The following is a 60,948-nucleotide window of genomic DNA, read 5'->3' on the forward strand; positions in this document are numbered from 1 at the left end:
ACCAAACAATTGATATTAAGTTGATCAGTCTCAATATTAGAAGTCTAGTGCTTCAAAGTCCCAAATGAATGCTCATGAAAGTTTATGCCAATTATATCAAGCAGATATACTAATAGCACATAACACACATACAGAAAATGCACAGAAGCATAGTCAGTCCGTCCCTCAGGCTCTACAGGAACGAACTGCTCTGATACCATCATGTAACACCCTACCATACAGAGTCTTATGCTTAAGTCATAAGCCAGAGACGGCAAGGTATTACGACCTCTAGAAATAAAATTTAGTACGTATAGTAGTATGAATGATTGATTATAACTAGGAGCCTTTGTAGAAAAAGGGGTAAACAAAAATCGCAACTCAAAAGCGCAACACTCCGATCGATAACGTAACGAACAAGGATTGCCAACGCGAGACTATATATATACAAAGGAGTGTCAAAAACAGGAATATCAAGACTCAAAATCCGGCTGCGAAGATAACCGGTCCGAGCATAGTAATATATACATATGATAAAATAAGGAAAACCCCAAAGTAAACCCAAAGGAACACAATACAGAAACCTATTCTCCAAAATCTCCCATAAGAGGAGTAATCTCAGTTTGTATTATTTAATGGAGATAAAAGTATCTAAGCAAAACATATAAACCCAGAACATAGTCCCGAGAACAAAGGATCTTTGCTAATCCAGAAGTCTCCAGCAGGCCTCAGCGAGAAACCTTATGTCCTGCATCTGAAAACCACAAAATCCGCATGGGTGAGAACCAGAGGTCCCCAGCATGGTAACAGCTTCCACATATATAATACATAATAATAGAGGAAAGCCGAAGGCAATCCTAGAACTTCCTCCAGATAGTATCAAAGCTTATAAACAAGCTAAACCATATGTGGCGACTGACTAAAGATTCATCAGTCTAACTAATACTTCCCTTTCCAATTCCTTCACACCTCCCAACCACCAGCAGGAGTATAATATAGCAAACACAGTTATATCAAACAAGGAATATACAAATAGGAACAAATAAGGCATTTAGACAATTTGCAAGTAATATGCAGTCAAATAGGCAATCTCAAACAATTCATATAGTATGCATATGATGAATGCCTGTCCCTAGTGGCTGATGATATCATCTGTCGGTTATAGAGCCAACCTGACAAGTCCTGGTAGCTAACCATTGGACTGTCCCTTTGTCGCGCATCCCCAACTCGAGTTATACTCATCATAAACTTGATCATAATCATGATCCATATCCATCACCCTCACTGGTGAATATTTACGGGGGTGAGCTCATCCAAGGCTTTCACAATACCCGGCCACCCTTACGACATAGGGTCAAAAAAGCTTCGAGTCTCGACCTGGAGCACGTGGTGGCTAGCCACTGCTTCCTTCCAGGGAAACTCTCATCTCCAACAGTGGAAGTGCAACATTCACAATTCATTCAACAGCATATATGCATTTATACTTAGCCATAATCATGGCTCCACCATAGCACGACAATAATCTAGCCATCCGGCTGACGATTAAATCCATAACCAGCCATTTCATTAACAATTACGGCTCTTTGGCCCATGGCATAACAAGCACTTCTACCACCATCCTCCGCATCTCACATAATCATCTTTGATCCTCATTGATTATTCATTTTCTCCTTGCTTCACTCGCAAGTTACCACATCCCCTAGCTCCCTTTCTAATAGCTAGGCATATCAGAATGATTTAAGACATAAGTGGTGAGATCGGAGGCTTAGAAGTATGAGATTTGGCTTTTAAAACTCAAAAATCAACTTTGGGATGAAAACAGGGCCACGCGTGGATGGCCACAAAAACTCATCGATGCGTATGCGTCATGCACGCTAACGCGTGGATTGAAAATTAGCCAATCGACGCGCACGCGTCAACCACGCGTACGCGTGCATGCTCTCGTGCCCCAGGCACAAAACTGGCACAGTTTTGGCACAACTCTCTGGGAAATGGCTGGGCATTGGGTGCAGCACAATCGGCGCGCCCGCGCACATCATGCGCACGCGTGGATGGCGCTTTCTGGAAGGACGGCGCATACGCGCCAAGTGCGCCTACGCGCGGGGGATCATTCTGCTAAAAATTTTCTAAGTTAAAAACTGCAGAATTCACAAATTCAACCCCCAATTTTCCGATGGACATAACTTTCTCATTTTAAATTGTTTTTCACCCGTTCTTCGAACGGCATGGACATCCCAGATCCGATTTCATTTCTAAATAGATTTGGCACAAAACAGAGATTCGTAGTCCAAGTTATGTCCCGTCAAAGTATGCCCAAAAATCATGTTTTTCATACAAAACCACAAAGTGCCATTTGCAAAACAAGCCATTTTCAACTCTTTTCAAAATCAATCAAAACATGCCAATTTCATCCTTTTTCTTTGAAATCAATCAAAATATATTAAATTCAACATCAAGCCTCCTCAACTCACACATTGACACTTTACCACAATTTACAAAATCACTATCCCATCATTTTAACCCACTTCACCCAAGTGGTTCAAACTCAAACACATTGACATATCATATACTCTTCCTCATGCCAATTTTCAACAACACCAATTCCAATTAACCATCATTGTACATAATCAATATCATACTCACCATCAACATGGTTTCACCCACAATTCAACCATAATCAATCATCATGCATATATCACAACATGCATATTTCTCATACATCATACCATCAAGGCATTAATAATCATCATCACATATATGACCACATCATATATATCAACCATTTAACAACATCAACAATTCAATGCCTATCTTAGGGCATCTAGCCTAAGTATTTCCTACCACATTACATATTAGATACGGGAAACCGAGACTATACCTTAGCCGATTTCCCAAGCTCAACCGGAGCACTTCCAAACCACTTTTTTCTCAAGCTCTCAAGGCTTCAACACCTCCAAGAACAGATTTTTCACCACCAAACCCTTTTCAAGCTTTTCAACATCACCAATCAAGCTCCAATATTCACACATACACAACCTAAGCCACAATCATCACACCCATACACAACATCTCAAAACCCAAACATCATAGAACCACAAATTACACTAGGGTTGAGAATCTTACCACACCCAAGATCTAAGGAGACAAGATTAACCTTCTCCTTCAAGAGAGTTGGGTCCTATAACATCAAAGAGCCCAAAATCTGAACATTTTTCCTCATGAAACTCGAAAATAAGGCTGGAAATTCGAAGAACAAAACGTGACTTACCTCAAGATTAATTGTATGGGTTTTGTAGAGCTCTCCGTGGAGAACGCGTGGCCACAAACGGTGCGGCAATCGGAGCTCTAAATCAAAAGTTATGGTGGTTTGAAGATCAAGGGAGAGATAGAAGTTTGAGAGAGTGTTCTTCCTCCCCTCTCTTCAATTTTCAGCGTGTATTAGTGTCTCAAATGAGGAGAGAGAGTGCTGAAAACTAGGGTTTTGGTTTAGTTATATTGGGCCAAGGGCCCACTTTGGGTCCGGTTGGCTCGGTTTGGCCCGTTCGGTCCAATCTTGGTCCGAATTCAATAAAATTGGTACCAAAATTCTCGTCTCAATCTCCTCTATCACATTTAGCCATAAAAATCACATTTAGGGCTTTTCTAGAATAAATTCTCATTTATGAGTTAATTAGCCGTTAATTAACCGGGTTTTACATTACAAGGTGATTTAATTTTTTTAAACTTCTATTATCTCATATTTGAAAACAACCTACTCTGTTACATAGATTTCGGAAAAAGAAGTTCTAAGAACATTTTCTTTGTGCAGGTCTTGGTTTCTATCTCAGAAACTACTTCCATTATTTTATACATTAGAGATGTTGAGAGGCTTGTTCTATAATTACTAAGGTTATACAACTTGATACATAATGCTTCATTGTTTTTGAAAGGAGATGTATGAACATGATGTAGTTTGTAATTTGTAGTTTATATTTTGGAGATTTATAATTTCTCGCTTTTTTTGTCCTATGTATCTATCTAGTTCATTAGGGTTTTTCAATGTGTCTTGTTAGTTTGTACTTTAAAGTTTATATGTTCAAGATTTATAAAACAATCTTAGTTAAATGAAAGATATTTGAACTATCTATGTTATTATATATTATATAAATGTTGACTTGCTGAGTAAATTAGTTAATATATTAATTAATTAAAAAAATAATATAATTTGACAAATTATACGTGTAATTTGTATTAAAAAAATTATTATAAAATAAATAATGTTTTGTAACTAAAGAAAAAATGTTACAAAATCAATCTACATTTTGTAACAAAATTTTATGATTAGAAAAAATATATTGTCACCAAAAATATTTTGAAGATCAAAATTTGTTATCACTTTTGTAACGACTTTTGGTTTTTTGTATCAGAAAAATTTGTTACAAAATATTACTTTGAATTGTAACAGTTCTATTTTTTGTTACAAAAACTTTTTGTAACGGGACATACTGCAACAGCCCCTTTTTTTGTTACAAAATCCTTTTGTTTCAAAAGTTCGATTTTTCGTAACAATTTTTGTTGTTGCAAATATTACTTTTTATTGTAGTGTGTAGCTTAAATCACTAGTAAAAGTAAAATAGTAGATTGCAATATAGTACCAATTAATTTTCCACAATATTTTTTTTCAAATCAATTCTACTTCTACTTCAGTCAATTCTTCAGCATCCCTTATCAGTGAAATCATGAAGCACGAGTGAAAAAAAATTCTATTCAGTTGCAAGTTTATTTTCTTTACAGAATGATCAGTAATTCACTAAAAAAGAATGAACAATCACCCGTATCCAAATATAGCATCTTTCAAGGACCGAATTCCAAACCCAAAGAATGAAAATGTTATAATATGCTGACTCCATTTACGTAAAATCTACAAAATTTCAAAAAGATCAGCACCTCAGAAAACTAAAATAAATAAAATGAGTGTGTAATTTAATCAAACAATAGCTGGATCTGAAATACAGTTGTTGATAATATCTCATTATATGCAACATATTGACTAGACTAATAGAAGGATAGAACCTACTAATAATGCTAAGAAGAAACACATAATAAGAATTATGAAGTTCCACAACCAGCAAACAATGCTTACCAAATTTGGAGTAGCCTAACTAACTAGGGCAGAGAGAATTGTGAAGTTTAACAACATATTGACTAATAGTAGGAACTCAAGTGTTTGGCTATAAAAATTATATAAACTAGTTAAACTTATTTTTCTAAGTTTTGGTTTAAATAAAATCAGTATCATGTTATATTTACATTTTTGTTTAGTGTTATATTTACAAATAAAAGTCAAATTGAATCTTATAAGAAACAAAATGATATATAAGATCAAAATTTACTTTGTAAACTGAACTTGATCCTCCTTCTCTTAGCTTATTGGAATAATTGAGGTAATTTGTTGCTTGTTCAAGAACTTAATATGACATATTTAGTAATAGTCACCTGTCAAAACAGAACATTAAATTAAGAGTAAAGGACAAATATGTCCCAAACCTTTTTTTTCGCGGACATTTTCGTCCTTAAGGATTAAAAAATACATTCATGTCCCTGACCCTTCCAAAACGCAAACAAATTGACCCTCCGTTGAAGTGACTCCGTTAGACTCAACGAAAAATACTGACGTGACTCCCATGGCGCTGACCTGGCCGTTACGGGAGCACATGTGGCATGTAATTTTTTAAAACAGGACATATTAGTCCTCCCACCCCAAAACGACGTCGTTTCACCCAAACCCCCAATCTTTCACATTTATGAGCCCTAATCCTTCCACAGATTAGCCACCTCCAACCCCAACCACCTCCTGCCCCTGACTCCCTCTTCCACCACCACCTATGCTACCCCTCCTCTCCTTTCCCCATCCCCTTCTCTCTCCACTCCCTCGCTTACCCTAACACACTCTACTTCCCTCCCCATGTGCACCCTCCACAACCACCGTGTCCCACTGTTCTGTTCTAGTCTCATGATACAACTACATTGGTAAAAAATCCAACAACCAAAACTTGCGCATGAACCTGTCTAGAAAGCTCAAAGTCCTTCATCTTCACACAAACAATCAACACACTTGCAAAACTAAACCCATTATACCCAATACACAATCTCTTCAACTCCCCATAAAACCTCAAAGCCTCACCAAACACCCCATTACACGCATACCCAACAATCATCGTATTCCACGACACGAAATCCCTCTCAGGCATTCTATCAAACACACCCCGAGCCTGCTTCATCATGCCCAATTTCATATTTCCAGAAATCATATTGTTCCAAGGGTACAAATTCTAGCCTCCATTTTGTCGAACACCTTGCGGGCACTAACAAAATCGTCGCAACTAAAGTACATACAGATCAAATGGTTGGCCAAATACGTAGTGGGGTGTTTGAAACCGGTGAGTTTGAGATGCAAATGGACCAATTTGCCCTCACGGTAGGATTTAGAGGCAGAGCAATGGTGCAAGAGGATGGCGAGAACACGAGAAGGTAAGCGAATGCCCTTAGGGTGGAAGTGATCGAGAGATAAAATAGCTTCGTAGAGGGAAGGAGCGTTGAGGAGAGACTTTGAAATACAGAGCTTGAGGGATTTGAAGCGCTTGAGCTTGTTGAGGGGTGAAAAGGAGAGAGGCGATGGCATTGCAGAGGAAGAAGAACATGTGAGTTGCTGTTACGGTTCGTCGTCATCTATGTGTACGTGCAGTGGTGGAGAAGTTCCGGCCACCATGGACGGGGGATCTAGGAAAATGAAGGTGGTGATGGCGGATAATAATGAAAATGGTGGTGGGTGAACCACATACAGAACCCAAAAGCAAAGTGGGTCAAAAGTCGGCATCGTATTAGTAGAGTGTGTTAGGGTAAGCGATGGAGTGGAGAGGGAGGGGGATGGGGCAAGGAGAGTAGGGGCAGCATAGGTGGTGGTGGAAGAGGTCATCAGGGGCAGGAGGTGGTTGGGGTTGGAGGTAGCTGATCTGTGGAAGGATTAGGGCTCATAAATGTGAAAGATTGGGGGTTTGGGTGAAACGACGTCGTTTTGGGGTGGGAGGACTAATATGTCCTGTTTTGAAAAGTTACACGTTTTGGTGTGAGAGGACTAATATGTCCTGTTTTGAAAAGCTACATGCCACGTGTGCTCCCGTAACGGCCAGGTCAGCGCTACGGGAACCACGTTAGCGTTTTCCGTTGAGTCACTTTAACGGAGGGGTCAATTTGTCCGCGTTTTGGAAGAGTCAAGGATATGAATGTATTTTCCAATCCTTGAGGACGAAAATGTCCGCAAAAAAAAGGTTAGGTACCTATTTGTCCTTTACTCTTAAATTAAATATGTATATTTTGAATGAGAGACATGAACATTGCCATGTTTGTTTCAAACAACTACTATGTTATATACTAGAATATTTCTACCAACTTTGATCAGCAAAAATGGTACATCTTGAAGGCATACAAAAGATAACTACTTCGCATTCTGAAATTTGAATCGACAAAATACTAAACACCTAATTTATAGATTTATCTCACCAAATCTACATCAATAAAGGAGAATAGCCTTTAATGGAAATAATTGAACCTAATGATCACCTAAACTATGAACTCTAACATCCTTTTTACTTCAAGAAAAAAATCAAAATTTTTAATAGAGAATAATAATTTTCTATTTATGTCTCTTCACCTTTATAATATATTAAATCAACTTAACTAAATCTATATCAAATCCTTTGTCTTGACCAGAAAAATTTACAAAAGAGAAGAATACATTAGAATATAAGAAGCAGGATTTGAGTATAACTTTGCCAAAACTATATCGTCAAATTATCACAAAAATTAATATATTTGAAAAAAATTGAAGAATTGAAGAAAGCAAATAACAAGAAAAAATTAGGAACAAATCCTCATTGTAATGACTCGACACGATATGAAAATCAGTTCCACGAGATCTAATAGCTTTGAATGTAGCTTCAATCGAAGCTTACAAAGACTCGCTAGCTCGCCTTCTTGATCTCCTCAGCTAGCACCACCGAATCCGCGTCCAAACTGCACTTTGAGTGCTTCAAGCCGCCGGAGAAAAAGCAGAACCAACGGCACAACCCGCGATGGAAGACAACGCAGAAGCGGGAGATTTAAAGCATTACCTCAACAATCTGAATGAAATCATCACTCTGAGAGCTCAATGAATTCAGAAGTTCTACGATCACCTCGTCCTCCATTCATAACTCCACATCGGCAACGCTTTGACGAAGGAGACGACGGCAGCAAGGAGATGAATGACGGCGGTAATGACATTGAGATTTTAGGATTTTACAGAGGTCCTTCTCTCTCTCCCTCTCCCTCTCTTTCTCACTCGAGTCCCCTCTTCTAAATGTTAATTTTTTTTTTTCAATTTTTATTATAGGCTAAAATTTATTTGGGCTAGAAATTTTTTTAGTATTAATTAAATTGTAGGAACTATTGTTAATAATTTAGAGAGGTTTTATAAATTGTGACCATTAAAATATATTATGGAAGTTTATAATAAGTTTCACTAAAAAATTTCTACAAACAAATAAAAATTTTGTAATGGACTAAAATTATTTAAAAAGGGATAAATTTAATGTATTTCTCTCATTTATTTTTTTATTTTTTATTATTTTTATTTTTAAATTATTATAATAATTACAAAACTATTATAATTATAATTTTAGTGAATATTCTTAAAACAATTATAATAAAAAAATAATATTTTTAAAAGAAAAAATTTAGTTTTATCTAAAATACTAAAATATAACTAAATAAAACATTTCGGATAAAAATATAACATTTAAAATATAACAAACAAAATTAAAATTTAATTCAAATATTAAGAACGAAAGGATTACTTTACTGTAAATAAAACTGTTACAAAATTTCAGTTTGTATCCCGAGGTTGTTCTGTTTTTGGAACTTTTGCTTCATGGTCAACTTGGCTGTCCTTCTGCAACGTTATCACTTTCTCTTCCTGAGTTGATAGTCTTCATCCAAATTAATTACAAGATTACATCATCTTCTCCAACGTTACTCCACCCATTCTGATTCAAATTCTCTCTCTCATATCCTTCAAATAAAATTCATACTACACTCCTCTCAATCATTGAAACTATCACTTATCAATACTTTCTTTTGTTTTATTTGCTCCTTACTCCGTTATATCCAGACTTCAATCCATGGATGAGATAAGTATAATACAAAAATTCACACTTCTGAGAAATATTAGTGAATAACGGGTCAAATTCGTACTTAAAAAATTATTCGTTTTTAAAATTAATTTTTAAAATCTTTTTAATCAAATTTATTCTTTAAAAATTTAAAATTAATCGTGTTAGTCTATTATTTTTTCTGTTGACGGCATCAAAATTTATTAAGGTGACATGTTAAGTGATACTATTACACATATATGAGTTGTAATTGATTATTAGCATGATAAGTTTATGAAATTAGATTAAATCAAAATCTAATTGAGAAAAGAATTTGAAGTATAAGAATCCTTCAATCTAGAGTTGATATATTAATTATTAATTAGGACTACTAGGTGTGTATTATGGTATCATTTTAACGTGTCACATTAATAAATTTTGATACCGTTAGCAACGGGAGTGACGAAAAACTAAAATGACCAACTTAATATTTTTAAAGAACAAATTTAATTAAAAAAAAAATTAAGAATTAATTTGGAGGATGAATGATTTTCGACAATTTATTCAATATTAGTGTTATGTACCTTAAATATAAAGTTACACAATAATTTTATATAAGTTTAAAAATCTTAAAGATCGAATATTGGTGGTATATGTAATATATTTATATATTTTTATAAATAAAGAGTTATCATATATAATATCACTTCACTTTATTGATTTTAAAGAAGGCTGGAATAATTTGTCCAGATAAATTAAACTCACCTATCTATATATATTATTCTTCTTTCTATAAAACATAAAAGGAAAATAAAGATGATTATATCATTGTAGAATTTTCTGTAGCCTGGGTCCAATCATCCGGAGCTCAAATTTCTTGATATCCCCAGCAATATCCCTCATGGTAGTGTCCAAAACATAGGGGGTTTTCTCATATATGAATTGTGTTGAATTTGCATAGATCTTGCATGATTCTATGTTCTCTGCTATGGTTCCATGGTAATGGTAGTACATGATTATCCCTTTGGTTTCGTGTTTCGTTTGCCCTTCCAAATCCAGCGACCAGTGAACCCCAGATGCATGCAAGTTACGAGGTTGCGCTGCATATTTTCTGTCCCATCTAATTCCTTTCTTTGAGTTCTTGTACACCAGCTTCTCAAAACCCCATTTTCTAAAATAAATAAATTAGTTGTTTTATATTTTTTCATATGAAAATAATGGCTAAGATGTGATCAAATACGTATTATATTAAACATTTGGTCACTTTTGAATAATAACACCGTTATAATTAGGAACATACATTACAAAATACAACCGTTGATTGCGGCACTAGGTCCAGACGTTAAACAATAGTCTGACGAAGGGGTAACAATAATTAGTTAGTAAGAAGTTTATATATACTAAAATTGTAAGAATACGGTGACTATATAACTTTAATAATATTTAAAATTAAGATTATATATTTTTTATATTTTGATAATATTTTTTATTTTTATTTTTTAAATTAACAAATATTATTAAATAATAAAAATATTATTTTAATTTTAATAATATCATATCTTTTATAATAATAAATTAAAAATGTTTTTGTGTACAAAAATTAATAATTAAAATTGATTATTATATTTATATATTTATATATAGATACATATATAATTCAACTTAGCATTTGATTTTCATGTATATATATTTAATATAGTTAGATAATAGATATTAGGAAAGTTTTTTAGTGACCAAGATAATGATGTCTAAAGGTGACCAAAAATTGATCCACAAATTTAAAGTTGACATGTGAAATGGTTGAATATAATAAGAATCATTTTAGGAATATGCTTTTCTGAATTAGGTTAAAAATGAAAAAAGCTAAGTTATAAAAAAAGAAAAATATATATACACAGAAGAAACAAAAATAAAAAAACTGTGAAGTTAATAAAAATAAATTTTTTATTTAAATAAATTAAATAAATATTTTATTTATTAAAATAAATAATTATAAAAATTATTACAAAAATACGTCCCCCAATCTTATCTTGTTTACATGGTAAACGATATAATTATGAATATATAAACGAGATATATAAATTTTGAAAAAATACACCTATATTTCGTTTATAGTATAAACAAGATACATTTATAATTATCTCAAAAATATATGTATTTGTAAATATAAAAATATTATTTTTAAAAATAATAAAAAATATTAATAATTTAAATTAGACAAAACTCTTAAAATAAAACGTTTCAATTAAGAGGAAAAATAGACGGTTTTAAATAATAAAGAAGATGAACAGTTTTAAAATAACAAAGAAGATAGGTGGGTTGTTTCAATTAAGAGGGAAAATAGACAGTTTTAAATAATAAAGAAGATGAACAGTTTCAAAATAAGAAAGAAGATAGGTGGGTTGATTTCTAAGAAAATAATATGTTGATTTTAAATGAGCAGTTTAAAATTACGTGATACGTCCGATCGCTCATTAATTGAATAGTTAAAACCGTCTATTTTGTTATTTTGAAACCCTACTATCTTTTCTATTATTTGAAACCGTCTATTTTGTTTGTTATTTAAAATGTTCTATTTTAAGAGTTTGGTCTAATTTAAATTATTAATATTTTTTATTATTTTTAAAAATTATATTTTTATGTTTACAAATACATATATCTTATTTATACAGTAAACGAAATCATTATTAATATATCTTATTTATACGGTAAACCGAGATACATGTATTTTTTTAAATTTCATATATATCGTTTATAGTGTAAATAACATATATTCATAATTATATCATTTACAGTGTAAATAAATGAAATAAGATAGAAAGACGTATTTTTATAATTATTTATTTTAATAAATAAAATATTTATTTAATTTATTTAAATAAAAAATTCTATTTTTATTAACTTAACAGCTTTTTTTTATCTTTTTTTCCTTTCATGTATCTATATTTCTTTCTTCTATAATTTAGCTTTTTCTATTTTAAACGTAATTCACAAAAACGTATTCCTAAAATAATTTTTATTATATTCAACCATTTTACATGTCAACTTTTAATTTATAATTCAATCTTTGATTACTTTTCAACACCATTGTCTTTGTCTTATCACCAAAAAACTTCACTAAATATTATAATACCACCTTATATTTTATATATGTTAGGTTGATTTTTGTTGTTTTTGGAATTCATTAAAAAACACCATGAATTAGAGAAAGAACACCACCATACCTGTAAGTTTTGCCATAATCATAAGAGAGGCAAATATTTGAACTCATCGGCATCTGGAAAAAGGTGAACTGAGAGTATTCAGATTGCGAATCCATAACAGACTTAAGAGTATTGTTTGGTGGAATGTATATATATTCGTCAACATCAAAGAAGAACATCCACTTTGCCATGAATTTATATCTATGTAAACAATCATTCACCACAGTGAACTGATTATGGTAGTAACCATCAAACCTCTCTTGGTCCCTTATGTCATGCAAAGTTATGTACCCAAGCTCCATCCATGGCTTCAGTACCTCAAGAACCTGCTTGTGAACGCCGCCAGCATCATAGATCACAAAATGCGACTTTGGACCAAAGAATTTCACATGGTAAGCAATCCATTCGCGGATACGCCGAGGGTTGAGGTTTCCGTAGATGGGAGAACCACAGTAATAGTAATCATATTTTGGTGGGGAAGTAAAAATGGAAAAGTTGACGGCATTGGGAGATTCATTGAGAACATCTATTGTATCGGCAACATTGAAATTAGTGTCACCACCACCATTAGTTGAGGCACGGAGCACTAGCTTCCCACCGGTGTTATTGCCATTGACAGGCTCTGAGAAAGTACAGTTGACGACCACAGCAGTGTAGACCCTGCCGAAACCGAAGTCTGGAAGGATCTTGTATCCAACTGTGGAGATTGGTTTTTGAGAGGAGAAAGAAGAAGAAAACCAAATGCATTCATAGGTGGGATTGGAATAGACATGGAGGGGCTTGGAGGCAAGACCGATAATGGCAAAGGTGTTGAGGCCTCCCCTGTATGCTCCCATGGTGATGAAGTTGTATGCTGCCCAACCGTATGGGTTAAAGAGGCGTTTTATGATGCTGGTTTGGAAGGGTTCATGGGAGAGTGAGATAGTTAAGCGACGAGAAGGAAAGAACTGAAGGAATTATGTTGAACAGACACACAGTAGAAACAGCGTTATGAGAAGAAGAAGAAGAAGGAGTTTCAATTCCTTGGCCATCTCTTTGTTTCGGTACTGCATGGTGTATGTGATTGTTGATTCAACCGTGTATGCATGTCACTATGTCAGATAATTAATATTTATATACAATTAAAACCTCTTTGTTTAAACACATTTTGTTTTCTTTTTGCCATTTTTTATTTTTAAATTTAGTTAATGATTATCTTAAGAATACCATAAACATATTAAAAAATAAATATATACATTGCAAATATGTTAAATAATAATTTAATACCATTAGTTAGTAGTCTAACACCGTTAGTTTAAAGAGATGCTGCTCCTATAAAGATGCGACGTTTACGTGTTTGCATTATTATTGAACGTATTAATGAATTGATTATTTTTTAATTTCTTAATAAATTAGAATAAAACAGATTTTTTTTATAACCATAATAATAAACTCAATTTTTTTAAGGATCTAATTGTATTTTTAAATTTGTAAAAATTTAAAATATTTACAAAATAAAAAATCAGAGATATATTTATTTTTTTATCAAAAAATTTAAAAATATTCGGTTTAGATTGTATAATTTGATCGGATTAAACCGGATCTAATAATTATAACGCAGAGAATTAACTTTATTATTGTTGCTATAATAAACCGATTTTGTACTAGTTATTAAAAAATAAATTATTAATCAATTTAATAAAGATGTTCAATAATAACATGACACATATAGGTGCTTGTTTGTGCGCTATTATTTTGATAAAATAAGATTTTTTTTAATGAAAAAGATCTTTTTTAATTTTTAGCGTGTTTGGCAAATTTTTAGTAATAAAAGTAAAAGCACTAGAAAAATCAGAAAAACATCTTTTTTGAGAAGCTGTAATTTACATCTTTTTTTAAAAGATCTTTTTTTCCTAAAAAAAAGATGTTCTTCATATAATAAATAAACAAAAAAGTACTTTTATATTGTTATACCCAAACATAATTGATAAATAAAAAGATCTTTTGTATGAGATACTCAAACATAAAATTACTTTTACTTTTTCATAAGATCTTTTAAAAAAGATAACTTAAAGAAAAGATATTTTCTTAAAAGTTCACCCAAACAAGCCCTACATGTCTTAAAAAAAAGACATTTTTAATGTCTTTATTAAAGTGATCTCCTTAATTAACAAAGAGTAAAGTATACTTTTTATTCGTTTGACAAAAGTTTTAAAAATACTCCTAAATTTTAGTTTGTTTTAATTTTGTCCTAAAATTTTTTTATTTGCATTAAATATATCCCTGACGGCTAATTTTTCAAAATATTTAACTAATTCAACAACAATTTCATAAAAACAATCCTTAACACAAGCAAATCAAGCATAATTTTCATGCATTATTGTTAGATTTGTCTTAAATTTTTTGAAAATTTAGCCGTCGAGTGTATATTTGATGCAAATCAAAACTTTTAGAACAAAATTAAAACAAAATAAAATTTAGGGATATTTTTGAAATTTTTGCCAAATTTCAAGGACAAAAAATATACTTTACCCTTTAACAAAAATGATATTTGTACATTAAAATTAGCTATTAAAATCAGCTACCAATGTATATATGTATAAATATATGTGTGATTTAATTTATTTTTAATATGTATTTAATTTTTAACATATATTTTATATTAATAACTAATTTTAGCGACTGATTTTAGTATATATATAGCATTACTCATAATTTAACACTATATTTTAGCTAATATTTGAATTAATTGCTGAATAAAATAATAAATTATATTGAATATGTAGTATTGTTGTTTACTTAAAGTAACATAGGATTTAGAAATAAATAAATAATTGGCTAAAATATAGTAAAAAAGTAATAATATCAAAGATATCCTTGACTAAGTTTATTTTTAGTACTTACAGTGCATTTGACTTGTATGCATGTGTATAAATGCGTCAATAATGAAGTTTTAATATCATTGACTACATTTACTTTAGTACCTAAAAATGCATCATGAAGTTTTAACACTTTACTACATTGTTTAGTAACACATTTAAAAGAAAAATTATTGACTGTTGTGAAATAAATAAATAAATAAAGAAGACGTAAATATAAAATAGAAAAATAAATATGCTCTTATCTCACTATAATATAAGTAATTTATATATTTATAGATATTATAATTATTGTAGTTTAAAATTACATAGAAATAAAAGAGAAGGAGAGAGTAATATTTGTAACATAAGAAAAGAGAATTATTTTTATTACTTGTACCTATATGGTTTTAGATCATGTCCTATTTATACATGTATGAAGGGTTTATTTTTCAACGTTCATTTAATGAGATTCTCTTGATAACATGATCAATTATATCTCTTGGTAACATGCTCTTATCACAACACTCTTCATTGGATGTCTATTTAGGATTATTGCCTCGTTAAAACCTTACTAAAGAAAAATCCAGTGAAAAATACCTTAGTGAAAGAAAAAGAGTACAATATCCTTTGTGATGGAGACTGCGTCATTAAGAACCTTGTCAAGAAAAATCCAATGGGAAAAAAAACCTGACTAAGGAAAAAAGAGTACAGTCTCCCCCTCTTGCCGACATCATTTAATGTCTCGAAATTGGCGCATCCTAATCTCATGTACCAATCTTTCAAAGGAGGATTTTGGTAGTGACTTTGTGAATAAATCTGCCAGATTGTCACTTGAACGGATCTATTGGACATCAATTATCCCTAGATTTTGAAGATCATGAGTGAAGAAGAATTTGGGAGAAATATGCTTTGTTTTATCACCTTTGATGTATCCGCCTTTAAGTTGAACAATGCATGCTATATTATCTTCAAACAGGACAGTTGGAGCTATCTTATGATCAATCAGTCCACATGATGACAGAATATATTGAATCAGAATCCTCAGCCAAAAACACTCGCGACTAGCTTCATTAATCGCCAGTATTTCAGCATGATTAGAGAAGGTTGCTGCTATCGTCTGTTTCGTGGACCTCCATGATATAGCTGTACCACCATATGTGAACAGGTATCCTGTTTAAGATCTCCCTTTATGTGGATCAGACAAGTATCCAGCATCTGCATAACCAACTAGTTGTGACTTGGATCCATAGGGATAAAACAATCCCATATCAACCGTTCCATGAAGATATCAAAAAATTTATTTGATTCCACTCCAATGTCTTCTGGTTGGAAAGGAACTATATCTTGTTAGTAAATTCACCGCGAATGATATGTCAGGTCGCGTATTATTAGCAAGATACATTAGTGCTCCAATGGCACTAAGATATGGTACTTCAGGACCAAGGATATCTTCATTCTCTTCTTTAGGACGGAATTGATCATTTTTCACATCTAAAGATCTTACAATCATTGGGGTACTTAATGGATGTGACTTATCCATATAAAATCTTTTCAAGATCTTTTCTGTGTATGTTGTTTGATGAATAAAGATCCCATTTTTTGTATGCTTGATCTGCAGGCCGAGACAAAATTTAGTCTTTCCAAGATCTTTCATCTCAAACTCTTCCTTTAGAGTTTTTATAATTGTTGAAATTTTTTCAGGAGTTCCAATGATATTTAAATCATCAACGTACACAGCAATAATAATGAATCCAGATGCAGTTTTCTTTATGAAAACACAGGGGCAGATATCATCATTCTTGAATCCGTTTTTGGCCAGATACTCAGTAAGACGATTATACCACATTCGTCCAGATTGATTTAGACCATATAAAGATCTTTGCAATTTAACTGAGTATAACCCTTGCGAATATTCACTGGATGGTTTAGATATCTTTAGTCCTTCAGGGACTTTCATATAGGTATCCCGATCTAATGAGCCATACAAATAGACTGTTACCACATCCATTAAATGCATATGCAGTTTATGATATGTAGATAAACTGACCAAATAACGCAATGTTATCGCATCTACTATAGGGAAATATGTTTCTTCATAATCTATACCGGGCCTTTGTGAAAAACCTTGTTCCACAAGTCGAGCTTTATAGCGTACAACTTCATTTTTCTCATTTTGTTTCCTCACAAATACCCATCTGTATCCAACAGGTTTTACATCTTTAGGTGTACGGACTACAGGTCCAAAGACTTCACGTTTTGCAAGTGAGTCTAATTCAGCCTTCATGGCGATAGCTTCTTTCCATTTTGTCCAATCATTCCTTTGTCGACATTCTTCGACTGATCTTGGCTCAAGATCCTTACTTTCATGCATGATATTTAATGCCACATTATATGCAAATATTTCATTGACAATTGTCTTATTTCGGTCCCATTTCTCTCCTGTAAAGACATAATTTATCGGGATCTCATCATTTTCACAATTTTCAGGTACCTGAACGTCTTCTGGCGTTAAAATTATATCAGAATTTTGGACAACTGTAGGTGTCTTTACTGTGTCTTTTTCAACAGGAATAGTATTTACCTCTTTTCTCTTTCGAGGATTTTTATCTTTGGAACCGACAGGCCTGCCACGCTTCTGCCGTGTATTTGCTTCAGTGGCTATTTGTCCTACTGGGATATCGATTCGAATTGGGGCATTTTCTGCCCTGCCACGCTTCTGGTGTGAATTTGCTTCAGTGGCTACTTGTCCTACTGGGACATCAATTCGAATTGGGGCATTTTTTGCTGGTATATAAGATTTGGTTATCCTCTTTATATCGGAAAATGTATCAGGTAATTCATTTGCTATTCTTTGCAAATGTATAATCTTTAGAACTTCTAGTTCACATTGCCATGATCAGGGATCTAAATGCATCAATGATGATGCATTCCAATTAAGTTCCTTTTCAGGAAGCTTATTCTCTCCCCTTAATGTTGAAAATTTTGATTCATCAAAATGACAATCTGCAAATCGGACTTTAAATACATCTCTCGTTTGTATCTCAAGACACCTTACTATAGAGGGAGAATCATATCCAACATATATCCCCAATTTTCTTTGGAGTCCTATTTTGGTGCGATTAGGTGGTGTAATAGGAACATATATCGCACACCCGAATATTCTTAAATGGAAAACATTTGGCTGCTAGCCAAAAGCTAGTTGTATAGAAGAGAACTGATGGTAACTCGTTGGCCTCAAACGAATAAGTGTTGCGGCATGTAAAACAGCATGCCCCCAAACTGAGGTTGGAAGATTTGTTCTTATAAGCAAAGGTCTAGCAATCAATTGGAGGCGTTTAATAAGTGATTCTGCTAACCCATTTTGTGTGTGAACATAAGCTACTAGATGTTCAACACTTATTCCATTAGCCATACAATAAGCATCAAAATCTTGGGAAGTAAATTCACCAGCATTATCAAGACGAATTGCTTTGATTGGATTTTCTGGAAATTGTGCTTTTAGTCGAATAATTTGAGGCAATAATCTCACAAACGCCAGGTTGCGAGAGGACAATAAGCACACATGTGACCATCTCGAAGATGCGTCTATCAGGACCATAAAATATCTAAAAGATCCACATGGTGGATGAATATGTCCACATATATCACCTTGAATTCTAGGAATTCAGGGGACTCAAATCCAACATTTACTGGTGATGGTCTTAAAATTAACTTTCCCTGAGAACATGCAGCACAACAAAATTTACTAGTTTTAAGAATCTTCTGGTTCTTTAGTGAATGTCCATGTGAGTTTTCAATAATTCTCCTCATCATGATTGTTCCCGGATGACCCAATCGGTCGTGCCAAGTTATGAAATCATTTGGACTAGTAAACTTTTGGTTTACAATGGCATGTGATTCAATTGCACTAATCTTGGTATAATATAACCCAGATGAAAGTGAGGGTAATTTTTCTAATATAACTTTCTTATTTGAATCATGAGTTGTGATACATAAGTACTCATGATTTCTCTCATTCATAGTCTCAATATGATATCTATTTCGGCGAATATCTTTAAAGCTCAATAAGTTTCTTCGAGACTTGGTAGACAATAGTGCATTATTTATTATGAATTTTGTTCCTCCAGGAAACAAAATTATAGCTCTTCCAGAGCCTTCTATCATATTGCCCGAGCCAATAATAGTATTAACACATTCTTCTTTTGGCACAAGATAGGTAAAATATATATTACTTTTAAGAATAGTGTGCGAACTTGCCTATCCGCAAGGCAAATATCTTCAGAATATGTCCTTGCCATTTTTCTTCAAAAACAAATAATAATAATAATAATAAAATGAGTAAAAGTACATGCACAGTAAAATTATTCACCTGAATACTTAACAAACACACATGTTAAACTATTTCATCATTGATCAAATGGCCAATATTTTCTTCAAGATCCTCAAAGAAATTAGATACATCATAATGAGTGATAGAATTTTCATAATTTGAAACAAAAATTTGTTTCCTTTCCTTTGTCATCTTTTTTCAAGGATGCTTGATAAAGATCAACTAAGTGCCTTGGGGTACGACAGGTACGTGACCAATGGCCATTTCTACCACAACGGAAGCATTTATCCTCAACTGATTTACTTTGTCCATTATTTCTTTCTTTATCCCACTTCTGGTGAGATCCTCTCTTTTGAACATAATTTCTTTTCCTTCCATAATTTTTCTTGTTACTAAAACCTTGCCATTTACCTCTTCTGGGGTAGTTTGCCGTATTTACTTCAGAAAATGGGACGGCGCTAGCTTGGCGCGCTTCATGATTCTTTTAATAGTAACTCATTGTTGCGCTCAGAAACAAGAAGGTAAGAAATTAGCTCGAAAAAATTTTTAAATCCTTTTTCTTGATTGCTACTGCAGGAGCACATTCGAGGCATGGAAGGTCGAGAAAGCTTTTCCTAACATATCGGGCTTGAAAAAGTATCACATGATTGTACCTTTCTTCAAGGTCTTTCCACAAATCTGCAGGATCTTTTAATGTGGGATATTCATTTTTCAATCATACGTCAAGATGACGATGAAGGAAAATCATGACATTGACTTTATCCTTCTGGGATGCATTATTTTTAGCCTTAATGGTATCTCCAAGATTCATTGAATCAAGATGGATTTTAACATTTAGTATCCATGATAAATAATTATTTTCAGATATATCAAGAGTATTATATCCAAGACGAAAGAGTTTCAACATAGTAAAAATTTGTTACTTGAAGTCTTGCTAAAACTTCGTTAGAGCTTTGTGCTGATAACGTGTTGTGAAATAAATAAATAAATAAGGAAGACGTAAATATAAAATAGAGAAATAAATATGCTCTTATCTCACTATAATATAAGTAATCTATATATTTATAGATATTATAATTATTGTAGTTTAAAACCACACAGAAATAAAAGAGAAGGAGAGTATAATATTTGTAACATAAGAAATGAGAGAGAATTGTTTTTATTACTTGTACGTATATGGCTTCAGATCATGTCCTATTTATACATGTATGAAGGATTTATTTTTCAACCTTCATTTAATGAGATTCTCTTAGTAACATGATCAGTTATCATGGAAAAAGGTTAAACCATTCAGTGGACATCCACTTTTGTTCTTATCACAACATTGACTAACATGAAAACTCATTTTTTAAGAATTTTGTGAAGAATTATATGATTTTATTAAAAAGTAAGTATTACATAAATACTTAAAAAGATTTCATGATGAACTTCTTCAAACTTTCTTTAAAAAAATTGGAATAAAAATATTATGTAACTAAGTTAATTTTATAACTACATTTAATATAACATCTCTAAATTCAACCAAATTTCTTACTCACAGAAATCTGTTTACTTGAACAAATAAATTTTTACGGTATAAACAATTTTTTAAAGATAAACATATAATTATTTTAAGAGAAATACAAGTAAAAAACAAAAAAAATGTACTTAAATACAAAAATTTTTTTACATTAAACACAAAAATTTTATGACATAAACACAAAATTTTTAGAGTTTTTATACGTAAAAAAAATAAAAAAAATCAATTTTACATGATTTTATTAAACGAAAATCAAATATACAAAACTCTTCTTTGATTATTTATATATATAAAAATCAACTTCGAGTACGCAATTTTAAGCCAGAGAGTAAACGTATTAGAAAGAGGTGACGATTAATGAGTTAAATTTCAAATTCAAAATGCACATACATCAGTCTAGGTTAACTTTGTTACATTCATATATAAATGATCTTAGAGGAAATGTTTAAAAGCTAAAATACAATAGTCTGTGACGATTAAGGGCAATTTACGAAAATAAATTAAAATTTTTGGCTTTTAAAATTACAGAAATATAATTTTTATAATTTAGATACGAAAATACAACTTTCTATAAATCTATATAAGCCGTAGAAGAAATCTCACGGATTTGAAATACACGTAAACCGTTGGAGGGGTTCTAACATTTACGTTGATGAAGCATTTGGGAAGAAACCGTGGTAGAGGTTCCACGATTTTTGTGAGAATGCAAAACATTGATAAATATGCAAAACACGCACCGAATTCCACTATATGTACCAATCTAGAGTAAGTAGTGTGATAGTAGAGTGTCATTTTTATTTTAGTAATTTGTCATTTTATTTGTTTTACGCTCAAAAAATTGAAAAGATTCTAAAATAATAATCCAAAATAGAGAGTACATTTGAACTTAGTTAAAAGAAAAAGTTGAGTACACTAAATAGTTGTTGACATGGGCAGGCCTTCAAAATGCTTGTCCCTAGTGATGTTGTAGGCTTGCAAATTCTCTTGAAGCTTTTTTTTCTTTTATTTTGAATTTATCCTTCTTGAGTCACCCAAAAAATTTATTAGTAAATATATGAAATTATATATCATCACTACACCATATCCGGCAAATAGCAGCGGTTATGCATAGGGTTAGCAGCTTTAACCACTGCCAAACGGATAGCAGCGGTTGATATATCCACTTAAAGATAGCATGCGGCTAAACCATTTGTAGCAGTTAATAACAACCGCTGGAACAACTGCTGCTAAATGGTATTTTGCAACGGTTCTTTTCGCTACAAAATCGTAAGAATATAACTGCTTGAAGATGGCGGTTGTTAACAGGGCATAAGCTGAAGGCTCAATTGCGGAGGGCTATTTATCCGAGGAGATTTTGACATTCTGCTCCATATATTTGGATAATACTGAGACTAGAATCAACCGACCAGCGCGAGTTGACGATCGACCTGTTGATATTACAAACAATACAGGATATACTATGTTTCCTGAAATTGGAAAAGCTTCAGGGGCTGTATCACATTTTGTACTGACCCCAATGGAAAGAGATCAGGCACATCGTCATGTGCTAGTCAATTGCGAGGCCGTCGCTCCATTTATTGAGTAAGTATGCACATATAATCATAAGCACGATTATAACCAATTTCAAACACTAAGTCATTGGACTAATTTCTTGTTATGTTGTAAAGTAAATTTAGGTCAGAAACCAAGCAAAAATTACGGGATCAAACAAGGTCGCACTCTAAGATAGACCGTGTTGTGCATGCAGAATTTCCTCGCCGGTTCAAGCGTGAGGTTCGTAGAAATTTAACCTGACCAACTTATTTGTGCCCTAGAATTATAAATTGTAAATTCCAATTTTTTATACGAACAAACTCTAATTTATGGTGCTCGGTTCCAATGGACAGTACTGTACATTCGAAAGAAATGAAGTTGCTGGCATGTGGTTTCATGCTTCAGGCAAGACGTTTTGGGGTATACAACATCAATGGGTATAAGTTTAGAACTATCACAAAGGAAGATGGGCTGAAAACACAAAATAGTGGAGTTTATGTCTCATCCAATACAAGAAGTTATGCCAGCATGCGTGACAACATAGTGGCTGTTGGTAGTGTTCCATATTATGGAAACATTGTGGACATAATTGAACTGAACTACAGCTGTCATTTCACAGTGGTTTTGTTCAAATGTATTTGGGCTAATACAACTACGAGCAGAGGAATCAAAGAAGACCATCTGGGCCTTACCAACGTTAATTTTGCTCGGCCAATTTACACCGGTGATCGAGAAGATGATGAACCGTACATATTGGCATCAGAAGCTCAGCTCGTGTACTATGTACGTGATGAAGTAGATCAAGAATGGAGTGTAGTGGTTCATGTAAAACCACAAGACTTGTATGACATGGGAGGAGAGAATGAGGATGTTGAAGCTGCTTTTTTTCCTTAGCCCGGGTTGAACATGTCAGCAGCAGGTGACATCAGTGATTTACAGTTGACAAGGGATGATGATATAGAAGACCCAGTAACAAATGTTTCTGATAACATAGATTATGTGGCATAGTGAAAATATGGCAAAACATGTGTAGCATTTTTAGAGTATCTGTGTGTGTTTGATAAGTTTAACATTGGTTATGATGTACGCAGTTTGCTGGTTACATTACTATCTATATTTTTGTATTTGAATTAAGTTTTCATTTCAAGTTGATTTTCATGAATACCACTAGTTCCTCATTTCTTCCAACAATTTTTGCTTTTATAAGTTAGTTGTCAAGACTTTGTTGTTCTCATCATCATTGTTATTGTTCTTAACCGCCAATAAAGAAAATTATGACATCGAGTAAATTATCGTGAATTACAATATTGTTATCATTGACAAATATAGTTAATATAAAATGGTGTTGTAACAGGAGAAATGAAAAACGGAATATTTTTCATCATGCTGTGCAGGCATAACATTCGCTAACAAAATGGCTATAGCCTCTCCATTCTCTTTATTGAAACATGCAATTACAGTTGCCAGAGACATATTGTCCCGTAAGTTGAATGTTAGGTCTTGATTGGAGGCTTTATCAGGTCGATCTTATTCTAATGAATACTTGGAAACGGCGAACAAAGCTACTGTGCAGGTATGTTCTTTAGCCGTACCCTTAAACACTTGAGTTAAACATTATTTGAATAATAAGTATTTTAAGTTGCTATATGCTTACGGCATTTAACCAGTGATAGTTGTTCCGTTCATACTAAAATTTGTAGGAACTTCATGAATGAGGATCAAGGTACGATAAGAAATTTGACTATGTTTTTGTGACATTTGTAGTTGGTAGGACATCTGAAGACATACTTGCTGAATTAAAGGTTGGAAATAAATTTCTAGCACAGAAAGTGAATTATAGAGACACAATATGCTTTACAAAATAGATCATCAACTATACATTTTATTATGGTGCAGATGCGCTTTAATAACTCGCATGGTGTTGAGTTGGAGATTACTTCAAAAGAGGAATTGAAGTATATAGAACGTGCTATTTGTTAATTTTGAAAGTCCTCTTTCCATAATTTCGAAATTTTTTTTCCGTAATAACTAGAATGACTTGGAAGTTATCATTATCTTTTAAGTAGATTTATATGTTGTTGGTTGCATGTTCATATATTCAGTGTCAACTGAATATTCAGGCAAAATAGTTGCTGACACTCTAGATGGAGAAGACACTGATTCAGAAGACGATTTAGATGCTATCTACTCCGGTGGATATGACATCTCCAGGGATGTTGAGCTTAATAGAGTTCTAGAAGAAGACAATGAAACTTTAAACACCCAACATAGAGAAGATGCCGTACATGCTGCAAAAATGGGTTTCGATCTGAACAAGTTGCCATGGTTTGGAGATGACTTATCAGATCCGTTATCACGTCACTGCAGCACTTTTTTGATAGAGTATTTCTGGCCAGGTCAATACGATGTTGATGAGAAATTTTGACTCAAAACTTGTTTGTCTACTTTACTAATTCTGATTTTTATGCTCTATTGAACTTTGTTTTGAGTATATGAATTCGAACGTTCACTTGATTTTTATGTTACCAGTTATGGTTAAATACAAACTCAAAATGGCTGATACTACAAGAGAAAACCTGATTCGTAAATTCGTTTTTAGTTATTCATGTATAAATTTTTTTTAATTAATGAATTATTTTTTATGTAACATAAAATTGAAAATTTATTTAATGCATTAATTAAGTTGCAGTATTTGAACCTTGTTTTCTCATTAAAAAAATAGCGAGGATTAGAACAATTATAAGAAGGCAATAATGTTTATACAAAAAAATTCAAGTTAAAAATAATATTGCAGCGGTTGGAAAAAAACCGATGCAAAATGAATATCAATACATTCAACAATTGGACATTTAGCAGCGGTTACAGAAAAACCGCTGCAAAATGAGATTATTTAGTAGCGTCCCCTCAAACCGCAACAAGAATCGCTACAAACGGGTACATTTTGCAGCGGTTACCGAAAAAACATTGCAAAATATGATCATTTGGTAGCATCCCCTAAAACTGCCATAAGAACCGCTGGCAGATTGTATTTAGCAGCGGTTTAATAAAACTGCTACTAAATAATCGTTGCTATCTGCCGATTTTCTTGTAGTGACATCCAAATAATAAGGTTTAAAATTTTAAAAATTTAAATTATATTTATTTAAATTTTAAATATTTTGGAGTAAAATATCTTATTATTAATAACAAGATTTTCAACAATAAGGAAGTAACTGTTAATGTCATACAGAATAGAACATTTTTGAACTACAAAGAGTGAGCTGGTATTGATCCTACTGGTTGTTGATGGCAATGCCAGAGATGACATAAGATTGTTAACTTTGTGTTTAGATTTACTTTTGTATCTATCTATTTTATATGCTCCACTCTCATGTGTCGAGTTTCATTTGTTTTAAAAAAAATATATTATTATTAATAAAAATTTGAGAGTATTATTCAAATATATATATATATATAGTATCAAAAATTTAAAATATTATTTTAATATATGTACTAAAAATTTGAATGAGTTACTTAAATTAAAAAATTAAAATTTAAATAGAATATAATTTTATTTAATTCAAATTATATTAGGTCAAATCAAGATAGTGAAAAATAAATTTAAATTAGTACTATACAAATCAATCATTTGCATAAAATTGAATTAGGTTGAAAAGTATAAATCAAATTAATATTATCCAAATTGTTTAAAATTATATCATTTTTACAATTTGAATAAATTCAAAATGTACTATAAAATATAGTCTTATTTCATTGATAATACAAATGATAGATGTAAATATATCCCACTCACTCTAGGTTGATATATATAGTGAAACTTGTGTATAAATTGTTGGACCTCTTTTACGGTTTATGCAGGTTTTGCATCCTCACAGAAACCGTAGAACCCCTACTATGATTTTTTTCCAAATGCTTTATCAACGTAAACCCGTAAAACCCTCCAGCGATTTACATGTATTTTAAATATGTGAGACCCATTCTACAGTTTATATAGATTTGTAAAAAGTTACATTTTCGTATTCAAACTACAAAAGTTACATTTTCATAATTTTAAAAGCCAAATATTTTATTTTCTTAAATTACTCGACAATTAACGATCAAAATGTAAAAAACTATTAAACATTAATCGAATGATTGTCTCAGAGTAGCACTATTTACAGATCAACATAACTAACACTACCCTAGTATAATATGAAAAAATCCTACGCATAAGAAAATCCTTAACATGGAACATTTATCAAATATATAGTATGAAAGAATTCTTAGTTCATCAATAGGTCGTTAAAAAAATCAATTTCATTGTTGATAAATCCAATGATGTAGGAATAGTATAATTGGAAATTACCAAAAACATTAGAAATAAAGTTTATATAAATTAAAAATTTGAGATATTTTAAAATATTTTTCAAATATTAGATTAAAAACATATTTTATTGTTTTCTCTATTATTTTTTTGCTTTTCATATAAACTCAACAATAAAGATGTCGATTTTATTATAGCAATAAATGTCATACATTTATCATCATGTTGTGTATGTAATATGATACAAATGAAACTGAAATAAAGTTGAAATGTAACTAAATACTAAATACAGAAACTTGTTAGAATAACAGTTAGTTAGTCCATCCAACAAGTTGGTTAATTCACACAAGCATTAGTTAGGAAGTTAGTTATTTAGAGTTAAACTCCAAAATAGTGTCTGAGATTCATGGATTGCATCGATTTAATCCCTAACTTGGCAATTGCACTGTTTATGTTCCCGACTTTGTTAAAAATGCACCACAGTCATTCTTTTCCACATCTCTGGCTAGTTTACCTGTCGCCGGGAGTGACATGGCGCTGAGACTTGATTTCTTTTGTATTGCACTTCTTTTGGGCATTTTAATGTTTTCTTCTCAATCATATTTATTAGTTTCAGTAATTATGTGTTATGCATACTGCTATTATGAAGTTAGATGAGTTTTAATTATTTTTCTTTATGGTAACTACTCTATCAAAACAGGATACATTACTTAAAATAAAAAACAACTCTAACATACTTTCATTCATCCATTATTAACATATTAGATGCAACATTATTAGAACTTTAAAGTCATAACTAGCACAATAACTACAGTGAAAAAGACCAGTATGCCTAAGAATTGGATTATACATTTTTGGGTCCTCACTTCAACTTCCAATATTTTAATCCTCTAGACTAAATTGACCCTCACTTGTTCATTGTCATTTGCAGTAGCATTCAGTCTTCTTTTATGTTCCTCTTCTTTTTCTACATCATCAGCACAGAGAAAAAATTCACACTATGTTTTGTCCCTAGTCTGTGTATGAAGTATGGTTAGGAGTAAAGAACATAAAACTACTTAGCAATTTTTCTTAACAAAAACTCACAATGTAATTAGGACAACCAAAGAAGGCTTATACAGGTTGGTATTTGTTCTGACCACCGAAGCACGGGGTGGCAGCCACACCCACAACGCTCTGGCACCCGCGGCGGTCTGCTCCGACTTAGAGTTCTCGTTGTTGACCATGTAGAGCTTTCTTGACCCTGACTCGCACATCCAATCATGATTTTCGTTTCAATGTCAAAGAGTAACAACAAAGAAGCAAGAGAAGAACGTTCTTGAGCAAAGAGAAAAAGATGAAGAGCAATAACGATGGCATGATGGACATTAGGGTTAAAAATAGCTAGCCGTTATATATATGCGTCACCGTGGCATCTTAGCACCATATTACTGCCCACGGCAGGTAAACTGACTGGAGATGTAGAAAGGGACGACCGTGGTGCATTTTTAACAAAGTCGGAGACATAAATAGTGCAATTGGTCAGTCAGGGACTAAATTAGTGCAATCTATGAATCTCAAGGACCACTTTGGGGTTTAACTCTAGTTATTTATCTTCCTTCTCATTGTACAGATATATACACTAATTAGCTATTATATACAACATATGATGGATTATTCAATCAATAGAGAATATTTATTATCTATACCTCAATACAAGAAAAAAGATCTATGGCTACGTTTTTTTTTGCCACACTTTAAAAGCATGGTCAATGGCCACGCTTTTGTGAGGATGGCGATTGAATAGAGATTCTGTCACGTTTTTTCGCCACGTTTCAAAAGTATGGCAAAAAGGGTCAACAGCCACGCTTTTGGAAGGGTGGCAATTGATTAGAGATACAGCCATGTTTTTTTTTGCCACGCTTCAAAAGCATGGCCATAGAGAGAAACATGGACGTTTTAAAAGCGTGACAATAGGGTTTCATTACGGTAGCGTTTATAAAGTGTGGCCATATCCTGCACTCTTTTGGCACGCTTTAAAAGCGTGGCCAAAAGGTTCTTAAAAATTAAAACCCTAATAACCCCAAACAAAGCTTCGGGACTCTTTCTCTCTCTCAACTCTTACCGTCACTCTCATCTATGGCAACCCTGAAAGATCTCAGATCCCCGCCATCACCAGCAACGTCCTTGCTGCGCCATTAGCTTCCCCTCTGCCTCGTCTCCTCCTCATTACTGGCATCATCCTCATTTACCTCGTCACTAGCGTCGTCCTCCTCGCCGATCTTCTCTGCATCATCTCCATTACGCGCTAGTGTCTCTTCTCTGCTCTCCTTCTTTGTCGTGTCGCCTTCCTTGTCATCGCCTTCCTTGTTGTTTTGCCGCTCTCCTGCCATCTTCCTGCTCTGGCCACCATGCCCTAACGCTCACCATTGCCTTCCTTGTCATCGCGCTGCTGACATCCCCTCCACTGCACCTCCGTCTCGCATCTGTCACGCCATTTTACCATTTTGCCTTCCTTGTCGTTCATGTTTGCCTCGCTGTTTTTACTTTGCTCCTTCGTTCCTACTGGTGCGTTCATCTCTGTCATTTCGTACTCCTTCTTCCATGCTGGTTTATGGCTGCTCAGTCTTCTCTGCTCATTGGTCACTAATTCTGCTGGTATGTTATGAAGGTAAAGATTTTTCCTCAACTAATTATTGTTACTTTGTTGTTGAATCAAATATCAGATTGGTAGGTAGATCAACTAAAATGACCCAAAATGAATAAGTTCTTTTCAATTGGAAGGCGAAATTCTAATTTAAGTCCTGACAAACAAATTCTCAAGTCATTCTTACTGTTATATTTTGGCAGAATTTGTGTATGTAAAATTGAAAATGTTATCAAATAAAAACTAAATCAATGTGGTTTAAAATTAGGAATGCTATCAAATGGGTCATAACAGTTAAAAAATATGCAGCTGCCAGAAAAAATGCAGAGCTATATTACTGTGAATTTAAGTATTAAATTCCTTGTTTAGTTTCTAGGTAGAATATGTGTAAAAATGTCTAGGATATAAGTTCCCTATATATGCTTACTGCTTAGTGTTAGTCTTGAATCTTTAATTTCTTTAACTTCAAATGCAATGAATACATAAATAAAAAAAAAAGATGTGACATGTAAGATGTGGTCCTCCTGTACATTAAAGTGTCAAGTTATCAATGTAATATTTCTTCTTCTTGTCTGTAAAATCAATTACATATTATATATGCATAATTGTCTATTGTCAATTTAACAATCATTCTGTTGCTACTCCTGTAAATATTGAACAAAGATTAATTTAGATTTGCTTTTTATTTATTCAAAATAAACTTTATTTGCTCTACTTCTATTGCCATTCGTCAAATGATTGTATAGAGTTAGAGTGGTTTGTGTTTTTGAACAATTTAGTGTAGTTAGTATACTTATTGCTTGTGAATTGCAGTGGCATTGTAGCTTGTAGGCATTAATTAAAATTTAAGGGAAGGGAGTCCATAAAGGTTGAAGTTAAAAGGAAAACAGAACTGGATCCTAATGTATTTCCCCCATCAGCAATCAGCAGCTCCCAACACTTGCTTCCATTTCCCCTTTTTTATTCCTTTGTATAAAAGAAATATAAGTTTATTTATGTTTTTCAATTGGTGTTAACACCATTATTTAAATTTTATTAAAGTTTAAGAAAAGTGAAAAAAAATTATGAGTTAGGACTTAGGAGTATAGAAGTATAAATGGCACAGCATGATGAGTTAATTTTAGTAGTAGTAGAAAGAATAAATGCATTAGGCCAATTAGTAGTAGTAAAGGCCAATTTGTGCTTTTTCCCTCTACTTGCTCTGGTTGCTGATTCAGACCTCACTTTAATGTTCATGGTACGACATTAGCTTGTGATTCTAATTTTTATTATTATTTTTTTTTTGAAGTGAGAAATTCAAAGGGAATGAAATTATTGCAGGTTTGAAAATTTTTCTAATAGAAAAATGTTTTTTTTTTAAATAAAATATCAACTCAACCAAGTTAAAACTTTAGCATTGGAATGAATTATGAGAAAAAGGGGGTTTTGAATCCAAGCTATATGGATAATAAAAAATTAAAGATTTATGTTGTTTTTCCACCAACTCGGAGCATTTTTCTCATTTGTTTCTAAAAGTTTTGAGCTTTTAAAATCGAGTTATTGTTTAATTCTAGTTTCCCTTAGATGTTGAGTGTTATCCAATATTCATTTGCATTTCTGCAATGTTTTCTTATTTTGGGTATCTTTGAAAATCCTTTACTCACAACTTAGGAACTTTCTATAAATTTTTATCCGTTTACTTGTTCAAGTATCCAAGTTAAAAACTTATAGATGAAGCTACTTTGCCTTGATGAATTTTTCACTGTGCTTAAGTCTAAACCATTTTCATTTCATTACCTTCTTCTATTGATGATGTGATATGTTGTTAAGAGTAATGAGGTGCATGGGTGTTCCTACCTTTGAGTTTATTACCATGAAATTGAAAGTATGGTATTGGTGTAATCTTTTGAAACCCTTTTCTCTTGTTGGTGTAATCATTTTTCTTCTCTCTCAATCTCAATTTCAAGCTCAACTCAACATATCAAGTTCCTCTCTATTCTCATAATCGATTAACCCATACTTCCTTTATTCAGATGAAAGTCCTGGAACACCTCTTATTCTTCTTCAACTTACATCCCAGAATAATTATCATGGTCACATGACATGTGAACAGCACTCTAATCTAAGAATAAGGTTAAATTTTTTGATGGATCTATTGTGAATGTACAAGATCCCTTGTTCGAGGCTTGGACAAGTGCAACAATTTTTTGCCCTCATGGATCAATTTCTCTCCCAGTTTTAAAATTGCCAAAAGTGTAATGTGGATTAGTTCGACACTAAATCTATGGATTTGAAGAATCACTACTCTCAAAGATATGTTTTCAGAGTTAGAGAGCTAAAAGAAGAATTCTATGCAATCAGGCAAAGTGATTCCTCTGTAACCACCTACTTCACTAGATTGAAGGTCATTTGGGAGGAATTAGAGAACTTACGAGAAATTTCTAGCTTTGTATCTTGTGTTAATGGCTGTCATTGTGAATTAAAAGTTGTTAGAGATCATGCATCAGAATATTATGTTGTGCATTTCTTCAAAAGCTTAAATGAGCAATGTAATATCCGGTCTAACCAAAATTAATTAAATAATAAGTTAAATAGGAGCGAATATGGTTGGAAGATTTGACAATTAGAATTTGATAATTTAAATATGATATTTGGATTCAGTGAATTTTTCCGAGTCAGAAAACATAGTTTTCTGCGTAAAAGCGCGCAATGGAATTTTGACCGGCAGTACCGGCTGAGATCTGTCTAGTGCTACAGTTGAGAAAATTGATTATGAGTAAATAAGATTAAGAAATGAAGAATTATAATTAGGGGAGGTAGAAATATTTAAAGTGCAATTTAGAGCGCTAATCTTAAAGGGTTTTGGCCCAAAATTAGGCCACACAGACAAAAATAAGTGAACCGGGCCTAAGTGGGCCTAAGACCCAACATATATAAATATTAGTTATGAGCATTTCAGCTTATTTTACCCTAAAAATAAGAAGAGGGGCGCTGAATTGAGAAGAGAGAAGAGAAGAGAGAAAACCTAACTCTCTTTGATCTTTAAACCACCATAACTTGAGCTACGGAGCTCCGATTGACGAGCCGTTTGCGGCCACACATCACTCTTTTCATCCTCTACAATTCTGTCTAAGTTTTGTGGTGAGTATTCCATTCTTCTCTGCCCAGTTTTTGAAATTCTCTACTGTTACACGTTTTTGGGTAGTTAGTGTTGAAATCTTGTTATTTTGGGTGTTTATGGATACTCTAACATAGATTCTAAGTGGGTTCTATCCCTACTTCATATGAGCTGAGGTAAGAAATACTCAAACCCTTGTGATTTATCATTTTTATGAGCCCTAGGTTGATATATGTATGTGAAATTGGTTATGTTAGTGTATTTGGTGATTTTGATGCACAATTGGGAGGTTGGTATTGCTTGTGGAGCTTTGGTGAGGCTTGGAGCTAGGGTTGGTGGAGACTTCCATAGAAGAGACTCAATTGGTTTGGCTACAAGAGGTACAGCTTAAGTTTCATTTAAGTACCATGTGGTTTGATGAGAATTCCTAGACTAGATGCCCCTAGGATTAAGTTTGGATTACTAAATGGTTGGTGCTAATATGCATAGTTTGCATGTAATGTAAATTAATGATTGGGTTGAGAATTGTATGGCCTTGTATGCTTGGTGTATTGAGGATTGGATGTATTGGGTAATGAGTATTGATTTGTGGTTTATGCATTTAAATTGTGAAATTGGGCCGGAGGCCGTGAATTTTGGGCCGGAGGCCGAAAAGAGGTAAGGAAGGTAAGTTGATGTGTGCATTGTATGATGACACAAGTGATTGGATGAATTTTCAAATAATGAATATATGAATGATTGGATTGGTTATTGAATAATAAGGTTTGAGGAGTTGAAGTGTGAAATTTGGTAATTTTGGGTGAAATTATGTAGATGAGGTATGTTTGGTTTTGGTTGAGATATATTATGTGGTCATATATGTGATTATGATTATTGATGCCTTGATGGTATGATGATGCATGAGAGATATGCATGTTGTGATATATGCTCGAGGAATGATTAAGGTTGATTTGTGGGTGAAACCATGTGATAGTGAGTATGATATTGATTATGTATAATGATGGTTGATTGGAAATAGTATTGTTGGAAATCGGGATGAGGAAAGATGCATGACTTGTTAATGTGTTTATAATTTAGCCATTTGTTTGAAATGGGTAAAAAATGGTTATATGGCGGTTTTGTGAATTGTGGTAAGGTGTTAATGTATGAGTTGAGGAGGCTTGATGTTGATTTTGGTATATTTTGATTGATTTCAAAAAGGGTTGAAATTGGCATGCTTTGGTTGATTTTGAAAAGGATTGAAAATGACTTGTTTTGAAAATGGCACTTTGTGATTTTGTATGAAAATATGGTTTTTGGGCATACTTTGACGGAACATAACGTGGACTCCGGATCCCCGTTTTGTGTCAAACTCATTTAGAAATAAAATTGGATTCGGGGTGTCCATGTCGTTCGAAGAACGGGCGAAAAATGATTTAAAACGAGGAAGTTATGTCCGTTGAAAGATTGGGGGTTTAATCTGTGAATTCTGCAGCTTTTAACTTAGAAAATTTTTAGCATAATGCCCCCACGCGTAAGCGTGTTTGACGCGTATGCGTCGCTTTTCAAGAAGGCACCATCCACGCGTGCGCGTGGTGTGCACGTGCACGTTGATGCACTGCACCCAATGCCGAGCCATTTTTTCCGAGAGTTGTGCCGGAGTAGTGCCAATTTTGTGCGCAGGGCACAAACGCACCCACGCATACACGTGGCTGACGTGTGCGCGTCCCTTTGCTATTTTTCCACCCACGCGTATGTGTGGGCGACGCATACGCATCAATGAACATTGTGGCCATCCACGCGTGCGCATGGAGGACGCGTACGCGTGGCCCTGTTTTCATGTCAAAGTTGATTTTTGAGTTTTAAAAACCAATCTCATACTTCTAAACCTCCGATCTCACCCCTTATGTATTAAATCATTATTATATGCCTAGCAATGAGAAATGAGCTAGGGGATGTGGTAACTTGCGAATGAAGCAAGGGCAAAAGTTATGATTAATGATGATCAAAGATGACTATATGAGATATAGAGGATGACGGTGGAAGTACCGTGTATGCCATGAGCCGAAGGGCTATATTTATTGATAAATGGCTGGTTCTTAATTGAACCATGAGCCGGATGGCTGAGTTATTGCCTGGTATGGCGGAGCCATGTTGATAAATTGGCTAGTTCTGGATTGAACTGTGAGCCGGATGGTTGAGTTATTGCCGGGTTACGGCAAAGCCATTATTGATTATGGCTGAGTATAAATGCATATATGATTAATGAACGAATATGATAAATGAATAATGATGGAAAATGTTGAATGTGAGTATGCTTGTGTTTTCTCTCTGGTTGTAAGGGTAACAGGGCACCGATACCCTCTAATGGCGACAGGGCGCAGATACCCTCTAATGTCAACAGGGCGTATATACCATCTAATGGTGACAGGGCACATAATCCCTCTAATGATATTAATGCGCAACAGAGAGACTGTGCTCGGGTTAGCTACCGGACACGTCGGGTTGGCTTGATAACTGACAGATGATATCATCAGCCATAGGGCAGGCATTCATCATTTTCATATGTTTGAATTGTTTGGGTTTGCCTATTTGTTTTAGATTTCTACATCATATATGCTATGTTACCTGATTATGTGCTACTTGTTCTACTTGTACCTTATTTGTGTATTACTTGCTTGTATTGCTTGTGTTTGTACAACTGAGAGGCCCCTCATGCTGGTGTCGGTGGATGTTGAGGGCTATTCTTGATGAGATGAATTGATGATGCGATTGCATGATGATGATGATCATTGAATGAGATAATTTGAGCTCCCTAGGTATATGCAGTGATGTGGTTTCACTAGTTCCAGGTGAGGATATGATGTACTAATATAGAATTGCTGAGGTAGAACAACTGGTGATTGTTTTGCTTATGACTCTGAGTCTGATTCGTGGAAGAGTCAGCGAGTTGGGAAATATATGAAACATGAATTAGATTTAGCACTCCCTTATTACAGTTGCCTATTCATGGATTAGCGAGAACATAGGATGGATAATTGGTGAAGAAGTTTAGGATGCTTAGTGAGTTTTTATTGCAGTGCATTGTATTTATTTGGCACTTTTACCGTACTGTGAACCCATGGGCCCGGAGTTCTCATTCCGTATATATCTCTTGTTTTTCAGATACAGGTTCAGGTGCTCAGAAGTGAGTTGTGGGTCGTCTGAGAGACGACGAAAATCTTTATTTTCTCTACTTTGTGTTTTGCTTAGAATCTCTCCACCTTTGTTTCGAAAAGATTATATTATGTATTGAACTCTTTTGAACTTGCCTATAGAGGCTCTCATGTTTCCTTTGGGAGAGATTAGGATATACTGTTGTCAACTACTTTCATACTGTACCCTAGCCGGCCTAAACTTCGCGGGTCGCGACTAGTGACTATTTACTTATGTTATATATATCTATCTGTTATCTATCTCTTAATATTCTTTATGCCTTGTCCGTATATCGCTTTCGACTTCACGGTTTATCTTTTTGTTGATGAAACGTGAGTGATACGTCTTCGCGATTTTATTTCTACTCTTTTCAGGCTTCTCGATTAATACTCCTTTCGAAATTACTTATATTTATATATTAAAAATCCACCTAAGAGTCGTACCACCGTAGTATCATTGACTTATGACTCGAGCATAAGAATTTGAATATTAGGGTGCTACAAGCAATACTTTACTGTTAAGTCACAGACAATACTTCTAAATCCATTGCTTGACATCAACATTGTTCTAGCAATGTTAACACAACAGTAAAGACAATTAAATTTTAATTTTTTAGAAAACAAGATAGTCACCAATTCATTAGAGGTGCAATATTTAGGAAGCAGCAATCCTTCCTAACAAGGGAGAGAAAGGGGACTAAATAATTCTAGAAGAGGATAGGACGATAGCAATCAAAAGAGTTTTGATAGAGATTACACTTCAAAGTTATGCACCTATTGCCATTAGATTGGTCATTTAGTTAAAAATTACTACAAGAAGAATGGTTACCCATCACATTTCAAGCAAAAATCAGCTAACATCAATATTGATGGAACAATTAAAGATTCCAGTGCTGAAATCACTAATTTTGGACATGATGAAAAGAATAATGAAATATTTGCTGTTTTGACTTAAGATAAGAATGAAACTCTAATAGTTTTGTTCCAACAACCAACCATAACAACTCTAAATAATGTAAATCATTTAACTTTTACAGCTATCCTAACTCAACCAAAATATAGACACATTTTGACTGCATTGTCGTGTTTTAATAAAACTTTTACATATGATACATTTCAATATTTTTATAATATTCCCACATCACATTAAATCCCCTTCATGATAACTCTGCATCAACTCATGAGATTGATCATACGATTGCTACATCTAGTCATGAGAACAATTCACTTAAATTAGTTCAGAATGCATATTCACTAGCATTAACACATCATGACATTGAACCTTCTGCATAATCATTAGACTCAGTACCTTATTCACCCATTAATGCACCATAATTTACTGCACCTGTCTTGAGAAGGTTCGAGAGAGAAAGAAGGCAACCTTCTTATCTAAGAGATTTTCATTGCTTCAACATTTTATCGTATAAGAGTCTAATCAATGCCACCTAATTACTTTCAACTTTTAAATATTTTCTATCTTAGCATTTGTTATATGCATCTTTCTCTTCCAAACATCCATGCTTTCACTTTAGCTCTCATAAATAACCCATACCTTAAGTATTATTATGAGGTTGTTATGCATGATTGCTGAAGAAAGGCTATTGAAGTAGAATTTGTAACATCTTTTTTTGGAATAAAAACTCATTGTATAAACTTATAATGAGATATAATATTTTATCATAATTATACAAATACAATTATTAAATCAAATACAATACGTCTGACTTTGGTCCACAAATAATATAACATACTTCGCAAAAGTAATTATAGAAAGGTTTAATTACCTTGTTGGTTCCTATAGTTTCGCAAAACTTTCAATTAGGTCCCTATACCTTTTTTTTCCTTTTAATTGGATACCTACACTAATTTTTTTTCAATTAGGTCCCTCTTGCCAGTAATTGGCTTAATTTTATAGGGACCCAACTTAAAAAAAAATTGGCGCTGAGACCCAAATAAAAGAAAAAAAGTGTAGGGACCCAGTTAAAAAAATTTTTGGTGCAAGGACTCAATTAAAAGCAAAAAAGTACGGAGACCTAATTAAAAATTTTGCGAAACTATAGGGATCAACAGAATAATTAAATCTTAGAAATCTACAAGATATTTATACACGATCTTGTAAAATACACACACTTGAAGTACGCTTTCCATGAGTTCTTACTGAGTTTGATTTGAAACCACATACATGTATATAGATATAAGTAAGAATTTAAAATTCTCAGTAAATATGACAATTTTTCATTTATGTTGGTTTCGGTCATTCATAATGGAAAATATCGTTGCTATCACAGTTATAAAAATGATTCTTTTAATAGAATACAAATATGTCTTATATGATATCTTTATTTTCTTTTCACTTTTCTTCATCTAGTCATCTCATACATACAAAACCTTTTTAAAAAATTCTCATCTCTTGGGTGTCTCATAAAATTGTGACAACAAAACAGAATTACAACGTACTAACTAAAACATTTTGCCTGCTTAACGGTTAATAGTCCATCTTACATATTTATTTTGTTTTTATCATAAGTAATTAAAAAATAATATTGTCATCTCAAATTAAATAATAATAATAAGTAACACAACAATGATAAAAGACTAATAATAACAATAAGGGTTAAGTACTTTTTTCGTCCCTAAGGTCTGAGGTGAAAATCAAAATCGTCTCTGACCTTTTTTCTTATTAAAATCATTCTCAACATTACAAAACATTATAAAATCGTCATTTTCTACTTCAATTTTATTATCTTAACCAAATTAACCTTAATATTTAATAAAAATAGTATTAAAAAATAAAAACAAAACAACCATCCCCCCTCTCCCCCAAACCCCACCCCGTTTTCGTATCTCTTTAGTTTCTTCCCTTCCATCCCCTTCTTCCTACCCCTCTCTTCGGAACCCCCCTCCCAACCACAACTCCAACTCTTTTTCTCTCTCTTTCCACTACCGTACCATCTCCGTCCCCGCCTCCTTCTCCACCTTCTTCTCTCCGATGAGGTCCACAACCTCGCCGCCCAGTCCCACGTCGCCGTCTCCTTCGAGATCCCTGACTACACCGTGACGTCGTCGCCACCGGGACCCTCCGCCTTCTAGAGGTTGTGCGCTCCCACATTAACCCCATCGGGCGCTCGCACAAGATCACGTGCAGAAGTGAGAATTTTGTGACGCGCAAGATCACGCTGGTCGTGGGCCGGATCAAGAACGGCATCAAGCTCCATCAACCACAACTGCCATAGCGCCAGCAGCAGTAGGTTCCGGCACCGACACTTCCTTCTTCCTCTTTTCGTTCTTTTTTTTTTAGGTTTTGAAGAACATCAACATCATTTCTGTCTTTTTATTTTTTTATTTCTGTGCTGATTTTGGATTTGAAGTTGCAGTTGATGATTGTTGAATTATTGTTAAATGTGAAATCTCTGTTGATTTATTTTGTGGTTGTTGTTACTGAAATTGCTGAATTTGTTGTAGTTGAATTTGATTGTTATTGTTGTTGAATTTAGTTTGTGGGTGGAAGATTTTTTGTTGTTACTGTTGTTAATGATAAGGGTGTGAAGGATTTTTAGTTTAAGGAAGAAAGAAGAATTGGAATTTTGAGGAAGGAGAATGGGATGGGGAGGGAACAGGGAAGAGATATCGGGGTGGGAATGGGGTGTGTTTTTGTTTTTGTTATTATTTTTTAGTATTATTTTATTATTTGTTAAGGGTAATTTGATAAAAAAAAATAAAATTGAAATAGAAGAGAATGATTTTATAACATTTATAACGTTGAGGATGATTTTAATAAGAAAAAAAAGTCGATGACGATTTTGATTTTTACCTTAGATTTTAGGGACGAAAAAAATTTTCAACCCTAATAATAATAATAATAATAATATAACAACGATAGTAATAATAACTAATGGATAATCATAATACTAAAAATTAATTAATAACAATAATATAATAATAATTTATCAATACTAATATTAATAAAGTAAATATATGATAAATAATATAAACATAAATAAATAAAGAAACAGAATGATGGTAATCCACGCATTAACCGAGAAGAGATAATATTAATAATAGTAATAATATTAACATTTACAAAGTAATCAGAACAGCAGTAATCCGCATTATTGGACCGAAAAAAATAGAAATAGATAATTAAATATAATAATAACAACAATAATAACATTAGTCAAACTCCATATAAAAAGCAGGGATAACACAAAATAGTTAGAAGTAAGAAAATAAAGTATCAATGGTATATAAATAATTATAATAATATATAACCAAAAGAATTATTTAAAAAAAATATGTATCTTAAAATTTTAAAATCAATAATTTTTTTTTTCTTTTTCTCCTGTCACTTCTCTCTTATTTTTTTTTATCTTTTTTTATTCTCAATCTCTCTGCACTTCCAACTTCCTCTATATGCACACACATCCGCACACACGCACATAAAAGAATGAAGAAAAAGATAAAGGTTTATCAATAGCCTATAAAATGAGGTTAAATCTATGACTACCTTTTAAACTTTTTCAATTTGACTTCAGACTAGATTTGAAATTTATTGGTTTTATTTTGTCTCTTCACGATTAATTAGGTACTGAGCAAACTCTTTACTTTTAGTTACTGTGACTTCTGTGGAATAGATAAAGCAGGAGACAATTTTATTTAATCTTTTGTCGAATAAAACCAGAATCAGAATAAAGAAGAGAAAATGACACAGTCATGTATTCTAGTTCAATCACCTTGTACAATGTGACTTATATCCAGTCTCCACCATAATTGTGGTGAAATTTTCACTAATCTTTTATAAATATTACAATTACTAATTTTTCTAGGATTATACCCAATCCTATCGGGGACAAATCAAACTTCTATCGAAATTTAATTTGGCTAGGTTCACCCCTAACTTTCAACCATAAACTGCTTACACAATTTAGCAAAGGAATCCCCTCAAGATCATAAATACAAAATAGAAATACATATAAAAGAGTTTGACATAATTTTTTGACTTTTTAAGATAATTCTCTTTGCCTTTTTTCTTAATGACTTTTACTGATACCTCACTTAATGCTTTTTTCTATTGAAAAGAAATAAAGAAAAATGAACGCTGAAGAATAGAAAATTTAATGTGAAACCATGAAAGAGAAGAAGGTTTAACTTGTAAGTTATGAGAACCCAAACTGTGTGCTCACTTTTTAATTCAATTTTTGACTATTTATCCTTTTTAAAAAGGAGTAAAGCTTCCAAAGTTTGAACTGAATTTGAACACCTTTGACGTGTTCTTCTTTCCCAAATAACATAGTAGTAACGTAGAAAAGAGATGGGACAACAACAGTGATTAAAGTTGACATGCATCCTTACCTAACTGCTTCTCTTTCTTTCTTTTTCATTTGACTTAGCCATTCATTAATTCGTTGGCTCCAAATTTTGTTCTTGACCTTTGATTTATAGCAGAGATTCGCAACCTCTATTTTTTTTCAACTTATCCAGATGGTGCATGCAGGAGGAAGGCATCTTCAACAAGCTGCAATGGAAGCACAAAGATAAAAATGTTATTCTGATTTCCTTTTGATTCAACCTTGATTTGATTTTTGCTTTTGTGCCACAGTCTCTGACTTTTTTTCTTTCCTCTTTGTTGCTTGATTTTGTAATCATCTTTTTTCTTTTGATTTGAACCCTAATCTGAGCTTCCTTTTCTTACTTACTTTTGGAACTAATCACGTGAGTTGAGAAGAGAAAAGAAAGAAGGAGAGTTCGGTTGCTTGGTAATGGACCAAAGAAAAGTGTTGCATCATTTCATCTTGATTAGTGATTAGCAACAATTGTTATGGGCCACAAGAGAATGTATTATTTGTTGTTGGGCCTTGTTTATTACAATATCATTTTATTTTGGTCTGCACACTAGCCAAACAAATTATAAACACAATTTGGCTTTTGGCCCAAAATTATAATATTTAATCATCATCAAATTATTATTTTTATTTTCTCAAACTCAACAAAAGACAGACAGTATTTTGCGTTGCTGAACCATTGTCTTATTTTTTTAACTATTACATTAAACTTATTGCGTGTATTATTTTTTTATCATATAATGACTAAAAAAATCCTAACTTTATATTATAATTAGTAAAAATAGATATCTATATTATTATTATTATTTTACTTTTCATGAAAAAGAGATAAAAAATTGAATATATTATGTCAAATATTTATATATAAAAGAATAAATATTACAGAATCTACTGCACTTGAGCAGAATAAGACTTGGACCATTACCTCTCTTCTTCCTGTAAAAAATGCAATAGACAGTAAATAAATTTTTTTAAAAAAAATTTACGTGGATAAAACCATTGAAAGGCACAAGGCATGACTTATTGCTCAAGGTTTTACTCAAATTTCTGAAGTAGATTACATTGATACTTTTAGACCTGTTGTGTAAATGTGCACTATCAGAGTTTTTTTAGCTATTGCAGTAGTTAAACAATGGCATCTTCATCAGTTTGACATCAACACGACTTTTCTTCATGTAAACTTTTATGAAGGAGTGTACATGAAAATTCTCAAGGGGTTGAAGTGCTGAAATCCTAACTTGATTTGTAAACTATAGAGAGATTTTTTATTGCTTAAAACAAGCCAATTGTCAGTGGCACATCAAACTGTCATATGCATTAACCAAAGGTAGGATTTGTTCAATATGAAAATGATCACTCACTATTTATGAAATTGACCATCAAAGGATTCACTGCAATTCTATTTTATGTGGATGATTTGGTCCTGACAAAGGATGATTTAGATGAGATTCAAGTTGTCAAAGTTTTCTTGGACAGCAAATTTAGCTTCAAAGATCGTGGTATTTTAAATTTCTTTATTAGTATGGAAGTAGCATAAAATAAGAAGAGCATTGCTCTTTACCAATGAAAATATGTGTTGGATTTGATCACAAATTGTGGTTTGTTTGGTGATAAACAAGCTTCCACTCCCATGAACTATACTGCTACTCTCTCTAAAGATTCAGGTTCTCCTCTTCTTGATGCATCTATTTACAGAAGATTGATAGGTACCTTACAAATACTAAACTAGATTTGAGCTATTCAGTAGAGTGCCTGAGTCATTTCATAGATTTTCCAACTGATTCTCACTTGAAAGCTGCCTATCAAACCCTTCGTTACCTCAAGCGATCCCCAACAACTAGTCTTTTCTTTTCAACTAGTAATACGTTCACTTTTTTAGGTTATAGATTTAGATTAGGGAACTTGCAAAGATACTAGAAAATCAATTAGTGGATATTGCTTCTTCCTCATCTAAGCTCTCCTCTCTTAAAAGAGTAAGAAACAAAGACCGTCAATATTACTTCTTTTGAGATTGAATACTGTGAATTGGCCTATGTCACCTTTTGAACTTGTTTAGTTGCTAAAACTGTTGAAGGAGTTTAATGTTCAACCACCTATACCTATTGTAATATTTTATGATAGCAAATCTACCATTTACATTGCCTCCAGTCTTGTATTCCATAAAAGAAACATATTGAAGTTGACTGTCATGTTGCTCAAAACAAATACAAAGAAGAAATTTCTAACTTGTGTCACATTGCCTCCGGCGAGCAAACTACTAACATCTTCACCAAATCCGGCCCCTTGCTCTAGCGCCATTCTCTCACTTACTATCCAAGCTAGGATGTCTTGATTTACACAAATCAAGCAATGCCAGTTTGCAAGAGTATATAACATGATATAGATTGTTTGCAAGTTGAGCTGAAATAAAGTTGAAATGTAACCAAATTCTAAATGTAGAAAGTTGTTAGAGTAGCTGTTAGTTAGTTAGTTAGTTTACTTAGCAAGTTGGTTAATTCTCACATTAGCATCAGTTAAGAAGTTAGTTATTTATATTCTCTCTCATTGTACAGATATTTATAGAGGTATTCAAAATTGATCCAAACCAAATAAAATTAACCAACCAAACCAAAAAAATCGAAAACCGAACAAATCAAAAATTGAAAAAAATAGAAAAAATGACATTTTGCAGATATTTTTGTGGTTCAGTTCTTTTTTTATTTTGATATGAAAATTCTAACCGAACTGAATCGATTTACTTAAAAACCTTAAATAAACCAAACCCCCTCTACTAGATGACCCAGCCACCAGCCACTCCAAGAACCGTAACTCTTTCCACTCTCCAGTCTCCACTGCACAGTGCCAAAAACTCCTCCTCCTACCCTCCACAGCACCGTCATCCTCTCAGCTGTTGACGTCGTTGATGAGTGCTAGAGATCAGTTTAGAATTTTAGAAGTTTAAAAGTTTGAATGCGTCGTAGATATAGTTCTAAACCGCCAACTAATACTATCAAAGTTTAGTGAAAATGTCACAAATTCAAAACAATATCAAGGATTTTGATCCTAAGTTGTTCTCTCTTGGAATCACAATCGAGTGCATTATCATTGACTATGGAAAAATCGGGATATTAATGGCAATCGACGGAAATTTAAATAACTAGAAATAAAAAAAGCTAGCAATGAGTAAATGTCAAGATAATTTAAAGTAAGAGCAATTAAGACAATTAACGAGTGAAAGAAAGTAAATTCAAATGCTAAAAAATCTTGGCAAGTGTTTAGGGTCTAGGATCACTATGCTCGTCACTAATCACAGTATGATAATTATAAAGAGCAAATCCAATTCGTCAACCTCTACAAGTTAAAGAAAGTCAATTAGGCTTAATTAATTCTAATCCACAAGTCCTAACTAATTTACTAATTAAATTAGTAAAAGATTAGCATTAGTGAAAATAAAATTAATTAATATCTCTAAATTAATAAATTATCAATCAATTTGGACATCAATAAGTCAAGGTCACCCAATTTTCCAACCCAAACCAAGAATGTAAAATATACTCTATAACTAAGTCAAGCATTTTATCAAACACTTAAGAGTGCATAAACATAAAACTTCATAAATTATGAGAATTAGAAAAATCTACAACTTCCCAATGCAATAAATCAATGATAACAACTCAATTAAGTATAAATGAAACATAAAATATCAATTTCATTAAAAGAAAATGAGAATTTAACATATTCATAAACTAAAACAACAATGTAGAAAAATTAACAAAAGATTTTAAGTAGAGTATCAACACAAGAAATTATAAACAAAAAAAACTCCAATTAACAAAACTAAAATCTAGAACTAAAAAGAAATTTCATAAGAAACTCTTGAATTCTAGAGAGAAGTTGGAGCTTTTCTCTCTAGAATTCAAGGTCTAAAACCTAAAAAAGGAAAAATAGTATATAATGTTAATGTTGCCTCCTTTCCTCTTCATATTGGCTTCATAATAGCATCAGAAATAGCTATTGGAGTTTCTTAGAAAGCCCAAAATCGAAGATGCACGTGTTTCATTAAACCAGGCACGTGGGGTCATCTCGCGCATGCGAGGAGCAGTCGCTCGCGCGAAAAGCTTGCCCATGCGAGGAAGGTCCTTCCACACGAATAGCTCTCTCACGTGAGAAATGTCTGCCCACGCGAGCTACCAAAAAGCTCCACTCCCAAATCACTTCTCGAATTCGCTTCTTCACTCCATTATTTTCGATCCTTAGAGGCTATGATGTACCTAAATTCTAAAATACTTAAATACATTTGATCATCGCTTCAAATAGGATAAAATGAGATTAAGAAATTAATGATTAGGAGAACAAAAAATTATCTATTTCACACACAACTTCATCGAAAGCAAGATTTAAAAAACTCAACTAATTGAGCCAAAATTATGCAAAGTAGTTGATAAACTCTATACTTTCAAAAACAATTTAAAATGATAAAATAGAATTTATCAGTTGGACAACACCCTCGCAGCGGCCTTTCCTTGTTGCGCTTCCCTTTCCTCGGCGCGACCCTTTCTCTCCCTCCCTTCCTCGTCGTCCTCCACGCACAGCAGTTGCCGTCTCCTCCACGCTGTGTCTCTCCACGCACCAGGAGCTGCTGTCACCCTCCACGAACACAGGCCACCATCTCTCCCACGCACAGCAACCGTCGTCTCCTTCAAATATGTCCTGATTTATATGGATAGGAATATATTGCTAAAAGAATTATTTTCCTATCAATTTATAATTTTTTTTATTATCTTGAAGTTTTATAGATTGATGGCTATTATAGGTTTTCTGTTGTTCGTGAGATATGTCAAATTGAGCAATAAAGAGAAAATAGAATGGAATAACAGGTAAAATTCCTTTGTATCTTTTTACCTTCTCATGAGCTCAAATTTTTTTAGTGACGATTCACGTGAAGAGCTAATTGTTCATAGATTATCTACTTTCTCAAATTCAGTACTGAGAGTAAAAGTCTGTTATGCTAAAAGTTAATCTTAGTTCTATCCAATTTATTTAATGACAGTGTATGTAACGGAGTTAATAAAATGTGCAGTCTTATGTTAATTCTTACTATAATTTGTCTATTTCATACAACATATTTAAATATATTTTTCTATGCTTTAATTTGCCTTTAGCTCTCTTTTTTGTCATTGAATGTCTCTTTCTCCTAATCTTCTTAGTAATGTTATTTTTTAGGAATTATTACTATGCTGATTGTTCAATTAGTTTGTTTGCTAATAATATATTCTTCCTTTTCTTTTTCAGATTTTTGTAGGTTATTTTCTAACAGATTTGGCAATGATTTTTTAGAATATGTAAGTTGACAACACAAGTTTTCTTGCAATTGATGATATATTACATGATATTGGGTACCGTATTCTTTCATCATCTCTTTTACTTTCAAAATGCATTGAACTCAATTTCAAGTTATGTGATTTAAATATTGATGTTCTAATTGCATATACAGGCACTTGGGGTGTTTCTGATCTCAAGAGCTCAAAACTTTACATTTGGTTTGGTTTAGTTTAAATAGTAGAACAAGTTTTCATTTAAATTTATTAAAAAATCGAATAAATCGAACCAAACCAAATTGATTTTAATTGGTTTGGTTTAGTTTAGTTGATCTCAGTAAAAAAACGAACTAAATTTAACCAAAATTTTAATAAATAATTGGATAAGATGACTTTTTTAAATAACTGAATCAAACTGCACCGCAAACATCTTTAGATATATATACTAGATAGCTAGCATATATAATAGCTTGATTTGGTAAAATTTTTTGAAGAGGTATTTATACGTTTTAAAAGTACAAACCCCTTATTTTGCGTTTGATAAATCAAAAAGATCATCTCTTTATACTTGTAGTTTTTAAAAAATACGAATAATTATCAAAGTACCTAAAGTGAATCTTTTTAAAGATGACTTGTACTTATCAAAATTAAAAAATCTAATATAATCACATACATTAATTAATATTTAAATTTAATTCTTACATTAATATTATTGTAATATTTTTTAAATTTTAAAAATTATTTTATTAAATATACTTGTTATTTATATTTATTAAAAATTATTTTAAATTTAATTTATCAAATATAAATATTATAATTTTTAAAAAATAAAACTTTTACCAAACTAAACAAACGATGAGTTAATCAATCATCTACTTCTCATTGAGCTTTTTTCTCAATCTCAATTTCAATCTTTTCCCATCTCAATATTTTTCTCCACTATTTTAAAACTGATTTACTAGTTCTTCTTTGTTTCGTAACCTATTTGTCCTCTTACTTATGCCATAAACCTGATTCTATTTCTACCGTGTGTATGGATAAATCTTCTATCTTTAAATAAATCAACAAACAAAACTGTCGATATTGTTTTTCATAATATAAAATACTAATACTGTCTGATCTGTAAATATCATATTAATTTGGATGAATACTCATTTTAGCTCTTAAAAATCTTTTTTTAAGGAGTACGAGGTTTCGATAAAAAGGAATATCTTTTAGGGATCTTGATATTTAATTTTATGAAATTAGTTAATTTTTTTATTAATAATTTTTTTTCGCAACATGTTTATTATGTAATACATTAATCGCTAATATATCTTTTATTTAATTTTTATAAATAAAAATAATTTAAAAATTATTAATATTTTTTCGTTTTACACTATAAATTTAATTAATATATTTAAAAAAATAATAAAAATACTAAACAGTCTTAATAATTATTTCTAAAAAATAAAAAAATTCTCATAAAAAAATTTATCAATTTTAATTAATTCTTAACAAATAAATTAACAGTTTAATATATTATGTGAATTTATTTTATTAATATAAAAAAATATTAATAAAAAAACTAATCATTCTCATAAAAATAAAAATTAAAAATTAAAAAAATATTTTTTAAAAAAATATATTGTTTAACAATTAATAAATTGTATTCTCTGTCGTATGCACAGATTTCGATGATGTATTTTCTACATTTTATATAAATGTTTTATATAAATTTATAAAAACCGTTTGTTCTTTTGGTTAACCAATTTACTATGTCATAATATAATTTGAAACTCAAATATTAATTTTATATTTTTTTAAATAATCGTATTTGGTAATTTAAAATAACTATTATATAATTATTATTGTCAAAAAATAATTATATTTTTATCTTTTAGCACATTAGTATTAGCCGTAGAAATTAAGATCAGCATAGAAAATCAAAGAACATACATATTGCTTAATTAATATTATCGTTAATAAAAAAATACCAATGTAATTTATCCACATGTATATGAAAGAAGAAAAATAAAATGAAACTTGGTCATGGTTAATTGGCCTTCAAGATTGAAAGAAAATGACACTGTTGGTTGTTCTCATCATATAATTGCATGCATCTGTTAGAAGCTAAGCAACTACGCCAAACATTTTTATATATTTTCTTTTAACACTAATTGTGTTTTTTCAATTATTAAATTCGTCTTTAAAAAAAATCGTTTTAGTACTTTCTACATGATGATTCATCGTTTGGCGGCCTCTTGTTTATGTGCCACGCTTCATCGCTTACACGTAGAATAATGCTGCTTCAAACACATGTTAGCTAGTGACCTAGTGTTATTCCTCTTCTCTCAAATCTTCATTATTATTAGTGGGACCTGATTGTTAAGATTATTAATACATTCAATATACATACCTTTCACTTTCTCTTCATAATGATTGTTACTTCTCTCTCGGGAACTGTGGAAGATTATTTATACATTTTGCGCAACTCTCGGAATTTTAATTCTTTTCCCATTTAATTAACTATGCATGCTTTAGATGTAAATTTTGATTAAATTAAACAAAATAGAGATAAAGATAAGATAAATAATGAATTGAGTAAACATGAAGATAACATCGGTATTGGGTATAGAAACCAGGTTCAATTTTTTGGAAATGGAAGGGATGTGTGTGCTATGTTTGGATATGGATTTATAGGGGACTAGATATATATATCAGACAGTTTTTTGTCGGTGTGATATGAAAAAATTTGAATCGTGCGTGTTCTTTGGTTTTATATTTTTTTAAAAATAAATTGCACGGTCCGAATTGTTTGGTAATGGAGGTAAAATTTTGAGTAGTAGAATTCGGACCCAACGAATTCGTAACTAAGGAATGCGAATGTAAATTGCACGGTCCGAGTTCGTAGCTGAGAGTTTGAATTGGAGAACATTGAATTCGGACCCTCCTTTTGTGGAACAGTTAAGACGAAATTGGATGGTCCGAATTCAGTCTTTTTTTTTTGTTCAAGTTAACCTAGTCGTAGGGTTCGAGTTCCTTAAAGATGGTGATATAAAAGTGTGAAGTGAACTGGTGGGAGCTTAGTTGCGTCTTCTTCCTTCTTGAATGGCTGCTTCTTCTGTTTCCTCTAGTTAGTTTTTTCAGTTTTGATTTTGATAATGTAGTATCTAAGGCTAAAGTTATGCTTTTTTTATAGTGAGTGAAAAAAAATGAGTGACAGAATATTACTAAAAATATTCTATTTTGGTCAGATTTTGTTACAAACGACTGAAGGAGTAAAATTTATTTGTGAAAACCCACTAGATATTGTTATTCCTTTTATTATCTCTTTTGAAGAGCTCAAAGGTGTAATCTGTGAAAAAATTGATTCTGAGAGGGCAAGAAAGATATCATGTATTCTATACATATATCCCATATCGGTGTTTGGTGGATTCGTCTAGTATCAAACTAAATATGTGACGGACGAAGCGAGCATGCAGGAGATGTTTTCAATGTATATTGAAAACCGGTCTCAGATCTCGTTCATCGAGTTGTATGTTGAGTTTGAACCATCTGAGGCTGACCGAAATATTCTACGGGAAGATTATAATAGTGACAGTGAAGAAGAGTTCGAAAGCAACTATGAATTTGTTGTTCCAGATGGTGATGAAGATCAAGGTGACAGAACCATAGACCCAGATGTGACAGAAGTGGCAAATGCACTCGCAAACGAAGTGTCGTTTGAGGAGCCATCATTCATGCGAGTTTTAGACTTGGAAGCCATGCATGTTTCGGAATTTCCGGAATATATGACTGCAGGTACGCAATTGTAGTAGAAGTGTTTTTTTTAGTTAGACATTGATTGAGTTATGAATAATTTACTTTTTATTTAGCATTATTTAATCATACGTTGAATGTCATAATTGTCAGATCCAACCGGTCCTCGACCTGTTCAGGTGTTTTTTTTTTTTTACTTTTATATGCTACAAGTATTTATTAGAAAATAATATTTAAGTTGTCTATAATATGGTTGTAGCAAATTGCATGAGTTTGTAATTATTATTTGCACAGGTTCGATCCGTTGTACGGTTCAAATGCCATGTACCGGACAGGACCGGTGCAGTTCGTTTGGTTTGCCGGTCGAACCGGCCGATTCGGTTTGATTTTTACATTTGCTGCTGATGTGCTTATTTTGTTTAGTGTGACATCATAACATGTTGAAGGTTTGGATTTATAGCATACTGGATGCAGTGAAATTTGATTTACCTTTAGAATCGGTTTTGAAATATCTGCGTATTAATAAAATTTTTCCTATGGTGGTTGTCCCAGCAGAAATTCCTATCGTCGCAGATGGTGAATTTGCTGTCGGGATGGAGTTCAGTTCCAGAGAAGCTGTTATTAAGGCGATAAAGGAGTATACCATACGACGAAGCGTAGACTACCGAGTATATGAGTCTGAGCCATTGACATTTTATGCCAAGTGTACACAATATAAGTCAGGGTGTGATTGGCTTATCAGGGTTAGCTTGATCAGCAGGAAGTACTGTTGGGTTATAAGGAGGTATAATGGTAGCCACACCTGTACCACAGCCACCATTTCACAGGATCATTCGAAGCTGGACTCTATCACAATTGCAGAAGCAATAAAGCCACTGGTTGAGGCTGACCCCTCCTTAAAGGTAAAATCGGTTATAGCAGAAGTGCAATCAAAGTTCAACTACACCGTCAGTTACCGAAAAGCATGGTTGGCTAAACAAAGGGCAGTAGAAAAAATATTTGGAAGTTGGAAAGCATCGTATGAAGCGTTGCCTATATGGTTTGAGGCCATGTGTCACAAGGAGCCATCAACTGTTGTCCATTTTGAGACTATGCCTGCATATCAAGGCGATGACTTGGTGGATGATATTCGGGTACTGCATCGTGTATTTTGGAGTTATTACCCTTGTATTAGGGCATTCAGACATTGTAAGCCAATTGTCCAGGTGGATGGGACTCACTTGTACGGAAAGTATAAGGGTTGTCGGCTTGTGGCAGTTTCACAGGATGGCAACAACAATATCGTCCCAATTGCGTTTGCTATTGTGGAGTGAGAGACTTATGATGCATGGCATTTTTTCCTTAGTAACCTGCGTCAACATGTTGTAACTCGAGATGGTGTGGGTCTAATATCCGACAGGCACGAGTCCATCAATGCAGCTGTGGAACGCAGTAACGGAGCTTGGTCACCTCCTAGAGTTTTTCATATGTTTTGCATCAGGCATATAGAGTCAAATTTTCTGAGAAAGTTCAAGGCACCGTACCTCCAAAAATTGGTTGTCAACATCGGTAAACATTTACTAAATTTAAGCAAATTATTAATAGATTTTCGTTAAATAAATCTATTGACCTCCATTACTTTGCTTTCTATATGCTGTGATCTACTAGGATATTCGAGGACGGTGGGGGAGTACAAAGTGCGTTACCAGTGGTTACGGGACCGGGGCGAGGCGTACACAAACTGGTTAAACCGAATTCTTCGCGAACAGTACGCATTAGCCTTTGATGGCGAGTACCGATGGGGTCACATGACGACGAATCTAGTGGAGTGCATCAACTCAGTTTTGAAGGGTGCACGCAATCTTCCCATTACTGCTCTTGTGAAGGCAACATTCTACAGGCTAAATGAGTTGTTCACCTGTAAAAGAGCGGAGGCGGAAGCCCGGATCAATGCTGGCCATGTTTTTTCTGATATAGTGACCTCGAAGTTGCATGCAAACCAACTTGCATCAGGAAACATCCAGGTTAGTTGCTTTGACCGCCAGAATCAGGTCTTTGAGGTTCGTGAGATGCCAAGCGGACTGGAGTTTGCAGTCGATCTATGTAGCCTTCGATGTGACTGTGGTGAGTTCCAGGTGGACCGGATCCCCTGCAGACATGTCTTCGCATGTTGTGCCAACCAGCGACTGGATTGGCGACTGTATGTTCATGATGTGTATAAGATGGAACAAGTGCGGTGGGTGTACCGAGCAAGGATTAGGCCACCAGGTAATCTCACTACATGGCTTGCTTACAACGGACCTCGGTTCATACCGAATCCATACCTGAGACGGATAACGAAAGGTCACCCCAGGATGACGCGCTTTCCGAATGAGATGGACACACAGATGTTACATCGTCCTAGGTGATGTACGCTATGTGGTGCTGAGGGACATAGTCATAGCAGATGCCGTCGGTCAGCTGGTTCAGATACCAACAGAGATGCCCCCTAGGTTCACAGTTTTAAGATGATATTGTATAATATAACCTGAATGAGCAAATTGAGGTAACATGACCTACTATATGTAACCTTATAATTAATGACAATCTAGTATTATAACATATCTGTAACATTATATAATATGATGGTTAATATCTGTAGGAGCATATATGTATCATTATATAATATGATGGTTAATATCTATAGCATTATATAATATGATGCTTAATAGAAAAATATCTGTAGGAGCATATTAAGTTCATTGCAACATAAGTTACATAAACATATAATATAATCTTACCATAGTCCAATTCATTATTACATAATGTCCAACACATACAAAGTACTCTATACAAAGTCCAACACATACAAATTAGTCTAAACATTACACAAAGTAATTAGTACATAATGTCCAACAAATACATATAACTCTAAACATAAATCCACAACTACTTTCTCATTGCCCACTTTACATCCTTCACAAAGTTCTTGCATTTCTCGGCCGCTTTTTTGAAGATAGAAGGGGTGAAACGATTAGCGCTCCGACGTGGCGGATCAATCCTCAGATTGTAACCTTTGACGTTGTCATCCGGACTGCATGCCTGACATGTAAACAATTTTGAATAAACAAGCAGATGCAGCACATTACATATTCATTACCAACATAAATACCACAAATCAAGAAGGAAAACCCAATAAGAGATGCCATTTATGCAAACAAAATAAATAAGTAATCTAATATGTAAAGCAAAATAATTAACATAATACCATCGTTACGAGATTTTTCATCCTCGTCGAACTCTTCAATTTCATCCTTCTCATCATCGCCCTCGGCATCCGGGTCATCTACTAGATACGCATCGGTTTCTTGTTCGAGTGCGTTAGTGTCTTCCTCAATTAGCCCCATGTTAAGCTGGTTAGGATTTTGACTATTAAGAACACCGCGTCCACCCTCACTCCTACTAGAGTCGATAGATACGAACCCTCCAGAAGCAACAGATGAGGTATGGCCTGGATACCTCGTATCCAACGAATACCTGCCTGGCATGAACTCAGGCTGATGGCCATATTGTGATTGTGCTGCATCTGCAGCCATGAACCCAAGCAACTGGCTAAAAGAAGTTCCATCACCTGTTTCAAATTGTGACATACCCCAATATTGTTACTGTACTGGTAATGACGGGGTGAACTGTGTCTAAGGTAGATACTGGGTTGAGGACTGAGGTTGTTCTTGTGGAGGCGGATTTGGAGGTGATATATGTTGCTCCTGCTCTTCATTGTCCTCATCCATATCCTAACTACCCTCATCGGTATCCTGATTACCCTCATCCATATCCTCATTGCCCGCATCCATATCATCGTTACCTTCATCATTCTCTTCACCCACAAGATTCGACAAGGCTAAGCGGTCCCTATATTTTAATCGGTACCAGTTCATGTAAGTATCCAATGGATGCTGTGAAGGCATAGGAAGCTCAGAAAGAACGTAGTGATACCTGTTTGTCCAATGCATCACCCAAATTGAATGAGTCGGTGTCGTGGCCCAGTTAAGATTCTTAGGACCAGTCAAAACCTCTCCATGCGCCTTATCCAAATTCTGCTCCTGAGTAGGTACTCCCTGAACGAAACCGAACTGTCGCCTGACCCTATCAGTGGCATGCCACTCGATACATTCAAACGACACCAATGGAACTGTAGCGCTCCAGACAACCGATTGCATGTAGATTTCAGCAAGAATTATGCTCGGATCCACACGATCCACAGCATAGGCAACCCAGACAAACTGGAAAAATAAAGGAAACTCATGATTACAACCCACAATTCAAATAACAATAACAATGACTCATAGTTTTGTCGAATCCCATAACCCCAAAACTAATACTTCCTTAATTAAAACACACCTGGCCTTCCTGAAGTTCATCAAATGCCTTCCTAAAGTGAGCTAGCTTCAGATATCTATATCGTCGGTCACCACGCTCCCAGTTACGCCACCTAATACGATGTCCTCAATTAGCTCAACTAAATCTTAAATATCAAGAAACGGGTACATTGTAACATAATATTACCTGTTTGCTAGTGGAAAACTCCGGGGTTCTCTAGGAAGCAGCGATAGATATGGCAATCGGATCCAAGCCCAACCGAGCAGAAGTGTTAGTGGACCATCTATTTCCTTACAGTTATAACGAGATGCCCTGCATAACGCCCTGTAAAGGTGTGCTAGGCATGCCGAACCCCAACTATACTGTCCAATATTGACAAAATTACGAAGCAAGGGTAGAAATTTCCAGTGCACACCTGCCCCAGACTTATCCCCAAACAGGATCGTCCCGATCAGCAACATAATGTGACACCTCACATACCTAGTAATTAATGACAATCTAGTATTATAACATATCTGTAGCATTATATAATATGATGGTTAATACATCAATAGAAAAATATCTGTAGGAGCATATTAAGCTTTTATGAGACACTATTACATACTCCAGCTGGCTAATACATCAATAAGTTCAGCAACATAATATGACACCTCACATACCTCTGTATACTGATTTCGTCAGTCAATTCTAAATTCTCTTTTAGATTTCGCAGCCAGGTCAGTTTTATGCAGCTTGATCTACAGTCCTACTTTCGAGGTGCAACCCCAAATTGAAGCAAACACTCCGCCTCCATGGCTTCAAAATTACTCATTGTCATCCTTGTGACTGGAAGACCATCTGTGGGAAGACCAAGAATTAGAGCCACATCTTCAAGAGTCACGGCACATTCACCAATGGGAAGGTGAAACGTATGTGTGTCTGGGTACCAACGTTCGATTAGAGCATTTACCAATGCTTTCTGACACTGCACTATCCCAATCTGAGACACATGATAGAACCCAGTAATTCGTAAATGCTCCTCCGCCCTATCGTTGTACTGATCCGGAGGAACTGGGTGGTTACATGTCAACATTCTTAATTTCTACAAAAAAAACATAACAAATTACTAGTCATATAATTAACAAAAACTAACTTACCATCATCAATCATTTTACTGAATCCTTATATAACTAATTCTTTTAACTTCTAAAATTAGTAAATTAATCCTTAAAATTATTCATAACTGCAAAAAAAAAATTCATTACTAATACATTTATTCTTAATGAAAACTCTCTACAATATTACAACATCTTAAATAATATCTAATATTAATTACTCATTTGTTAAACATTTTTTTCTCAATAATAAAAATATTAACAATCAGTATATGCCATCCTTCATATTCTAAAAAATATTAACATTCATATTCTAAAAACTTTAGACATTGTCATAATAAAACCTAACATGGCTTAATTAAAATAATCTTATTAATCATTCAGCATTAACACTTTCTCACAATAACAATAAAAATAACATTAACATTCAAATTTATCGATAACAGTTATAGTTAATTTTTTAAAAAAACATTTAAATATGATTAACTTACACATAATTATACTAAAAATTAATAAAAAATTAAAAAAATAAATAACATTCTCTACTGAATAACCATTCTATTTAGTTCTTTTTTTATTACAACCGAAAACTTTCCATCAATAATAATAACGTCACTACAAAAAAAAGGGTTAAAATGGCGGTTTTTTAAGGTAATTACGGCGGTTACAACCGCCATTATTGCCGAAAATGGCGTCTCCAAGAAACGCCGGAATTCTGGGCGCCATTCTGGTTATTACGGCGGTTTTCTGAAAACCGCCGTAATAACCAGTAGATAATACGGCGGTTTTTTGGCGGTTAAAATGGCGGTTTTTAACCGCCATTTTAACCAAATAAAATGGCGGTTTTGTTGTTGTTTAAAATGGCGGTTTGTAACCGCCATTTTTACCTGGGTTTAATGGCATCCTCCTCGTTTAAAATGGCGGTTTGTAACCGCCTTTTTACCTGGGTTTAATGGCATCCTCTTCGTTTAAAATGGCGTTTATAACCGCCGTTTTTACCTGTATTTAATGGCATCCTTTTCGTTTAAAATAGCATTTTTTAACTGCCGTTTTTACCGGATAAAAATGATATTTTTTTTATCTTTTAAAAATGCAGTTTTTACTATTATTTTTATCTTGCTAAATAAATAATTTTTTTATTAAAATTCCACAATAACAAAATCATAATCCATAGACAAAATATTATATAACTCAAAGTATTAATCATAATATATGATTTTTTAGTATTACAAATAAAAAATAATAACTCCTATACAAAGTATCAAACTAAGAAATATTATTAGTTCTATTACATTGGGAGTTTTCCTAGAGATGCTCAACAAATTTGCTACAGATCATTCCAACATTTTCATTGTTCATATCCGTGTAAATAAATATTACCTGCAAAAGAAAATTGAACGTTAGAAATAAATAGTTGCTCAAATAAATAGCAAACTACCAGCATTTTGAAGAATTAAAAACTAAACCAACAGTCTCACAAGAGGGACTAGATATTAAAAAATTTATTCATTAAATATATATATATATATTCTGTAAGGTAAGGCATCGATGAATAAGTATGGAATGAAGATAAGGAGAAATAGTGTCTTTACATGGTAACTAACTGAGCTACATTAGCATGCTGCTTTACTAATTTACAAAAGGCATCTATACTCAAAATCAAAGACGCTTCCTTTTCCTGCAAGTAAATGACAAAGCATAAGCACCTGATAATTTACCATAATGAACAATTCAAGGTCAAATATGAATGAGACCACCAGAAACCTAAGCAATAAAGAGAAAGAACCTTCTCAGAGCTAGATGACCGAAACTCTTCCCAAAATCTCTTGAAGTCCAATTCCAGTTCATGTTTATCCCTGATTTAAAGCTAGAAAAGGTCATAATCATATGTAACATTAAAAGTGAAGCATGTGATGTAATAATTTAAAATTGAAAATAAAAAATAAAAAACTTGAGAATCAGTTCTCACCAAATATTATACATCAATTACAAGAATTTGAAATTAGAGGCACTAAATGAAAGAACATGAGTTCATATCTTATTCTTATCTTTTTAGTAAATGTGCTTTCCTCCAATAATATAATCCCACCTACTTCCTTCTTTTTGCTTCTACTATTCTAGCTCCATTATTACTTTCAATCATAAATTTAAGGTTCAGTTATTTAATTGAAGTCTGGTTTAATTTGAATATGATTTTCTAAATTTCTAAAGTTTACTAGAAATGAACATTAAAGCACGAAATGAAGAAGGTTATTATTATTACATAGATATTGTTGTTACCAGGTAGTGATGAAGAAAAATCCAGCATGGGAGGCTAAGAGTTGGCAGAAGGGGATTCAGGATCCAACTGAAGTAAGGTTGGCGATGATTTACTAACTGCGATTAAGAGATAAGTATGCTCCATAACCATGGCCATTGCTAGCACAACAAAAGCACAAGCAGCACATACCAATGGCGTTGTGTTCATCCATGTCACCTGCCATATCATTAATTATATATTAATTAAGAGATTTAAGTAATTAATATATATGATTATTATGTACCTGAGAACGTGTGGCTTCTGCTATGAGGCAGAGAGTGAAGGAGGAGAGTCCCAATAGGATTGTGACAAGTACGAGGAACACACCAGTTTTGCTGCTCATCAAACATGTCTTCCCTGTGTTTGGTTCGAGATCAGCATGTGTAACTGCCATTCTTGAATTGAATTCTGTCTTAAAAGAGATGGATTTGTATAAAGAGATGGTACAAGAAACATGAGCTAAAAAATAGAACCATCATTTTTCATTAAGGAACGATCAATTAATAAATTGTGAACATAAACATAAATAAAAGAAACAGAGCCATAATGAAAGAAAAGAGAAACATTAACATTATAAGATTGTGCCAAAAAAAAAAGAGACTAATTGTTCATTAGAAATAAATTAATCAAAGGAGAAAGTAAGAGTGTTGAATTAATCAAAACCATCTTTTCGGAGTTCTTCCAACACATTTCTCATTTTGAATGCTTCTTCATAGTAATTATCCTTTAAAATACAAAGGAGAAAGTAAGAGTGCTGAATTACATAGAAAATAAATACCACTTAACACATTCAATTTAACTCCAAAGAAAACTTACTTGATTCATGTCTATGGTCTGCAAGGCTTCACCACGAGTGAATATAATGGCATGGTTTTGATTTTCAGGTTTCCCTTCACCAATCACAACTGGTAAACCCGAAAGCTTGATGCGATATACTTCCTGTTAATTCAACATAAAACCATTTTCTTATTTGTGAAGACTACCTTCTCCTTCACTGATTTGTTGACAGTAAAATTGGTGTCTATGTTGACAAATCTCTGTCCTCTTTCTTTGGTGTTGAGACGAAGATTTTCCATGACTCTAGAGAAAGCAAAACCAGATCAACATCATAATGTAGCACTTATTGTGATGTTTAATATATATAAAGTTTTGAACATAGAAATGGCCATCAAGCATACATCTTGTAAGATAATTTCTACAATATCCTGCAAAACATTGACTATTTGGGGCTTCAGTGTCTCGAGTTTGTCGTCTTCAGCTCGCTGCTAATGAGAATGAAAAGCCAGTGTTATAAAGACTTCAAAGGGTCTATATAGGAAACTGAGATATTCTGAGAGGAAAGAGTTACCAATAGAGTTAGGAATTTCTCCAATTTCTCACTAAGTGAAGGCAAACCACTCATCTTGAATTCCTTGACAAATGTGTGTTCTTGTATGCTCCATTCAACTTTATCACAAATATGGCTTACAATCCTATCACAATACATGGAAGACCTTGAATAATCAAGAGGATTCCGGTAAAAGCAGAAAGAAAGTTATTGTTTGGTTTATGTTTTCACAATTTGAGAAGAAAAAAGTTGCAAACAATAAAATCATGTTTTCTGATTTCGCAAAATCCTAACAGAGAATACTAAAAATGAAATCAGGAAATAAAAATAGAAACTAAATATGTAAGCATGTGAGATAGTGATATCTTTTTTTTCCTTACATCTTATCTTCCTCATCTTGCAGGAGGTTATAAATGATATCCTTGAGAGTTTCATAGCATTCGACGACTGCTGAATACATGTAGCTATCATTCAAGCTAATAAAAGAATTTGTTGATATGTCTGAAAAAGATATATATCGTATACAACAATGATTAAATAAATGCATAGACAAAAAAAAAAGATTTTCAGTTCAGCATTATTTTCTCTTCAAATCAAACAGCTTTAAAACTTAAAAGTACCTGCTGATATATGTAACAAAACCTGGAAGGCAAGCAGCTTCCTTGAGCGGTTCCCGGTATGCAAATGCCGCCCCATCTTCCGATGGATCAACACCGTAGAACATCGGCACAACCTTCTGACCCTTGCTGCTCTGACACTCCATTATCTTCTCCAATTCCTTCAACCACCACGTCGAATTTCCATAGCTTTTGGAGAAAACCACGATTGAAATTCTAGAATCTTCGATTGCCTTGGAACAAAAAGGATAAGCATTTAAGCAATTCATCAAACACGTGCTATGCGAATCAGTAAATCACCAACCAAAAGCATATTTACAAATCAAAACCGCGAAATGAATGCAAATTTGTATACATGCATGTAAGAAAAAAATCGAAGGAATTTCATGAAGACCTTAACCCCAATTTCTGCTAACAAAGAGAAAATCAAAACCTAGCATTAAAGATATAGAAGTAGTAACAATTAGCAAATACAAAATATGAGTAATTAAAAGAAGAGAATGTGGATTTGTAAATAAACCTAGTTCAACGAAAATGGAGAAGGAGAAGCTTCACAGAGCACAACACGATAGAGCAGGAAACTCTGATGGAGGAGATCACAGCTGGAAGAAAAGCGTTGATGGAGGAGCTTGCCACCAGAGGAGAGCGTCGTGGATGAGATCGCAAATCTCACGCTGCGATGGAGTTTCTTCCTAGTTCTCACGTTGCCAGTTTCGATAGATTGAGTAGCACAGCGTTTATTAGTAAAATAAGAGTTAGGCCCTAATATAAAAACCTGAGATATTGGCGTTTAAAACCGCCAAATTCACTAAAAAACCGCCGCTTTCCACCGGTAAATTATGGCAGCCACACAAACCACCTCAATTTATAAATATAACGGCAGTATTTTAAAAATGCCATTTTATTGATGCCATTTTATATCAGTTTTTTTGTAGTGCGTGTTCCTAATAATAATAATATTTCTAATTAAAAATATGTAAAAAAAATTAGAAAAATCTAACAAATATTGAAAAATTAGTCATAATCATTGTATTTTTATATTCTTCAACTACATTTCTAACGACAACCATAATAATTAAATTCTTAATATTAATAATTATAAATATAAAAAACTTATAAAATTTAA

At 33.2% G+C, this 60,948-nt stretch overlaps 3 protein-coding genes across 50 annotated transcripts; 1 reads left to right on the forward strand and 2 right to left on the reverse strand.

The window, feature by feature from the left end:
* Positions 1-9,971: 9,971 nt before the first annotated feature.
* Positions 9,972-13,233, reverse strand: LOC112794245 (galactan beta-1,4-galactosyltransferase GALS2-like). Its single transcript, XM_025836348.3, has 2 exons — positions 12,371-13,233; positions 9,972-10,317 (listed from the first exon to the last, which is right to left on the reverse strand). Exons 1-2 carry the CDS (start codon positions 13,183-13,185, stop codon positions 9,972-9,974), a joined length of 1,161 nt encoding a protein of 386 aa, XP_025692133.1. The 5' UTR covers positions 13,186-13,233.
* A 36,631-nt stretch (positions 13,234-49,864) lies between these two features.
* On the forward strand, positions 49,865-52,637 carry LOC140184068 (uncharacterized). Its single transcript, XM_072234352.1, has 9 exons — positions 49,865-50,048; positions 50,301-50,326; positions 50,442-50,501; positions 50,594-50,890; positions 50,975-51,280; positions 51,353-51,456; positions 51,547-51,695; positions 51,795-52,394; positions 52,531-52,637. Exons 1-9 carry the CDS (start codon positions 49,865-49,867, stop codon positions 52,635-52,637), a joined length of 1,833 nt encoding a protein of 610 aa, XP_072090453.1.
* A 4,106-nt stretch (positions 52,638-56,743) lies between these two features.
* LOC112796468 (callose synthase 7-like) lies at positions 56,744-60,706 on the reverse strand. 48 transcript variants are annotated; one of them, XM_072235324.1, is made up of 12 exons: positions 60,343-60,706; positions 59,826-60,055; positions 59,586-59,706; positions 59,227-59,371; positions 59,057-59,143; positions 58,695-58,958; positions 58,123-58,286; positions 58,029-58,055; positions 57,843-57,955; positions 57,366-57,446; positions 57,172-57,257; positions 56,744-56,959 (listed from the first exon to the last, which is right to left on the reverse strand). In XM_072235324.1, exons 7-11 carry the CDS (start codon positions 58,270-58,272, stop codon positions 57,239-57,241), a joined length of 390 nt encoding a protein of 129 aa, XP_072091425.1. In that variant the 5' UTR covers positions 58,273-58,286; positions 58,695-58,958; positions 59,057-59,143; positions 59,227-59,371; positions 59,586-59,706; positions 59,826-60,055; positions 60,343-60,706; the 3' UTR covers positions 56,744-56,959; positions 57,172-57,238. The 48 variants fall into 48 exon arrangements, with proteins under 48 accessions (XP_072091425.1, XP_072091384.1, XP_072091385.1 ...); XM_072235283.1 differs by having other exon boundaries at positions 57,366-57,435; positions 57,860-57,955; positions 58,123-58,290; XM_072235284.1 differs by having other exon boundaries at positions 57,860-57,955; positions 58,123-58,290.
* Positions 60,707-60,948: the final 242 nt, after the last annotated feature.

The sequence above is a fragment of the Arachis hypogaea genome, chromosome 4 (assembly GCF_003086295.3).
Source record: "Arachis hypogaea cultivar Tifrunner chromosome 4, arahy.Tifrunner.gnm2.J5K5, whole genome shotgun sequence".
Classification (NCBI taxonomy): Eukaryota; Viridiplantae; Streptophyta; class Magnoliopsida; order Fabales; family Fabaceae; genus Arachis; species Arachis hypogaea.

Excerpts from the sequence above, each read along its gene's own strand:
- LOC112794245 (XM_025836348.3), bottom strand. The coding sequence starts at position 13,185 with ATGGGAGCATACAGGGGAGGCCTCAACACCTTTGCCATTATCGGTCTT. Across the intron at positions 10,318-12,370 it reads GATTATGGCAAAACTTACAG|AAAATGGGGTTTTGAGAAGC; the intron begins GTATGGTGGTGT and ends TATTTATTTTAG.
- LOC140184068 (XM_072234352.1), top strand. The coding sequence starts at position 49,865 with ATGCAGGAGATGTTTTCAATGTATATTGAAAACCGGTCTCAGATCTCG. Across the intron at positions 50,327-50,441 it reads CCGGTCCTCGACCTGTTCAG|GTTCGATCCGTTGTACGGTT; the intron begins GTGTTTTTTTTT and ends TTATTTGCACAG. Across the intron at positions 51,281-51,352 it reads ACTTGGTGGATGATATTCGG|GTGGATGGGACTCACTTGTA; the intron begins GTACTGCATCGT and ends CCAATTGTCCAG.
- LOC112796468 (XM_072235279.1), bottom strand. The coding sequence starts at position 59,901 with ATGGGGCGGCATTTGCATACCGGGAACCGCTCAAGGAAGCTGCTTGCC. Across the intron at positions 59,372-59,585 it reads CAAGATGAGGAAGATAAGAT|GTCTTCCATGTATTGTGATA; the intron begins GTAAGGAAAAAA and ends TGATTATTCAAG. Across the intron at positions 58,959-59,056 it reads TAGAAATTATCTTACAAGAT|AGTCATGGAAAATCTTCGTC; the intron begins GTATGCTTGATG and ends TGCTTTCTCTAG.